Genomic DNA, 72,089 nt, shown 5'->3' on the forward strand with positions numbered 1-72,089 from the left:
TTGCAGTTAATGGAGAAACTTTTTGAAACAACGGATTAGTGTGAAACTTTAGATATATGAACTATTTGCAACAAGTAGACGTCACACTTTAACACAGTCAATTGACAAGGCCTGGCATTTGTAAGTTAGTGCAATCAGAGGAGATACCAGACAGTTTTCTAGCCATCAGTGAAAGATGCCGTCTCTGAATTTGTTAAGCATTGTGATATTATTGCTTTACCAGTTGTCACAGAATGCACTTTCACAGAAGAACAGAAATTACATACATTATGATAGTATTTCTGTAAAATTTGTAAATGTTACATACATTATTACAGTATTTCTGTAAAATGAAAGTACTACCAGTATATAACCTACAAAAAATGTTCTGCTTAATTTGCTGTGCTGCATTAATGCAACAGTACAGTATATTTACTATGTAAACTATGAGGAACAAACCCCAGGAGTGAGAACTAACAGTTTTCAAAAGGGCTAGAAGAAATGCAGTGCTCATCTTTTTTTACGAACACTGCAATATTATTTTAAGGTACTGTGCTAATGTAGTGGTATATTAGCATGGCACAATCACTAATTAATCCTACAGAAGTGTGTGGAATAGCGGTGATATCCCCAGACCTGTAGCACAGAAGCACATCAATTAATGGGTATCTATGTTAGCTTCAAACTTGGCTTTTGTGGTTTTTATTAAGCTCTTAAGTTGTTTGTTTATTTCAGTGATGAGGATTCTATTATTCTGTGAATTACTCTTCTTAATTTAAGTCAAAATTCTCTTAATTTTTTTGTAAAGCTTGTCAATATCATGGTTTCACAAGGCCAAACCAAGCTATGAAATGCACACAAACCAAGAAACCAAAATAACAGCTGCAAGAACCACCACAGATAGTATCCTTTCCTTTTCATTCACAAGATCAGTTCAGTGTACAAACACAAGTCACCACGTTGTTCAAATATTCCAATCCATTTAATAAAAATCAAATGAATCCAACCAAGATGAAGCGCTTTTCATCTTTACAAAGTACAAAGACTTCCTCAGAAAATTAGTTGTTCCCACTATCCCACTTAAATTACCCTCCTATTAAATCATGTGCTACATTTCAACCAATGCACTAGGTTGATTAAAATTACCTATTTGTTAAGGAGTTTCTAAAATAAAACTAAATGAAAACGTAGGGCCGGATTCACAATGGCTTGCATGGAGTCTAAGAGTAGAGTAAGACTCCATGCAGCCATCATGTCCGACGAGCGATCCAGGAACAGCCTGTAGGGGCGTGTAAGAGAGCTCCTAAAACGGCTCTTACATGGACAGGGCTGGGACATGCAAATCACCTCAATTGCAGGTGAAAGGCATGCAAATGAGGTAGATTTGCAATTCAGGAAACCAGAACCTGTCCGAGTAAGAGCAGTGTTATTTGCAGAAATGTACTCAGTTGACAACTGAGTACCATTCTGCAAATAGCAAAACAGAGCCGTGACAGCTCCAAATAAAGGTTGCATCCAGTGCAGGAAGCATGCCAATGGCCAAATATATGGCCATTGGAAATGTTCCCTGATGCAAAATTAAAATAAAAATAATAAATTTTTTTCGACGCTTTTGATGTATAAGCATAGCGCAGCGCTGCGCAAACGGGCTGCGCTCTAAAACCCAGAATACTACAAATTAAAACCCACAAATGTGGATTTTATTGAAAGTGGTAATATACAATGCAAGGGAATGGCAGGCTGAAGACAACATGGCCACCGAGTAGAGGTTGCTAAGGGGGGAAGCTCAGTCTAAGACATGTAACCAAGTATTAGTAGGCAATCCTATGTAAATGAGTGTTAGGATAGTGAATCGCTAGTTTACATGGCAAATGAGCACAGTCAGTGGAGTGTAGGAGTAGGATATGGGGAGTAACAGAGTAGAAGATAGGTGACATCATGAGGGGGGTATGTATGAAAGAAGTGAAGCTCATTGGAGCAGAGTGGCATGTGTCCGCTGTCATTTACACATCATGGAAAGAGGTGTGTCAACCGGTAGGCTAGGGAAAGGCAAGAAATGGAAGGTGTATGCCGTGGATAACACCAAAGTTTCTTGCTGAGCATGCATGCGTGCGTGTGCACGCCTGTAAACCTGAGTAAGGCAGAGTGTGCGCGTGTAAGCGTGAGAGCACGTGTTTAAGTCGGAGTAAGCATGTATAAGGCTGTTTAAAGAGTTGAAAGTACGTTTGCGCTGATGTGCGCGTGTTTTAACCCAAATAAGCAGATTTTAGTCCGTGTAAGCATGTGTGCGCACGTGTTAGCTGCACAACAAATAGTAGGAAGCTACCAGGGAGTACTAGCAGAGCTAGCAGGTGAAAACAATCAGAATCAGGCAATTATACAGGCAGTACACTAGCCCAGCCCAGCCTAGCACTTAAAACTCTGTCAACAACAGTCCATTATGTTTCTCACAACAGACACTGCAGTAAGCTAATAGAAGTGAAAACTGAAAAAGCTTTACTGAGACAAAGAAATGTTAGGGGCTGCCATTGCTGTTATAAGGTGACATATGCAACATGCTGAGGGTGGTGACAATGGAAATGCTGCTGGACAACCCACAGTGAGGAGATGGAGAAGAGTGTACAGGCCCAGGGTAACCTACCAGGGGCTACATGAGCTGGAGATAGTGGAGCGCTATAGAGTGGACAGAGACCTCCTGCAGCAAATTGTTGAGCTGTGCAGGCCATGCCTCACACATGGAACCAACAGAGGGGAACCCATCCCAGTGGAAACCAAGGTATGTGTTGGCCTAAGAATACTAGCAACAGGTACCTTCCAGAGACCAACTGGTGATATGATGGGGATATCACAGGCATCAGCATCCGGGTACTACACCAGTTTCTGGATGCCATGTCAGCACATGTCGATGAGCATGTATATTTTCTCAATTTCCGTGAGGTATTGGCCAGCAATATGTGTCTCTTCCAGCAAATAGCGGAATACCCTGAGGTAGTGGGTGCAATAGACTGCACGCACATACGCATCAAAGCACCAGCTGGCGAGTGGGGTAGGGTCTACTTCAACCACGAGGGCTTCCCCTCCATCAACTGCCAGGTCATGTGTGATGCCCAGGGCATAATATTGAATGTGTGTGCAGGCTGCCCTGAAAGCTACCATGATTCCCATATCTGGCATCTGATGCAGCTGTACCAGACATTTGCCAATGGGGACATCCCATATGGTCACCTAGTGAGGGATGCTGGGTATGCAGTGGAGCCGTGGCTGATGACACCCATCAGAAATGCACACACACCTGAACAGGAACGCCATAATGAGGCACATGCACAAACACGAAATGTAATTGAGTGTGTGTTTGGGCTGCTCAAGTCACGGTTCCGGTGCCGGGACACATCAGGTGGAGCCTTGCAGTACTCACCAACTACATGTACCCAAATTGTCATGGTATGTGCTATGCTACATAATATGATCCTGCGAAAACAGCTGCAGCAGGACCAGCATAGGCCTGGGCCAAACAGCCCCCCACCATTGCCAAGGTCATCACAGGCAGAGAGTGACTCGGAGGAGGAACAACCTGAGCCTGCCCCAGTAGGCAGAAGGAGGCATGCCCAGTATGCTTTGGCCTTGGCAAAGAGGCAACACATAGCACATACACTGGCTCAGTAGGAACACTGGAAATGATACCTCTCTCTGACTTACACATAAAGTAAAAGGGATGCCTAAGTTGACACTACCTGCTTCCAAACATGTGCAGGGAGTGTAGTATGTGCATCTGACATAGGCAGCCCTGCAGCACCACCTAAGGCATGAATGCCATGTGTTAAGCAATATAAAGCAGTGTTAAACAGCAATTACCACGATGTAGTATATGCAAACAAAATTGCACACACCAACTAGCACAACTGTGGTCAATGTTCAGTAATATTGGGCAACGTCCAGCAATGTTGGTGAATACTGAGCAATGTCGGACAAGCCTGGTCTAAGTAGGGCATAGCTGAACAAAAGTCAACATGCTCATATTTGCTTAACAGGCCCTTAAGTAGTCTGGTCTGCTCAGTGTGAAAATATAAAGCAGTGATGGGCCTCCAACCCAGGATACTGTGCACTATAGCCAAAGTACTGAACCACTAAACCATGACAGTATTGCACTGGTCCACCTGTATGACGGAATGTTGATAAGTCTATGCAAAGTATTCCAAGGAAACCCTGCAGGCACAGCATAATCCTTGTTGCGTTATGACACAAAGGTGAGTCCTGCAGTGAGAACAGAACCTGACTTCCAACACACACAGTATAAATGTTAATATTGGCCATGTTCGCACACATCAGCAAATATAGTGGACCTCAGATAGCAACATACTGGAGGGTCACACTGGGCATGCTCACACACTTGAATAAATGAGACAAATGTCAGGCAACAAAACATGGAATGTCAGAACTGGGCATGCTCACACACGTAGGCCATGTCTGAGTACAGCAGTGGGCCATGCATATCTGGCAGTTGTGTGTGTTAACTCAGGAACCTGTCACTATACAGCAATCTGCCCTGTGCACACAGTTATATGACAAGAGACACATCTATAATATAGTGGAACCCTGTCATAATCAAATATGTTCTGCAGATACTGAAGTTCTTCATGGAAACTGGTAAAGCAAAGATGATAAAGACCTGCAAACAGTATCAGCAATAAACATTGTGCATCTTGAACATTAGCATAGGTTCAGAGGTCGATACTAGGCTATCTGCCCTAGGGAATGTACAAGCCTAGCCAGAGTGTGTTTGGCATTCGCAACCCTGTCAGATTACTACACTGTGTGTGTGAATAGTAGGTCACACAAGATAGCCCATGTACGTTTATGCTAGTGTGCCTCTGTCTAGCAGGGACACAGAAGATATCCCAGGGATAAATATACAATCACCCATACAGTCATCAAGGTGTCTCCAGTAGGTGGTCAGTGGGTGGCTCTGCCTATGTGAAACTGGGATTACATTCTGTAGTGAGTGGAGCCTCTGGGATAAGAATCTGTCCCTCCATAATGTCCTATTAACATCTGTGCTGAGGTATACGTCCCTGCAGTGTGTAGCTCCAAGGGAGTTGGATATCCTGAGGTGGAGCATGTCCAGTAATTCTGGTTTGAGTATTGCTGTAAACAACAGGCACACATCATATCTGAGTAGGTGGTAAGCGACTGAGTAGAGCTGGAGTTACTGCATCTGAACTATGCAGGGCATCTGTGTGAGTCCCTAGATCTGCTTGGTGAGGACCGTCCGTGGCCAGTACAGTTGCTGCAGGTGTCAGGTAAGGTACACCCCAAATGTGGCATTGTAACCAAGCATGGATGTGATGAGTATAGGGGCACAATGACCTCACTCGATCTAGATGTGAAACCATATGGGATAAGGTGGCACACATAGAAGGTGTGTCCAACCACTTTAGCAACGTGAATGTTAAAGGTGACAGTACGAACAAGTGATGTCCCCAAACCCCTAACAATTCCTACCGTATGTAATGGAGTACTACCTATGTGGTAATGTGTGGGCATGTTGTTACTCCCAAAGGGGATGACTATGCAACTAATGGCATTTAGCTGTAGGCTATGGCTCAGGCACCAGTCATCCATCTCTGTGAGACCCTGATTGAGTATGCATGTGGCAGCTGGAGAGTTGATCATGGCACCCAGTTTGCAGTCAAGTGAAAACATGTTCAGCCATATTCCCCCTGTGATAGCCTGTACGTAAGACAAATATATACTGAACAAGAGAGATCCCAGGACCAAGCTGTGTGGGATGCCATGTGTAACTGGTGTATAGTCAGACATGGCACCTGCAATTCTGACCATGTGGGTGCTATCCCTGATCTAGGTATCAATCCATTGTGTGAGATATGTGTCCAAATTGACGCTGGTGAGCCTATGCATAATGGCCCAGTAGGTTATTGTGTTGAATGGTTTTGCAAGGTTCAGGTAGGCTGTGCGGACAGCCATCCCTACGTCGATGGACCTGTTAGCCATTTAAAGAATACCTACAGGTTCAAGAGGCAAGATCTGCCCACAACAATGCTGAAATGAGTAGGACACAGTGCCTGTAGGTTCCCGATGTCTATGTGTAGGAGTCCTATGACAATATGCTCCATAGCTTTGCAGAACAGGCTACATAGGCTTATAGGGCAATATTGTCTGTGGTCTGTTGTGGCACCAACTCTGTGGAGCGGGACCACTGTCGCAGTACGCCATTCCTTGGGTACATATCCTGTGGTAACTCCGATATTGAACAGTGATGTAATGTGAGGATTGCGTTTGTCATGATGCTCGTGTATGATGCAGGCTGGGACACCATCTGGTCACATTGATACTGTGATGTACGCTGTGGGGAGGGCAGCACTCACCTGTTACTGTGTGATGTCAGGGAGGTTATACTCTGTTGGGATGGATAGTTGCTCCTTAGGGGGGATGGGTGGGAGACATCTGCACTGAACCTGTTTGCCAGGATGTAGGCAATGCCAGTGGGTTCGGGGTAGGTTTAGATAGTATGCAGTAACTCACAGCATATACGTGAGTGTCTACCCAGGTTCCTGACATAACTGAAGAAGGCCGTGTGATAGTCCTACATGTCAGGTGCAATTGTCTGGTAGAAGCGGCCCTTAGAAAAGTCCATGAGTGATTGCAGCTGTCTGCTAGTACAGATCACAGATGCCTTCCCAGTCTGGGATTGTGCTCTATCATGTAGTAGCATCCCCCTGACGTTGTACAGCTTATTAATAGCTGGGGTCTACCAGACAGGTCCCCTGCCATTGTAGTAGTGGGTCTTGTTGTTATTTGGGATAGCACAATCCATGCAGTCCACTAGGTGTCCATAGAATGTGTATGTAAAGGATGCAGCAGTGTGAGCCATATATGCCACTGTCTCAGGATCTCTGAAGCATACCACCTTGCTTTGGTGAAGTGAGATGTTGGCTCATGAGATGTTCACCAAGATTACCCAGAATGGGTGTGTGGAGGATATATGTATGTCCTGTGAGATACATGTATGTTCTGACCTTACCAATGAGGGGTATATCGCTGGTGTGAAACATAGAGTCCCCATGATGGTGATGAGCAGGTCCAATATGTATTCCCCCTTGTGGCTGAGCTGACTGGTTGTGCCAAAGCATATGAGTCCACAAATTATAGTGACTGTTGGGTGAGGTTGTCGGGGCTTGAGTAGTATCCCCAGTCAATATGTGTGTATATGAAGTCACACAATATAATGGTGTCTGTGGAGACCTTCATATTCTCCATAGTTCCCACAAAAGCCGAGTGTGGTTCCTGAGTTTGGGAGTGTGTTCTGTAGCAGTCAACAAACTGAAAGGCAGTATTGCACAATGGTAATTGTATATTTATGGTCTGTGATGCTTTGTGCAGTGCTACTAAACTGGAGGTGTGTGTATCTGTGATGTATATGGATACTCCCCCTAGTTGTGTTGTCTGTTCCAAGTCTTGTTGTCAGACAGCATGGTATGAAACAAAACCTGGTAGTGCTGGTGTGCATAAGCGAGCCTGAACCAGGTGTCTGTCAGTGCACAGATATTGCTCTCCTCCATACTGAGGTGAGTCCTGAGTGGCCACAATATGAGGTTAACACAACTGTTGTTGAGCAGCATTACCCTTAGTTTCATTTAACCTGTAATGTCTATGGAGGTGGGTTTGTCTTCTGAGCCCTGCTTAAAAAAGGCACTCTGGTGGTCGCAAGAGCCTTAGCCAGCATATCAAAGTCCAAGGGTGACATGTGCAAGCTGTCCATAGTGAAGCTACATGGCATGTTGAGCATGTCACCATACGCTGACAGACAATGTATCCCCTATGAATGAAACAAATTTGTTAGCCAACTGTTAAATGTGATATGTGTGTCCGTATACTGTGACATCATAATTGGTGGGTGTAAGATGCTAGACAAGGTCAGGGTCATACTGGCCTGGGCTACATGATCAGAGTGTACCTCCATGTATCATGTCATGTGGTCCAGGGAGTAACGTCTGAGGTTACACACACCAGCATGGACAATGATGGTGCCAGTCTTGTACTTGCTTTGGAGTGACCTGACTGCCTGTGTTATGCGGCAGATCCTGGCACCCAACAGACAACCCAAAGTGGCTATTCCCTTGTCAGGGCTGGTGAGTGGTACGTCAGTGTGTCTGAACATAAATGTCGCCTATTACAAGTGTATTAGGTGTGTTGTTTAGCCCAAAGGGCAGTGACTGTGTGGCACACTGACATTGTGAACTTTGTGATATGTGGGTATTGTAGTGGGGTAGCAGGTGTGTGTGTGTCTGCTTTGGAGGTCTCTGCTGCTTAGGTAGAGTACATTTACAGCATCCGAGTATGTCAATGTGTGCTAATGTGGTTTGAGTGCTGTTGCTAGAGGATATGTGAGACTGATATGTGGTGTGCGTGGTTACCTTCACTACCTGATAGACTGTGCCAGTCATGGGTCGAGAGAGTTCAGCTCCCTGTATGTCTATATAGGTGCATCTCACACATATATCTGAGTTTGTTGGGAGGAGGAGAGGGTTGTCTGTGTACATGAGGCAGATGTGACATTGTGTCAATATCACAATATCCACCAGCTGGACTGAAGAGTACACACAAAACCGACCCCTGGACATGCCAGGATATTATCATGACATACTCTGTAGCCTGATCACAAAGGATCAGTAGGGTGTTAAGCATGTAAAAGAGTATAACAGCGATTAGTACTCATATTCATTAGTGTTTTGTAAAGAGGAGCTGAGAATTAGTCCAGACTGAATCATGACACCTCCTTCAGCTATGTCATAAATATCAATGTACACCCATATATGTCCTGAGTCAGGGCCAACTGTACCTGAGTGTCAATGCCGACATCATGACAGACAGGCCCATATGTACATACCCATCCCCCACTGACAATAGTCCACATCATCATACCAGGAGATATCACATGTAGAATGGATGAGCAGCTACCCCCACTGCCAAAAGCATGGCAGCAGGTGGAATACATTGATTCCCAATATGTGTCATGCACAAACTACAGAACAAACAGATCATGCACCTGAACAGTCAGCTGAGCCGCACCCCTACACAGGATGTGGAACCGTTGAATGTGTCACAGCTACATATGGCACTCCCCACAAGTGTTGGTGCACAACACACCATGGGAAGTCAAGTCCAGTACGCCTATGAGGTCTGATCTGCAAGGTCATGGAGTCCATCATGGTTGCAGTCATAAACAGAGCTATTGGAAGCTGACACACACACAACCCTACCAACTGTGGTATGTTCATGTGCGGATCATGGTTCCCAAACATGCTAGACTGTTTGCAAGGCAGCCACCCAGGACATACATCAATGAACACATGTACACATGTGTCACATAGACTTTGAATAGCCCTTTATCAACATCCCAGACACATGTAGTATCCACAAAACCAAGAAGCTGTGCATAAATATGTGTTGACATATGATGGAATGTCAATGTGTCCACAGATAGATCACACAAGGTAAGGATACTGAGGTCATGTTCAAGCTGTTGACACCTGCTGACCCTCATGGACCATTCCTGGAATGGCATAAAACAAAGTGTACACACATCACCATGTCCAGTCTGATGATGTCACCATCCTATAAATACAGCAGGAGAAGGGAAACCAGCTAGTAAAGCAAATAGCGCACTGTGTTAATGAGTCTTTTTCCAGTATCATAACATAGTTTGGTAGGGGTTTGAATCCTGTAAACCATGTGTGCAGTTTCTGTTTGAGAGGTGTTCCCTTTTTGGAGACTGGGAAAACTCAGTAAAGGAGGTGCATTCCTCTTTGGAAAGACTGATGATGTCACCATCCTACAAATACTGCAGGAGAAGAAAAAACAGCCAGTAAAGCAAATAGCGCGCCGTGTTAGTGTGTCTCTTTCTAGTATCACAACATAGTTAGGTAGGGGTTTGAATCCTGCAAACAGTGAGTGTGTATGCATGTAGTTGTGTTTGAAAGGAGTGCCTTGACTGTGAAAACACACTAAAAGAGGTACATTCCTCTTTGGAAAGTCGGATGATGTCACCATCCTACAAATACTGCAGGAGAAGGGAAACCAGCAAATAGCGTGCTGTGTTAGTGTGTCTTTCTCTAATATCATAACCATAGGTAGGGGTTTGAATCCTGCAGACAGTGAGAGAGTGTGTGTGTATGTATACAATTCCCTTTAAAAGGAGTGCCCTTTTTGGGAACTGTGAAAACACACTAAAAGAGGTACATTCCTCTTTGGAAAGTCTGATTATGTCACCATCCTACAAATACTGCAGGAGAAGGAAAATCAGCCAATAAAGCAAATAGTGTGCTGTGTTAGTGCGTCTCTCTCTAGTGTCATAACATAGTTAGGTAGGGGTTTGAATTCTACAAACTGTGAGTGTGTGTATGTATGCAATTCCCTTTGAAAGGAGTGCCCTTTTTGGAGACTGTGAAAACACACTAAAAGAGGTACATTCCTCTTTGGAAAGTCTGATGATGTCACCATCCTACAAATACAGCAGGAGAAGGGAAACCAGCCAATAAAGGAAATAGCGCACCGTGTTAATGCATTACGCTCTCTTATCATAACATAGTTAGATAGGGGTTTGAATTCTATAAACAGTGAGTGCGTGTGCGCATGTGTGGGGGGGTTGTGTGTATGTGTGCAGTTGCCTTTGAAAGGAGTGTCCTTTTTGGAGACTGTGAAAACGCACTAAAAGAGGTACATTACTCTTTGGAAAGTCTGATGATGTCATCATCCTACAAATACTGCAGGAGAAGGGAAACCAGCCAGTAAAGCAAATAGTGTGCCGTGTTAGTGCGTCTCTCTCTCATGTCATAATATAGTTAGGTAGGGGGTTGAATCCTGCAAACAGTGAGTGTGTGTATGTGTGCAATTGTCTTTGAAAGGAGTGCCCTTTTTGGAGACTGTGAAAACACACTGAAAGAGGTACATTCCTCTTTGGAAAGTCTGATGATGTCACCATCCTACAAATACTGCAGGAGAAGGGAAACCAGCCAGTAAAGCAAATAGCGCACTGTGTTAATGTGCCTCTCATAGTTAGGTTGGGGTTTGAATCCTGCAAATGCTGACTGTGTGTGTGTCACTGTTGGGCAGTGCGGTGTGGGTTTTGCTTTTACTATGGTATGACATAGTATGATGGTATCTGCATGGCAAATATATATGTCCCCTCAATCAGTACATAGGTGTGAAGCCTGCATACTACATGAATACATTTATTTCCATTGACAGGTTGTGCCGCTGCTTCTCTGATCGTAGGTCACATATGTATGTATGTGACACTGCCATCCACTGTCATGTTCTGTGGCCAAGGTCATCTGTGGCACACACACCCATGACAGTTACTTAAGAGTAGTGTGAGTGAGGGTATATGCCTGGGGTATATGTCAGACATGGTCATACACAACAAAGTCTGCCAAGAATGGACAGTCTTTATAGGTGTATGACTGCCTTGTGGATATGCATTCAGGCCTCTAATGTCTTATGTGATACACCTTGGGACTCCACAATACCTATGGATATGTAGATACCAAGGGACACATGACATAACTTGGGTCTGTATGTACACAATGGTTCCCGACATACATGTTGAGGGCTACCACCTGTGTGGTACTGATGAGATAGTATGTTAGTACATGAGGATGACTATGCCATAGTCGGCATACTGCTATACAGCATGTTTCACACAACAGGTATCTGTCTGTATGATACCCTTGTGTAGGATATGCGTCCCATCCAGGGAATGCATTGTAGGCCAATCCATGCATTCTCAGATTTGGATGCACACATCCCTAGTGTGTCTGCATGTACCTAAGGGGACTATATGACACACAGGTGTGGTCACAGTAATGGGTGGCGGTCATCACCACTGGTTAGTGTTATAGTGTAGCACTGGAAGGATCCTAATGATACTGGGTTCCCTACTACTGTGTGTCATTTGTCAGGACATCATCCAATGATTGCGTATAGTCATGCTGTTGAGGTTGTGTATACTACCAGACCACAAACCATTGACTGATATTAACGGTATCACCCGCAGCATAGTGTTGATCCATGTCATACACACATCTACCCATGTTATTACATAACTATAGTAGAATGCATACTGGCCATTGAAAGATGCAATGAGATGTTAATGTGTACAACAGGGTATGCCACATGTCCCATGTGTCCACTATGCACGTACATCCAGACAGTGCGCACCCACCATGTTCACAGATGTACACTTGCTAATCTGTACTGCACACATCACACACATACTGTCCACTCACTAACACATGCTGGCAACACATCACACATCAGTCAAGTGGCACATGGGTGGATAATACATACTGAGACCTAACAGTGGTGTAAACAATGCTACATTGACAATCAGAGCTTTGATGCATAATGGCTGCTCAGATATACCTACAAGGATGTAGTTACACTTCCTTGTTGACAACTAGCTATTATTGCTACACTGCTATAGTGTCACCCTGTGCATCAGCACCATGTTAGCCTGTCCCGCCCTCGATAATGCAGATGACAGGAGGCAGCACAGGTATCATCATATGCACAGGGCTTATTGTTGTTTGCCAGAGCCTGACATTGACCCATCCAATTGACATGTCTGTGTGTGTGTGTGTGTGTGTGTGTGTGTGTGTGTGTGTGTGTGTGTGTGTGTGTGACAACAGTACAGCATGGGCCAATGTTGATGTAATGTGTGTGTGTATATGTGAGCCCTAGTTGTTTGGTTAATGTGTGTGTGTCTGCATGCACACAGCTGCACCATGTGGCTGCCATATACGGTGGTTTGTGGGACAGCCACCGACTGTACCTGCTTGGCTATACAGATCACTGTCTCCGGCCACGGACATAGTACCTGTGCCTGGCAGGGCTGCTACGGACAGTATCGGGTACCAACCCTGACTGGGTACTGTCATCAGAGGCAGAGGTATGACGACTGGACCCATGTCCCTGCTGGGACTGGACAGAGCCATGTGCACGTGGTCTACTGGGACGGACAATGGACAGGCCAGCCCCAGCATTGCTGGGGCTGGTACTGCCACTATGGGAGTGGCTGTAAACTGTGGGCCATCCGCGACCATTGCCAGCTGTTGCTGTTGCTGGCATGTGTCCATGTCGATGTCGTAACTGTCCCGCACGGTCCTGGCTCGAGGAAGACATGTTGTGGAGGGCATCTATTGTCTCCCCCCAATGTCTATCAATGACCTCGGTGTACGTCCGGATGGCACCGGCAAGGTCACAGATACTGTCATTGAAAGCGGTGTAATGTGCCCTCTGCACCCTAAGTCCCTGCCTGGTGTACCGTTCCATACGTGCCTGAGCCTACATTACAGCCCGGAACATAGTGGTCATCGTAAGACCTGTGAGGGCACGCCTGCCAGGGGCAATATGTCCAGTGGTGCTCCCCTGAGAACCCCTGGACCTCCTCCTATGTGGTACCATTCTGGGTCTATGGCTATGGCTGCTGTGAGGGGATGCAAGTGCCATGGGTACCACACTCTCCTGGTCAATGCCAACTGCATGCTATCCCTCCCCTATTGCCATTGGTGGTGAGGGATGTAATGGCAGTGTGAGTGTGCGCATAGATGGGGTTGAACGCTGTGTACTGTCGATTGGCGGACCAACGATAGACCCTGTAAAATCTCCCTGTGCCAAAATATATGTGTCATCATCACCACTATCCATGGCAGTGGCTTCAGGTCACCTGCTGCTTTCGACAACCCCTACCTCAGCACCTGTGAGAGGAAGACTGAAAACACACGTTATGGTCTGCATATGCACACATGCACACAGGAACACATGCACACATGCACACAGGAACACATGCACACAGGAACACAGGAACACATGAACACAGGAACACAGGAACACATGCACACTCCTCACTACAGCAGATACACACACACAACAAAAATCCAAATAATACTCAATACTGGTTGAAGGTGGGTGACAGTATCACAAGGCAAACAGTCACGCCACACGTGTCAGCATGCAGAATAAGTGTTGATCAAGTCCATGCAGTGTGAGTGTAGACAGCCATAGTTAATGACAGTGTACATGGCTGTTGTGCATGTGTGTACATGTTCAGTGATTGCCTACACCCTGGAACACAATGTGTACAAGGACACGACATTTCTGTGCAAGTATTATAAGCTCTGCAATGTCCTGTGCACCATCACACACAGGTATACATACCATGGCTGCATGTCTTATCTGTGTGTCAAATGGATTTCCATGTCTGATTGCAGTGTCTGTGTCGGTAGCAGATAATTGTGGACACAGGTGTAGCACATGCATGCTATGTACACACACGGGATGAGTGGTGCATGTATACGTGATGGGATACCAATCCTGGACATGGCCATTGTAACAGCATGGGGTGTAGTACCATTAGCCATCATCATCATGCATCATGTGGTCACTCAAGGCCACTAAAGTGTGCTAGACCACCGCCTAGCATGCTGTACCTGAACCGCAGTGCCGTGGCTAAGTTCACAATTACACAGCCATGTTGCACAAGGGTGTGTGAGGTGCCCAATAGGGAGCATTGCCTAACATGACTGTGTTATGTGTTGAGGAGTGTTGCACAGCCCCATGCTAGGCCCCTACCCCTCAGGTATATTATGTGTGGTGTGTGGATGACAAGTGGGATACTGAAGTGTGACCTGGCAGTGGGTGTCTGATTACACTATGTGTAGCATGTTGAGGTGTACTGCGTATGACAAACGTGTTATATTGTGTACATGTGTGTCAACTATGCCTATCCAATGTGCAGTACAGTGTTGCCACATTTGTGTCTGATGCTCTGTGCATTGCATGTGATTGAGGCAGCTACTGACATTACTGAGATGTTTCACGTCTCACAGCAAACATGCACAGCATGAATTATGCATAGGTGTGTTATGTGTACATGGCCTACACCTCACCTATGACATGCACAGTTCAATACCAAGTTCAAAGTGTTAACACACTCACCAGCATGTAATGTCTGCCCTGCTGTCACACCAGAGGGACCTGCAAGAATATGACACAGTTTGTCAGTGGCCACAACTGTGGCATTGCTACTGTGAGTGTGCTAAACTACAGTAGAACAACAGGCATAGGTGTACAGATACTATTCAAATTATCAGTATTGCACACAATAGGCAGCACAACTGCTAAACACAGTACACATCTCACACATGCATAATCTAACAATACAGGTAACAGTAGTCTACAGCTAGGGCATGTTACCTGCATGCTCCATGTCACCATGCTGTGTGGCTCCGGCCTCCATGAGGACACATGTGTGATGTTGTTGCTGCTGTAGGCCAGGAGCCACCACACTTAGCAGCAGTTCCTCCACTCTGGTGAGGGGGGATGTATGGCTACCCCACCACCTGTGGCAAGCTGTTGTCTGTGGATATCAGACGCACACCGCCGGACATGTCCAATTAAATCACTGCAGTGATGGCGTACCTACTCATATGTCCGGTTATGCATGCCTATGTCATATACCCAACGAACAAGTTCTTGCCACAGTGCAGTACACTGCTGCTGGTGCTGGCTGGCCCTGGAAAACAGCAGGGTATAGTGCTGAACCAGGCTGAGGTGGATTTCCTGTTCCTCTGTGGCTGCGTAGCAGGGATTCCTGTGATGAGCCATAAGCCTGGAAGACAAGTAAACGATATGTGTGAGCAAGTCATGTGGCACACTTAACATTATACAGTACAGATATCAGTTAACTGCCATATATAGCATCTGTTCATCTGTCAGAGGATACACACATTCAATACCACATATCAGTGCTCAGCCCACAACTGTCTGACAGTGCCTGCCACACTCCATATGACACATCAGTATACACCAGTACTCGGCTCACTGTTTGGGATCCAATGCACAGCCTTGCCAGGGGGGTACATATCAAGCTAATGCATGCAGAAATATGTCACCCATTGCAATGAATGTGAAGTACAGTTACAGTATAACCAGTAACCCACCCTAGTCGTTGATGCCATACCCCTACCTAACATATGTGCACAGTTCTTAATATAGCTGGCATACTGATGTAACAGAGTATACATGTTGCTAGGTACACACGCAAACCCTGCATCACACATGTGATTGCGGACATGGTACAGGCATCATTACACACACATCAGACATTCATACAACACACAAATGTATGATGACACAGATCAGCATTTCCTGTGTACCTTGCAGTACTGTGTGCCCCTACTTACAGATACCTATGCCTGAGGAATGTAATCTGTGCAGACTACAGGAAACACACAAGACAGTGTTACCAGGGAATGTGAACATACACCATACTGTGTTGTTTAGGCCTACAGCTTCAGGTGGTACAACAGTTCAAATATCGGCTGGATTCACCAGCAGTACCACTTACTGAGCATACATGTATTGCTTCAGCCTATGATGGGACACCACAGTCATACACAAGGAACTACGTCACAACATATACCATCCTACTATGTCTGCATACCAATAACTGACACATCTTTCTCTGGCCTCACACTTAGGACACAAACGACCATGACAGAAACAACCTCACACTTAGCTATCACACCGTTACACACCTTGCACACATTCACTGTCACACTCATTCCACCTCACATAGCAGGTATTGCACTGTGTACATGTCTGTGTGCATTGTGTCATACGTAGGTAATACGCTATTGTCCCTGGGGCCTACAGCAGCCTAGCCATATGCTACCCTGGCCTTTGACACATGTAATTAGATTTCACTTCCTCCTGTCAACTGAATACACAGAGGTGATTCCCAGGGCGTGTTACCTATCCCCCAGACAATCATCAGGGGTATGTCTGACATCTGCTACTGAGGAGCCTTGTTTGTTCATGCTGGGTGGTTTACTCCAGAGTATGGCATATTTGCCAATAGGAGCCAATCCCTCCAGCATGTGCTGTTTAGTGAGGTTGCGGGGATTAGGGACCTAGGCCGTGTAGCCCGGTGGGATTGTGAGGTGTTGACATGGTGGTTGTCTGACTGCTATGGGTGTGGCATACCTCTGTATGTTTGGCAGAGGTAACCTCTAGGTGGCTGGTATGCAACGCACTGTAGCTGTGGTTATGTGAGTCAGTCTGCATAGGGTATGTGTTTCAGGGCAGTATTACCCTTTGTGAGGTATGTATGTGGCCTTTCCACTTGCTGTAGTTGTCATGTGAGGTACATACCACATGGGGCATTGTGATGAGTACAGGGGAACACTGACCTATATTTCCATACATGACACATCATTTGTGATGACACGTACCATGTAGACAGATTACAAGACTAGTGCGGCACTGTGAATATCAAAGGGGAGGCTACTGTCCACCTGTGTCCCATGTTCCCTTCTGACACCTTCAGTGTTAGTCAGGCAACCACCTATCTGGTAGTTAGTGGGTAAAGTGTTTTGGAATGGGGTATGGCACTGCAGTATCAACACTGGTGTTCAGCCCATGCCTTGGTCACCAGGCACCTGTTGCAATACGTCTGACCCTGTGTCTCCCTCTCTCACTAGATATATATATATATATATATATATATATATATATATATATATATAAATATTTATATACATATATATTTATATATCACTCTATATATAATATCTATATCTATCTGTATATATATATATATATATATATATATATATATATATATATATATATACATATCTATATATATCCATAGATATCCATATATATCTGTATATATCTATATATCTCAATATATATCTATATATGTATATATCTATATATCTATATATATCTATATATGTATATATGTATATATCTATATCTATATATATATATATATATATATATATATATACACACACACATATATATATATATATATATATATATACACACACACACACACATACTTGTAAACAGCCACTGCTGTACATATACATGCACATATATGTACATATACTGCCCACCTTTCATGGTGGGAATATCAATTATGGAATAGTTGTGAGACATACAATTATGTAATAATATTGCACAGTGTTGTGCAGAATGCATTTCGCTGTCCTCAGGCCATATAGCCGTAGCAGACCTCACTGGCTGTAACTCAGTCCCACAGCATTTAACCACCACATGACATATGCCTGCACTGCTTCCTGTTTTCAATGCCACGCACTACAACCTACATAGATATGTGCATATAGCAACCTTCAAATACATATATATGTCCAGCCTTCACTAACAGTTGCAGTATGTCCCTTGCCCTATGCACATCTGCATATACATATAGATACGGACTGCTACCACATAAGGAGTGTTCACAGAATGTAGAGTACCCTTCAGACACATCATTCGGATGCCAGCAAATACATCTGTGTTACATACCTTACCTTTGTATTTCTCACCTCAGTCTGTTGTACCTGTTGATGTTTTTTTTTTATTTGTTTAGGTTGGTGTCTTCCACTGCCTCTGTTTGTTTTTTTTTTTTTGTTTGCTTTGGTTGGTTGATCTGCCTCTGTTTGTTGTTTTTCTTTTGTTTTGGTTGGTGTCTCCAACCGCCTCTGTTTTTTTTTTTTTTTTTGGGTTGGTGTCTCCAACTGCCTCTATTTGTTGTTATTTATTGGGTTGGTCTCCAACTGCCTCTGTTTGTTTGTTTGTTTGTCTGTCTGTCTGTCTGTCTCCCTCGCTCACTCTCTCTCTCTCTCTCCAGTTGCTGCAATGATATTATTGCACGTGTGGACAGTAAGTACAGGCTGCTTTTGAAGGTATCTGTACATGTGCATGTGATGGCCTCTGCACCAATTGGTGCCCACCATTTAGTAATTGCATGCAGCCTGATGTGTGGTAATTGCAGTTCTGACTGTGATTTCAGGACACTGCTATAAAATGATAGGTTAGGTAGGCATAGGCCTTTCAGTTTTGCAAGGTGGGGACCATGCTTGTTTGCTGTGGACACTGTTGTGTCAGTCAGAAGGTTGGTATATGTCTCATATCTGAAGCTGGGTTGTAGCCAGTGAAATGCATGTTGTACTGAAACCTGTCTGTTGCTTCTTCCAGTACACTCTTCTCAGTGTGTAAGTTTACTCACACCTCCTAATGCTAACACTGGATACATGGGAGTATGTACTTTCTTTTGGAATTAGGGAATTAACTGGCATACAACAGTAGTTATTGCAATGCATTCCTATGGCTTTCCTATTTTCCCTTTACATTCACTCCTTGTAATGCATGTTATATTTCTTTATTGCAATGTATTCCTATGGCTTTCCCATTTTCCCTTTACATTCACTCCTTGTAATGCATGTTATATTTCTTTATTGCAATGTATTCCTATGGCTTTCCCATTTTCCCTTTACATTCACTCCTTGTAATTCATGCTGTATTTCTTTATTGCAATGTATTGCTATAGCTTTCCTATTTTCCCTTTACATTCACTCCTTGTAATGCATGTTATATTTCTTTATTGCAATGTATTCCTATGGCTTTCCTATTTTCCCTTTACATTCACTCCTTGTAATGCATGTTATATTTCTTTATTGCAATGTATTCCTATGGCTTTCCTATTTTCCCTTTACATGCACTCCTTGTAATGCATGTTATATTTCTTTCAGCACCAAGTTATTGTATGTATGCTGTGGCTTAGTGGTACATCATGCAGACTGATGAGTCCAAGGTGTGGGGTTTGAGACTGACAAGGGCATTTTATTTTGCTGCTGAGCAATACAAGGGCCTTGTCATACAGAGTGACAAAGGCACTTTTAAGCAGTTGTAAGCGAGTTGGCACGGGTTTGTGCGACACTTAGTGATGCTAAGTGATGCTTAGCTTAGCTTATTGTATTGTAGCAATACTAAGCTAAGCTTAGCTTAGCTTATTTTATGTTAGCAATAGTAAGCTAAGCTTGGCGTAGTTTATCATATCTTAGCAATGCTAAGCTAGGCACATACATGCGCACACTGGTGCAAACCCGCTTACTACTGTTTACAAGTGCTCACTCCCGCTAACCCCCGCACTCATGTCTTTGACATAAAAATAAATGGGGAGATAGGAATGTGGTGATAAAGGGTGCTCAAAGAAGGGAAGACAGTAGGGAAACTAGCTTGGGATGTACACGATGGGTGTGGAGAAGGTCTATAGCTGCCCATTTCTTTACCAGCAACAGCTGTGCATATGCAATACATTAGGTGGGATATTTGACACCTTCCACCCCTGAGAGAGTGGTGAGGACATCTAAGTATGTTGTGCTACCAATTATGAATATCAGGCACATGCACTGTTTGTGAACTGCTATACTGTCATTAGTACGTTACTCACATCTGAACAGTTTGTGGTTTGTGTTGGCATTAGCACAGTCTGCTCAGTACGACTGGACATATTTCTGTACTGTGTATGCCTACCTACACCCTTGGTTGTGCCTGACTGCACAGGTATATAGTATCTTTGGGTAGGGGTGCAGAACTGCAGTATACATTATTTATTATTGTGTGATGTTTATCTTACTGAACATGCAGAGTTGCTGTGTACCTGTAAGTCTATGAAGGCTTGTAGTCTGTCTGAGTAGCTCCCACCTGTGGACATATCCAGATGGTAGACAGAGGTCAGCCTAGTATTCTTTGACTGTGCACCACAGCAGTCTTTTCAGCACCTGAACAATTGCATTGTCACAGGTGGTTGCTAGCAGTACATGGCTACATCCCTTGCTATTTCTGTGTTGTACTTCTACATAAGGGCATGCTTGTGGGATTCATTCTACAGCTATTTGCAGAGTGTGTAACAGCAGACAAGCTGATATGCCTGTGTGTTTCTGACTCTTCCAGGCCTCAGATACTCTCACATATATATTTGAACAGCCTCAGGGAAAGGTACATATAACTGGGATACACCTGTCATATAGTTCAGACATTTTGCAGTTCAGACTTTGGGTGATTCAGAGCATTTCTATTACTACACCTTTTCTGACGTGCAAGCAGTGTCTACTCTCACTTATTGACATTTGTTATTAAGTGAGATTCAACACCTTTCTACCTACTGTTAGTACATTTCACAGGGAGTCAGAGGGGCACAGCTAACATTTGTTTACAAATCAGGGTCATCACTGCAGAGCAGTCACTGTTGGGAGGTCTGGCTTGTCACCTATGCAAATATGCCAGTGTTTATCCTGCCCTGATGCTGTGTGGGGTTTGTAAGCTGCTACTGTAACCTTATTCCCTACTAGCATGGCTGATTCTCTTTTCACAGTCATGTCATGCAATTCAACAACACCTGCTGGTTAAGACCCACAGAACAGGATTTGTGTTATGCCATTCCTATTTTCCCTTTACATTCACTCATGGTAATGCATGATAAATTGCTTTCAGCACTAAGTCATTGTATATCTGCTGTGGTGTAGTGGTACTTCATGCAGACAGGTGAGTCCAAGGTCCCGGGTTTGAGACTGACAAGTTTTTTTATTTTGCTGCTGAGCAGTACAAGGGCCTTGTCATACAGAGTGACTAAGGTACTGTTAAGCAGTTGTAAGCAGGTTTGCGTGGGTTTGCGCGATGCTTAGCGATGCTTAGCTAAGTGCACACAAGCTCACACTCGCGCACCCCCGCTAACTACTGTTTAAAAGTGCTTACTCCCGCTAACCCCCGCGCTAATTTCTTTTAAAGAAAAGAAAATGGGGAGATAGGAAAGTGGTGAAAAAGGGGGCACAGAGAGGGAAAGACAGTAGGAAAACAAGCTCAGGATGTGCAGGAAGGGTGTAGGGAAGGCCCATAGCTGCCCATTTCTTTAACAGCAACAGCTGTGCATATGTTGAAAATTTGGAGTGAGTTTTGAGACCTTCCACCCCTGAGAGAGGGGTGAGGACAACATAGTTTGTTGCACTGCCAATTAGAATTATCAGTGTACATGTCCTATGGATATGTGTGCAAAATGGGAAGCTATGTATGGGGTGTAATTTTTTTTCGGGTACAGATTGCCCTTTTTTTTTTTTTTTTTTTTTTTTTCAGGTGAGAGTGGTAAGTGAGGTAGGGGAAGTAGGTATATTTGGGGAGGTAGGTTGGGGAGGTAAACAGACAAGACAAACAAGATGCATACAGGGGTGGAATTTGACACATGGGGTGGGTGAACACAATTGACAGGGAAGGTTGTTTGGAAATCGCAAGCCCATGAGCCCACAGATGGTAGCAGTGGAACTGAGATCCCCACCCATGGGCAGTCACCACTACACCTTCGCAGACCCGGAGGTGGCTGTGCTGGGGGCTGAGTAGGATGGGCAGGCTCACCCGTGAGACACGCCACTCTTGCCTCAAGCTGGCGTAGGGGATCAGCGACTGAATGCTGGATCTCCCTACGCACCACAACCCGGACTCTTCTAAGGTGATGGGTGGCCCTTCTCCGCCCACGCTTGCACAGGGGAATGATCCCCATCCCCTGCAGCGCTTCCACCCGAAGGTGGCACAGGACCAATGGAGGAGGGGAGTCCGGGCTGGGCACCAGAGTCACTGGTGCCAGGTGCACTCGCCAACTGAGGAGGGACAGGTGGGTCTGCTGGGACCAGCCTTCCCATATGTTCTGTGATTAGGTGTGTTTCATTACAACATAAACAACAGCATTCCAAATTAGTTGTAACAGCATGCAGTAATATTCCCATTAACCCAACACACCACAGTTCCAACAGTTGAACAGCAAACATAACACATGCATATATTGAGCAACATTGGTTATTCCAACCGCATGCAGGGATGATTGGTAGCAACAGGCCACCATGAACGTGGTGTTTGAACAGGGCACATGCATCAACATGAGTGCAAATATTTATTGAACAATAGGACATATATCTCAACAAATATTTAAGATTACACATACCCATTGAGGTGTGAAATTGCATGGTTTATGCACAAACAGTAAGGTGTAGAAAAAACCTCCGTTAACATCTTATAAACACTTTTACTCTACACTACATTCCTAGTGACTGCAGGTGTATATTCCCTACATGTATTATTACACTTGCCAGCATGCATTAGGTTATATAGTGGGTTTGGCTAGTTCAATCTATACTTGACCTATATCTCACATACTAACTGTCCAGGATGCAGATGTTACTGCTACATATTTCATGGTTGCATTTATATTTCTTTATCTACATATCTGGATGTTTTCACGTGACATTTTCACTTCAAATTGTACAGAACCCTGCATTTATTGAAGCACACTTACATTTCTGGGGAACATATTAGCATGCTACTCGTGTGCCAGATTTACTTATGCATGCCAGCCAGTAACTGACTGTTGAGGACTGTATATTTACTTCACAGCTACTAGCACTTCCATCACCCACTTTAGATGGGACTGCAGAACTCTGGGTTGCCAGCACTTTCTAACACATTACGATTTGTATAATGCCAGGGTACAACAACATTTCATACTAAGTGAAACAGACACACTCTGGGTTTTAGACCTTTATTAATGACATTACATACTTTTCCACAGGCTCACTCCTTTATTTGTTTTAACGGTATATATGGCAGACATGTTCACAACATATTATACCTTTATTAATAGGTTAGCACACTCTTTTTTTTCAGGCTCACTCGCATATTCTTTTATATGACAGTGCCTGCAGAGATATTATTCCAGACATTTGTTACCTTTCTTAATGGGTTACTACACTCTTTTTCTGCCTCTCTAACGTTTTTATCTGACAGTACATGCAGAGGACTTATTCAGTCCATGTTATGGCTGTATTATTGGACTACAACACTTTCTTTCATGCTCTCTCCCATATTTTATATAACAATACATGCAGAATAATCAGTAACCTGCCTGGCGGCGCAGCCTTAGCAGCCTATCAGCATAGGCTTGCTGATTCGTAACATGGTCACCTGCAGCTGTAAAGTAAATGAAGGGATATTGAGACATTCCTATCTGTTATACATATTCCATTTTAAATTCTTACATACTGCATTCCATGGCTACATACTGAGTACTGGGGCATCCCGCATCCCACGGGCCTCCTTTATCCACTGGTTCAGGAGGTCCTCCTTTCGTCTCTTCAGGTCTGCATGGTGGTGACGGACCCGCTCATCAGTCTGAGGAATGCCTGTGGCACTGCTGAGGTCACGTGCTAACCGGTTCCAAGCCTCTGCCTTGTACTCTGTCCCTTGGAACTGGCCCTGCAGGAGTCTTGCCTCGTGATGGTGGACTAGGAGCCAAACCATGTATTTGGACTCCTCGATGCCCCATCTCTGTGCTCGGAAGCGCGCTCCCTCTCCAACACCAGACATTCTGACTGCAGATGTGAGCTACAATCAGTTATGGCGTGTATTCCCGCCTGTGGGGCTTAAATATGCCACATTTCCCGCACTTTTTTGTGATTGGCTGTTTTGTAAAGTTCTAGGCTGACTGCAGACCTGCTTAGTAATGGTTACACTGCCATTCCTAAGTTTATGAATGTTAATAGTGGCTGTTTTCTCTATGTTGTTATGGCTTAGTGGTGCTGTACTTTGGTTATGATGCAAAGGGTCCTGGGTTCAAATCCTGTCATTCTTTTATTTTAATACTGTCTAGACAGGCTAGGGGGTGTGGCTGCGTTTAAGCAACTTAGCTCTACGTTGCTCTCCTGTTCCCTACGGTGCCCTGGTTGGCACGGCGAGCACGTCCACGCAAACACATTGCGCTGAGTAAAGTGTTTTTAAATGTTGGGCAACTCTATTGTGCTGTGTAAAGCACTATTACACTATGGGCAACTCTGTTTAGCTGGGTGAAGTGCTATTAAACTATGGGCAACTCTGTTTAGCTGGATAAAGCGCTATTCAACTATGGGCACCTCTATTTAGATGGGTAAAGCGTTATTAAACTACGAGCACCTGTGTTTAGCTATGTAAAACATTGCTTAATGGCAGGCTATTATATGTCTGGGTCATTTCAAAATATATATTTTGTTCGCTGATACATTGGCCATGTCATTGCTTTTAATAAAATTTTAATCATATTTGTCTGGTATTACTTCAAATACTGATTTAAAACATAAATAAGAAGGGGAGTGTTGGGACACGAACAGTGAATGCCTTCTCTTTGTGCATACGCTCTACCATTATGCTATTGTGATTTGGATTAATTTGCATAAGTAGTTCTTATATGCTCTTCAATGTCACAATTGCTAACTGTGGTTAAGCAATGGGCACACCCATGCAAACAAGCACAAATACGGGCAGCTAAATTGTGGATTTAAAAAAATTTAATATTTTACATTCTATAACTCTGATGGGGGTTTACAGTGTCAGGGAGTGTGGTGTTGGGTGCAAGCACATTTGAGCGGACTCGCTCTTGTCTGTTGACATTATGCTTTTTAAAACCTTGCAGGGGCGTGGACTTTTAGACTGCTCTGCAGTCGGACACGCCCCCTGCTTGCCTACTCAGTCCGTGTAAGAGTTATGGATGAGTCAGCGTGCCCTCATGAATATTCATGACACACTAACATCATACCATTCAACTGCAGCCTCCGTGTAAGACATATTAAGTCTTACACGGAGGTTTCGTGAATCTGGCCCTTAATTAAATCTGAACTACATAAAATGTAAGATATGTAAATATATATATAAACTATTAAATGCATGTATAAAAACTGCATACATAAATCCTTCATACTATATGTTAATTTTAAAATATCCCTACTTCATGTACTTCAAAATGTGCTTGTATTAAGTACACCTATTTAAGTTCTTTAATTTTAAAATACGCAGTATGGAATTGATTTTATTAATTCCTGGATAATGGCAGGCGTCTGTACAAAGTTGCCACAGCAGTTCTAATCTCTCTAAAAGGAGGCACTCAGGTCCTCCTCTTCCATCCGAATAAATCTGGTCTATAGCTCGAAACTTAAATATGTGCTCTGGATGTTCAGCTAAGTGCCTTGCAAGTGCATTGTCCATCTTTTTACGATTAATACTGTACAAATGTTCGTAAACTCTTTCTTTCAAAATTCTGATAGTTTTCCCTATATAAAATACTGGGCATTGTTGGCAATTCACCAAATAAACTATCATTTTAGACTGGCAGTTAAATTTCCTATAAGTACAGTATTTTCTGTTATTAATAATATTTATTAATTAATAATTTAATGTAAGAATTTGTTCTGGGGTTTGTCCTACGCATGTTTCTATAGGGTAACAGCTGCATCTGTGGAGCTGTTTATATGCAGGTATGGTGTGATGGTATGCATTTCCATGTACTCAGTGGAGTTAACTGGGTTTGGTGGGGATTTGAAGCTAGCCAATGTATAACTTTTGAGTAGGTAATTTGTCTTAGGGAAGTTTATAAAGGTACCTTTGGTGGAAGGGATCATTGATTTCAATTTTATTTCAAAGGAGACAGCTTTGCAGTCAGACCTAACAAATGATTAAGATATGCAAGGGATGGTGCATGATGTCCCTGTATTACTAAGGACAAGATCCAAGATGCTATTCCCTCTAGTGTGTATTCTAATTGTTCCAGGGCATTTGTATTCACAGAGTCCAGGACTCTGAGATTGTGCACTAGCAATGGTGTAGGTTTCACAGTCTATAGATGGATAGTTTAGATCACCTAGGAAAATTACATTTATATCATTAATTACATTGTTATTAAATTCTCCAAGGTACAGTTGTCTTGAGGTAGATTATATTTGGTAGTACAGGCATGAGGTACAGCAGAATCAGATCCTGATCAAATGGAGCACTAGGCAAGGTAATGGACCAGGGATCTCCTCCCTCACCACTCCAGTATCCCATTACTTGGTTGTCTCTCCCCAGTTACCATAAAAGTACTGATCAAACCTGTTAATAGACATATTATTTTTCTCTGCTTTTACAATGATCACCGAGATCTGGATTTAATTTAAAACTTTTATTTTATTTATTCATTCTATTTCAAAATTTTAAACTAAAACACTGATCATTTGCTAAAAACGTCACACACTGAAAATAGATTTAGCATGAGCAACTGTAAACTTCACCTTCATTGAAACTCATATTTACTGATAGTGCATCTAATAAGCCATTAAACTGCAAGAGATGTGCTGAGATTCATAGTCAAATAGCATACAGAGAAATTAGCGGCTTTATGAAAGGTGGAGGGATTCAAAAACAATATGTACCATATTTAAATACAGACCACAAGTGTCCCCCTTTAAAGGCAGCCCAAGAACACTATCCACTGAAGAAATGTTGTTAGTGTCATACAGTCGACAAACGAAGGATGAGGAAACCAAACTCTGCAGTAGAGTATGCAGCTCATTAACAGTTCATATCCTTTCACCTACACTAAGTATCAGGCAAATTACTATAGCCCCACACAGACCTCATCACTGAAATACAGAAACAACTCAAGAGCTTAATAAAACCCACAAAAGCCAAGTCTGAGGCTAAAATAGCTATCCAGTCACATGCTTGCAAATTAAAAAGGCCAGAGAAAGAAATTGGAGTTTTACTTTTGATGTATTGATAACTCAACAAATGATTATTTTAGACCACTGATTTACTCAGGGTACTCAGTAGATGTTCACAGCAAAAAAAAAAAAAAAACTAAAACCATTGGGTCCAGTCTTTCAAATACGTTTGCTTTGTCACCATTATGAAACTTTTGTGTTATAAATACATAGTATTCCGCTGTAAAACATATCTAAGGTTGCAATTCTAGCCTCAAAACTTCTAATACAACACACCTCTGCATTTGACCATAGAGCTTTAACAATTTCAAAAGCGTTCATCCTGCATGTAGATCCCTTCAGGAAGGAACATCAAATATGCTCAGTCTCCAAGTGTCAGTACGTATATTATACCATTTCCTATCAATAACAAAGAATGGAAAAAAACTTAACTTGATCATCAGGAAACAGATATCTTTATTAAAATGAAGATTTTCTCGTGAAGTCCCTTAATTGTGAGAAAAATGTACTTACTTGATTGTTTATATTAATAAAGGTACTCCTGATGTTCAAGCTTATATTTTTGGTTTACTTTTCCACATTTTTAGCACTAATTCTTTTCATTAGTAAAGACCTGATCCCCTGCAAGATAATCCTGTCATCCCATTCCTTCTCATGCTAGCCACAACCGTGTCGACCACCATCCTTCTTTTTGTAAAATGCATCACGTGTAGGAACCAGACTGGGAACTGAATCAAAAAGCAGATAAGAATGATCATCTGCTACAGTAAAATAAAACCCTGGCTGTAGCATGGCATCGTTCATTCAAAATACCTATACATGTTCTCTGTTATTTATGCTAAATAATTTTAAAAATGCACACAAAAAATAAATAAATAATGTCTGCAGAAAGCAAGCAACCACACAGATAGTCTTGTGACTGATTGCTTACAGCTGTGGTGATGTGAGGCATCTGCACAGCTGACAAAAACAGAGTGGCAAGCAAAAGAATGATGCTTCATGAAATGGGCAAGTAAATCGAAAGAAACAGGTGAAGAAGAGGTAAACATGACTTGTGAGCTTGGAGGTTGAGGTACAGGCATCGTCCTTCTCCACCTGCCATAATCCAGCCCTGGTTATAAGTGGGAGAGGGACATTTTTTTCTTGTTTTTGTAACACTAATTTAAGTTACTTGGGCCAAGCTCACTAGACAGCATTTGTTGCAAGGCAGCTGCCTATATTGTCTTGTCCTGGATCCAGCCCTAGGGTGCCATTCCCCCACCCATTCCTATGAGCAGTGGCGCTGTGCATGGGACATATTTATAAATGAGGAAAGAAAATATGCTGTTTCATCTCAAAGACACATATCTTTATGCACATTGGTTTCAAGGGAACATCTTCATATAATTATGATTTAAAACAGAATGATGTGAAGATTTACTTATAACCTCATTTGTTACAAAGTAAATATCGGAAGCAGGTGCTGTAACAGAAGTAGAATGATAAAATGAATTAGCAGCTTGCATTGGCTATTTATTAAAGGAATGATATTCCCTAAAACCTTTCAAAGAAGAAGCAGAATACATTAGAGTGTTTCACATTTTGTTGTCTAAAATGATGTTTTTATTAATTTTAAAATGATAATCTCTCTGAATGTTTGTACTTAAAGCAGGTACTTTCCTGAATTTGGAGCAGCTGAGTAGAGTTAAGATGGTATTCGTAGCCATTATTCATAAGCACAGCGGGTATGTGTATGGGCTGCGCCCAGGTGCAGCTAAGTTATGATTCAGAGACAATACCTGTGCTTAGGCTCCACTGTTAGAACCAGTATGAGCAAAATGTATACAAATGAGGAAAGAATGAAATGTAAATGAGGAATCTGTAAAAGCTCTTTGACTACCAAATGCAAATCAAAGTTCTTCCTGCCTTTGCATTATTCATAGTAATTTTTTATGCACAGAAAGGTTATAAAAAGCAAACTTGCACCTTTTCTATCCACTTAGCAATCCATGATGATGATTTTTGCTTTCCCTGCTAGCATTGCTTCTTCCCTTTCTGAGGTGTGGCAAAACCAGGTGCACCAAGCAGAAGCACCAAGAAGATATAGACAAGGGCTAACCCCTTTGAACTTCTCTGAGCAGGAAATCTTGGACAGGTATAGGGTGGAGAGAGCTATAATAGGGGCTTTGGTGAGTTTGTATGACCTACATACAGGAAGGGGAATGCGTGAACTTCCTATACCTGTGAATATCAAGGTATGTATAGCCCTCACTAAACATACCTTGATGTCCACAGTTATAGGAAGGTATGGATAGCCCTCAATAAACTGAAGACTCATTGGGTATCTCAAATGCTTCTGCCTTAAGGATACTTAAGCAGTTCCTTGACATCCTCTTGGCACATGTAGATTAGTATATTTATTTTCCATTGTCAGGATCTCAGAACCTATCCAGTACTTTGCTTGCCTTTTACAGAATGTCATGTTTTTTCCTGGAGTGGTTTGTGTGATACATTGTAGCCATGTTACTTTCAGATTCCCCATCTGGACCATGGTGGGAATCACTGATACTGGAAAAAGAAGGGTTGCTATTTGATCAACTGCCAAATAGTATGTGATACATGAGGGTACATCATTAACTTGGAAAACCAGCATCCTGACTATACACAGGATTCTCATGTTTGGCACCCAAGCTTACTTTACTTCCTCTTTGTGCATGGTAGGATTCCTTATTGTCACCTAGCTGGTAAGTGCCCCCCCATGGAACTGCTGAGGATAGCTTCAACACTGCCCTGTCCCAGATACTGATAGTCATTAAGCAGGTGCTTGGCCTGTTCAAAGCCTATTTCTATTGTCTGGAAGAGTTGATGGGGCCCTTCAGTACGACCCTTCTACTGCAAGCAGGATATTTACCACCTGCTGCATTCTGTACACCATGCTCACATTTCATTCTTTTGTGTAACTGTCCCAGGCAGTCACCAATAGTGCTGCACCATCTATTATTTATTCCCATCAGTGATGGTAGTAACCATGGCCAGCCAACCAAAGTAGCATGAAAACCCCTCTGACAGACTTGTGAATGGAACGTAGCTGTGGAGATGAACAGGCAGCATCTGGTTCACAACTACAGGTCATGACATTCACTACATGACAATAAAACCTCACACATATAATACTCGACGCATGCCTTTGTTTCTTGTGGGCTATGCTGAGTGGTATGTAATCAACTTACACTGAACAAAAGATATTTCACCACATTTCAAGATTTTTTTTTATCATAAGAATTAGCAATCATCATTTGTACAGTATTGAAGGATCAGTGTCAGAAATGCTAGTTATACTGGCAGGCTTTAATTGAAGTGTAGAATAGTTATTGTGAAACCAGAACTGATCATGGTCAAATGGGACCCTAGGTAGGGTAATGGATCGGGGCTATACAGCAGTCCCCCAGCCCAGCCAGCACCCCCACACCCCCACAGTCATTCTAGTGTCCCATTACTTGTCTGTTTCTCCCCAGTAACCTTAAACACTGTTCAAACCTCTTAATGTGCATACTATTTTGTTCTTTAGTGCTACAATGATTACAAATATTAGGATTTAATTTAATGTTTTAATTTCAAATACTGACAGACATTTGCTAAACAAAACAACAGTCTAACAATGAAAACTTCTCTGCCCCTGAAACTGGCATTCATTGAAACGGCATAGAAACCCACATTAAAAAAAATGCATCTGACCAGTGGCAGATTAAGTTTACCATTTAACTATTTTCAAACCATAGACCCCTTGCTCACCTTTTTAGGACCATGCATACACACATATGTTCTTTGAATCACCTTTCTGATTGCATTAAATTATATTCCTTGTATAATATGACACCACTTGTTAGAATGTATTTAAATTTATAGTTTTGAACATTTTTCTAGTAAGCGATGAATCAAAAGGTATGACCCAATAATGACAAAACTGCCCATTTCAAAGCATTTCTACCATAAAAGGACATGCAAACCTTTGCAATTACAATCCACCAATATCAGTCAATATACACAATTTCTGCATCTAAATAATTCCACATTAAAGATATCCGTCACTAATGAAGAGGTCACTGCTAGCAAACAACTTTATACTTCAGTGTTTCATCTACTAATTCAGTCCCTGCTGCCTTGAAGAATAAATTGTCGAAGTTCATAGTTTCTAAACATCTCATCCAAATGAGGAGACAATCAGGACTGCTGCACCCCCACTCCCTAGACAGTATTGACAGTGTCTGAAAAGTAACTTCTGGGAAAGTACTGTCTGCGCTACTGATGTTCAAAATGTCCCTTATATTTGGAAATGTCATACAAATGTCCCCTTTTTAATTTCCCCAAGTCTTTTGAGTTTCTAATACCATGATGGGAATGGAGCCCATTCTTAAGTCAAAGTATGATTAAAGATCATGAAACTAACATTGCTTCACTCTTTGGTGTTAGCCAAAAGTGTTTTTTATAGTTCTTGCAATGTGCCCAGAACTGACCTGTTGTGCAATTCATATAGAGTTACATGTATCTGTAGCATATCTAAATAAGACTGTAAATTCATTTTATGGGATTCATTGCTCCTTCTACTACTTTTGGAACTGTCTGGGTATCCTTCTTCCACATTGCCCTTGTTTCTGCCCATGAGTCCTAATATTTTATGACTTTGCTTTTCTCTGTACATAAGACATTGTAATCACTGAGTGTAGCAATTTCAATGATCAATGCTAGTTTTGCCTTATTTTCAAGGACTACTATATCTGGTTTTCTCAAATCTATTTTTTGAACTGTTGGTAATAGGTGATCCCATGTGATATAAACTTTCTCATTTTCTATAATGCTTTGTGGCTATTTCCAATGCTTCTCAGCTACTTCAATGTTATAATGTTTGCACAATCCCCATTGCAACATTGTTGCCACATTATTATACTTTTCAGTATACAAGCCCCTTGCCATTAATGTATCCCACCAATCAACAAGATGTGTGACTGTTTCTTGGTCTGTTTTATACAACCAGCATGTGTCTGTTTCTCCAACATGTTCAACAGACTTTGTAAAACAACTTGTACATGGTCCACTATCCTGGGCCACCAATATTAACCTTTCATCTTTTTTTATATTCACCTCTCCTTATTTATCCCTGTCAGATCCTAATTAACATGAGATTGTTCAAGGTGTTTTCTGTGCACTCAATTATACTTATACCTTTTCTACATTTCTTGCCTTCTCATCTGATCTTTCTCCTTCTATTCCGTCTTTACTTGGCACATTCAGTTGCTGCAGATTTTTGTCTACTTCTGGTTTGGTTTCCATTCCTGCTTGACACTGATACGCTTCTGCTAAACTAAGCAGGAAAGTCATTTTAGACTTATTCTCTTCATGTTTCAAAACTTTCACTGTGTTTGGATCTGATGAGGTCAGCAGATATGTAAGTAGTCCTAAGATTGCAGATATATAGATGTAATCAATTTGAGAAGGCTTACATCTCCTTCAAAAGAAGAGATATGTAAACTTGGTGTACTCTGTTTTTTATATATTATTTGATGAGCATAAAGTATTTGCTTGTTTTCCTGTCCAACTGATCCAATAACTTTTGGGCTAGTCACAAGTTAGAACAGGAAGAGCAAGTTGGTTTATAGCTTGGACTTTGTTCGTAGATGTCAGGGATGTTTTAGGTATGAATTTTAGTCTTCTAAAATATTCTTTACTGATTTTTTTTCTCATTTGTTCATGTTTTGTTGTCAATCCTTTATCAATTCATAAATATTTCTATACTCCTTCCTGCTCAGGTTCATTTATATCACATTCCTCTCCCAGACTATTTTATTGGTGCTGCAGCTTTCCTGCTTTAAATACTGGTTTTGAACATTTATCAAGACCACATGACATTCTTATATAATTTGAGAAAGTGTTGACCACATCCAGTTGTGCTTGGTTAACGAAAAGTGTTCATCATCTGATGAACTATACAGTTTTAAATCATCCACAAAAAGAAGATGAGAAGTCTTTGGGAGCCAAATTGTAACTGTGACCTAATCTGTTAAGTAGACATCTTAATGGATTAAGGACAAGACAAAAGAGCAGCGGTGACAGAGTCATCCTGGAATATCCCCCTCTGAAATTTTATCTCTGGAATAATAATTTGTCATTTATCATGGCTTACCTGCAAAGTTGTTTGCCACTGTTTCATGATCACTGTAATGTAATCAATCAATGTGGGGTGTATCTTGTACATCTGTAAGTACTCATTTATCCATGGATGTGGGATGCAGTCAAATACTTTTTTATAATCTATCCATGCTATACTTAGATTCTTCCCATTTTTACAATTCTGCATTATGATTTTATTTAATAACAAATGATTCTATGTTCCATATGACTTTTTTTTGTTACTCTTTTGTTCTATTGCCATGACTGAGTTTTCTTCTAAATGAATATAAACTCCATCTGCATCAATTCCGGTATATAGCTTATACATTGTCAGAAGGCAAGTTATTGGTCTATAGTTTTTAGGACAGGTTGCAGGTTCAGTCTTAAGTAGGAGTATCACTTTTCCTGTTGTTAATGTGGTTGGAGTATGAGTCTGTATATAAATAGTTCATACTCAGTGCTAAAGTTTCATGTAAAAATGTTAATACTTTTAGCCAGAAGGTAGGTACTGCATCTGGGCCAGGGGATTTCATTTAGGAGCTTTTCTTAATTTTGTTTCAATTTCTCTGGCTGCTAATTCATCCCATTTCATATCCTGTGCATTTGAACTTCTTACTGTTTCTTTTACTTCTTTAATCCATTCAGCATCTTTGTTATGTTTTGCAGGCTCTTCATAGATATTTCTCCAAAATGCGTCTATTTCTTTTTTTGGTGGTGTTTCTATTCCTTTTGCTTTGTTTCTCAATTATTTTTAAAACATTTTGCATCATCAATGAATTGCATATTTTGTACTTTTCCTTTATATTTATTTGCATATTTTCTAAGTCTTTTTTGCCTGTGCTGATATCTTTAGTTTACTATTTGCAATTGTGCAGATCCTGGTCTGTTCTAATACTGCACATTGCTTTTATCACATCGAAGTAATTTTGTTGATCTGTTCCCTCTTCTATACTCTTCTAACAGTGACACTCCTTTTCTCAATTGCTTTCTAGTTTTCTCTGTGCGATACTTCCATGATAGCATTTGATTTCTTCCCTATCTTTCCCTTAATGCCCTGTATTTTTGGTAAGACTTTATCTGTTATTAATTTTGCTGTACATTAATATATCCTATTTACTTCTGTTTTATCATGTGAATTTTTGTTAACAGTCTTAATTACTGTGTTCATTTGTTTTATCAGACTTGTAAGATTTTTGGTCTTATTGGCTTCCTGTAATCTATTTCTTTCATCAATCTTAATATGCCTATCCATCTCTATTAAGGGTCTACTTTAGTTCAGTGAATGATCAGATGATCGAACGCTGTTAGTTTGAACACAAAGTGTCGAACCGGCAAAATAGCGAATGGCCGGAACAGCAAATTTTTTCCCAGGGAAAGAAATTGCTAGGCCGGCCATCCGGGTTGTGCCGTTTCCTCCACTGTAGTACGATCTTGGAGTTGGTATATTTAAGTAGGGGGGTGGGGGGCACAGCCCCCCACATAGGGGGGTTGGGAGTGAAGCTCCCCACTTCATTTAAATCGCTGTTCTTGTTGTTCGCTGTTTTGAGTATTCGAGATTTAGGAGTCGATATAACAATGTTCAATCACATGATCGTTCGTTGTTATAATATAGACCCTCTATTAAATCAAGCAACTTTTCCCTTAAATCTTTTTCTGCTAAACTGAGGGCATATTCTTTATTCTCTGTTTCCTGTGTACATTCTGCAAAAAGTTTCAGAAACTCTTCCTGTGACATATTCTCTTCAGCTGCATCCTGAGTCATCCGTTGCGCTTTCATCTGGGAACTCACTGGCCTATCACTCCACAACATTGTCTGTGTCAGAGTTGCCACTATTTCCCGTTACTTCCCTTGCCGTGCAACTCAAACTGAACTTTTGTACTGGTTTCCTACTGATGGCTCCAGAGTATCTTCATGTGGCAACTGATCAGATGCTTTCCATTTCACCTGTTTCTCCTTAATTTGGTGACTTACTTTTCCATCATGCTATGAAGTTACCACAGTTGGATTTTGTGCACTAAATATTTAACTTCACAGGTAATCCATAACTTAACTTTCTATTTCTTTAACTTGTCCATTACTAATACTCTTTTCTATTTTCCACCTTTGTTTTCTTGTTTTTTGCATTGTAAAATTTTCCATTCTTTTGCCTGTATATTTCTTAAAATATCTTTGGTGCTTTTTTTGTAGTGATTAGTTTTGCTTTCTCCTTTGCATAAATACTGGACAATATTAAATCTCTTTTTCTTTCCCATGTCCACATTTCTTCTTCAGATGTCTCTAGCTCCATCTGTTTCTCCTTACTTTGGGAATCCATTGGTTCATCATGCTATGACATAACCTGTGTAAGACTTTCTACAGTGAAACCCTTCCCTTTGCAGGTATTCTATAATCTCAGCTTTTGTTTAACTTGTGTTTTAATAATCTTCTGTTCTACATTCCCCCTTTGTGATCTTATTTTTGCATTGTGAAATTTTCCATATCTGAGAGCCTTTGCCTATATTTTTCCTCAAATATCTTTGGAGCTTCTTTTTTATTGATTAGTTTGCTTTCTCATTTGAATAAATATTGCACCATATTAGATCTCTCTTTCTCTCCCGTGTCCATGTTTCTTTTTTATACCTTTCAAAAATCTCCAGGTTTTCATTTTTATGTTTTTGCACTTCCTCAGCACTTCTTTTTCCAAATGGCCCAGGGTGTCTTGGTCTACATAGTGTTTTTCATGAATCTATTATATTAATGAACACAAATTTGCATTTGAAGCTTTTGATAGTTGTTCTTATGCAAATATTTTCCAGATAGAAGATATTCACAGATTAAGAGAGAAGTTATTGAAAGAAATGTCCCATACGTACAGTGTGGGTGATGATCCCCTAGATCATATGTAAGTGTTGGCATGTGTGCTTGATGCTGAGTTGCTCTATTGCTGGGATCTACTGGATGCAGGAGAACCACTTGTCATTAACAAAACAGTGCTGCAGACTAAGACCTTGACTAAGAGGTGCTACCATGTATTGTGAAAGGCTGCCTTCCTCTTGAGGAAATCCATTTGAATGCCTGCAGCACTATCTTCAGATACATGTGGACACTCACTCATCTATGTCCAGCTGTGTTCCAAATGTCTAAATGGTAAGTTTTCACTACTGTGAACATGGAGCCTGGCATGGATGGGATGTGTGCAGCCATACGGCACATGAGAATCACCCTAGCATTGTCCCTGGCTTCCGCAATTACCATGTGCTGGTGAAATTCTGCATGTATACCCTGCAGTACTGTATAATCTCTGCCTGTCATGGGACAGAACTATGCCACAGCACATCCAGTGCTGGACAGTCAAGACCTTGTGAGTCTCTGGAGCTAAGTGTGACTATGTCTTCACCTGAAACCTCTGTGTACAGATGTCACAGTGAGTACAGTAGGCACCTACTACCCACAGGTTGCTGATATGTTGCTTGAGCTCTGTGTTACAGAACTGGAGGATGTGGCTACAGACTCACAGAGTGGATGTCTCTCTTCGCAGCCAGTGGTAGTAGAAAATAGTCACCCCTACACAGATAACACTTCCACAAGTGGAACTGTGAAAATACCAGGTAAAAGATGGACAAATAGGGCTGCACTACTATTAGTGTTGGGAACACTAAGTAATACAGAACAGAGAAATATCAAACAGGTATACATGTCATTCACGTAGGTGTAGTTTACAACAGGCCATTGCAAACTTAGATCATACTGATTGTGTGTGGGGTGCCACTAAGACTTGATACTCCATCACAATGTTGTTCTTCTTTCGGCTTTTCCCGGTTAGGGGTCGCCACAGCGGAACTCCGGTCCACTAATGACTGGCAGTAGATTTTTATGGTGCCGAGGTGCTAGCTCAATGCCCAGCCTTCAATGAAGGCACGCCCATTTACGCATGTCTTTTGAATGCCACTTGACTGTGGGGAAGACATGCAGACTCCACACAGAAGGCGCTCCAGCCGAGAATCAAATGGGACAACCTCTTGCTGTGAGGTGACAACGCTACCGCTGCACCACCGCAGATTTTTGATACTCCATCACAATAATATGTTAAAATGACTTTGGAAGTGTACTCAGTAAAGGTAGAATTGTTAATAGATTTAATGATCATGCTCTCTCTCTAACACTGTCAACCATTTTATAATACCTTAGCATCACTAAAATAAAAAAGGTCTCTGCTTGTAAAGCAGACCAATCATAATTCTTTTGTTGATGTGGGTTATCAAGCCTGTGAATGTTGCATTGCTCTGTTTACAGTCTTGAATGTAAGACTATGATATTGCAGGCCATGCTGCCTCTCCAGCATGGTTACTGTGAGTTTAATTTCTTCAATGATCACCTTGCTTTTAAATTTCTTATAAATGCTGCAATGTATTTTTGTCATTGCTAAAGGTTTGCATAGAGTAAAATATTCAGAATTATTAAACATAATACTGCAGTGCAGCAAAATGGGGGGTGCTGCACTCCTGAATGTGATGTCCTTCAGATGAGATGTTAAATTGAGGCCCCATCTGCTTGAGTTAGTAGCAGCTCAGGTGGGTATAAAAGATCACATGGCACCTATAAAAAAGAGTAGGAGATATTCCCCAATGCCTTGGCCAAATATCCCTTAATAGCATAAAATACCACCTAGGGTCTCCCCTGAAAAGAGGCTACTAGCCTAGTGGGACTAGCTAATAAATAAATAAATAAATACATAAATAAATAAAATAAACTGCTATCTGTGAAAGGGTAGTCTCTTCTTCAAGGGGTTTAGGCGGGTTTGTGCAGAAGTAACAGGTGTTGAGCTGCTTGGTGTCACCCCCGCCCCCTGTAAAGTCATTTCCTCATTCTGCTGAGTGTGTGAACTTGTATCACTGGCTACTGAATTATCTACATACTGTGTGAAAGGGGCCTCTGCCTGCACACTTTATGACTGTGTGCCTCTGTCCTCAGGTTCTTTCATGAGTATGAGAACTATGGCATCATCCACAGATGCCATTCTGATGTCAACATTAGCCTGTTGTGTTGAGGCATAGGATGTAGATGTTTCTGGTGCTGAACCTGTAAAGAAATACTCCAAGGTGTGATTAATGTGGCCTGTCATAGTTAGTATGATTTTTTTTCATGAAAGTATGATGCCCACACATACGGTGCATTGTCTACAGAGTTTGTGGCACACCTCATGTTGACAGAGTACCTGATGGTGAAACATCAAGAGTTATATCTACACAACTATCATGCCAAGTACATCTCAGCATAATTTATTAAAACTAGTCTCACACTAACCTTACACACTGCATGTCTGCAGTTGTTGCAGGGGTGTGAAAGCACTGGTGTTCACAACACCTCTGAAGATTCCTGCATCATCCTCGTTTGCATCAAAGTCATCACCTCTTAAGGTGAGAAAGCACTTCTCATCCAGTGTTAAAGGTTTGACTGTGGAAAGCCCATCACCAGTGTTTCTACAGACATTTGCTTTCTGCCTAGCTTTTGTCCTGGCATGTCCCACAATGCCATTCACTGTTTTTCTGCATTGTGCCACAGGTCCTTCCACCTATAGAATTTATGTGGGATATTACTTGATTCCACATCTTAGCTTTGTCTAGAACTCTTTGCTTCACACTAGTACATCTTATTCCTAACCTGTTTTATCATGGCCTTGCAATTCATTAAAGCCCATGGTCATGCCTCAAGCTGGTCTGAGAAAGAGATCAAAAATTATTTTCTACTGACTGCATGACTAATACCTTTAGAAGTTAGAGCAGGCCTCTGTTGGGAGGGCCTGGAAGAAACCAGATATCTGGGAAGAGCTGGGACATTGCCCGCCTTCAATGACAGACCTCCTTTACTCTAAAAAAACAGTGTTGGCAGAGGTACAATGACCTGCAGCAACAGAGGAGGGATCAGTTGACTGGGAGCTGGGTGGGTTTTGGAGGTACAGTATTACAATCTAGATTTCTAAAGTAAATATTGCATTTCTTATATATTATTGTAGTATATAGGGGCACTATAAACATTTATACATATATTTTTTAATTGAATTCAGTATGTAATATGTTTTCATATAACTACATTTTCTTATTTTTATTTGTCCTAATGTGGGCTCATATCAGGAAATATGTATTCATATATTTTGTTCTTGAGGTTTTTAATTAAGAATTTTATGCAAGTTCTAATTGTTTAATTATTTCCTACAGACTATTGGTCTGTTGATTATTGTATTTTATATAAATAGAGGGCTCTGGGAGAGTTGTTTTATGTGATAAAGTCTTTTTTGGCATGAAAACATAGCTATTTGTGGAACATTTATGTGTTTTGTACAATAGAGTATTGCCTTGTGATTATTTGGATTCTGAATAATAAATTTACTTCTTTGCACTGGTCGAGTGCTGGTTTTCCTTCCTTGGAGTCCAACTTTTCTTTTTGGTGGTTTTTACATTTTTTTTTTTTCGGTTGGGGGCACCTTCCTGTTTCATTATATCTTTAAAATAACTTTTTCCTATGTATTTACATAGTAACATGTTGCATTTCCTAAGAACAAGTGAATGGATTACTGTATGATGTAAAACATGAAAGGAGGGCCATGTTGCCATACCTTAAGGTTTATTATTGCAGATGCTAGAAATAGGAAATATTGAATTGCTTTAAGCCAGAAAGCACACACATTTAGGATGAGTAAGCCACTGTCTTTTTCTGTTTTTTTTTTCTTTAATTTGTATCTTCACAACCTCTGAGGAAATCAATTACAACGGGGGAGCAGCACCAGCAGAGAATGGCCCAGATGGTGTCACATCCTCATAAGTATTACAAATAGCTACAAAAATGAAATAATACAATCATACATACATACATTGATAACATTAAAATAAGATAACATTAAATAATGAAGTAGCAGATTTCAGCCTCTCCGGGTGTCATATTACAGCATTAGTACATTGACAGCAACATAGTGACGGAGCTTTATGTAAAGGAAGTGTGGTACTTCAATAACAAGTATGTTGCCAATTACAGAATGCCTGTCACTTAAATACTAGTTGTCAATATTTACTGATACAATACTTCATCGCAAATTGTTGATGAAATTTCATTGCAGAACTTAATGCAATTATTCATTCATATTGCAAAAAGAAGCAATTATACCAATGACCCTCAAGCTGAACTTGTCAGAATTCTGTCATTGCATAAGTACTTGCAAGAAATATAACCTTGCTTAATGACACTTTCAGATTAAAGAATAAAATGCTTATGTTTCTGTCATTAATGTAAAGGAATTTGCTTCTTAACACCAATGAGTCCATTTGTTGTCTCCATTTCTCTCTTTCTCTCTCTCTCTCCCTATTTTTGTTTCTTCTTTGCTTTTATGTTCTTTTCTCTGTAGGTACAGGAGTGTCAAGGACAGCTCAGGCACAAGCTTTCCATGTGATGGAACAATAACCACCTCCCCCTGCCCACCTAAGACAGCTTCACAGGGTGTCAGCAGTGACTCCACCTCTGTGCAACCTCCAGTGTAAGGCAGCTTGGTAAGCCAAGAGAAGAGGCTTCAGGACCTGATAGGGACTGTAGCTGAGAAGGCCACAGAGAGGTAATGGTACACATACCAATCTCTCCTCCAGTGGGTACAAGACTCACAGACCAGTTTGCTCTGACCATTGAGCCACCAGAGTTCTCATCCCCAATACAATCAGGGTCACCCTGGCAATCAGCCCTGAATGTCCCATTTTATTTAAAAGAAACTGCTGCCCTCAAACCCTACCAATATACAGTCTCAAAATCATGAAACTGAGAAAGGAATCAGAGCCTCCCCTTCTGAAACGGCTTATGTCATTGACGTGCACACATGCCAAACAGCCTTTTCAGCCAATCGGAGGAGTGATTTACAATTTATTGCTTGCTGTGGCTGCTGCCTAAATGATATCACCCCCCCCCCCAAATGCACTCTCACTTTGGTTGCATACAATAACCATACAGTATGGGAGTTGCATCAGTTTCAGTTTAAGTACAGCTTTATGAAAGGAAAACAGTCGAGAAAAGGTCTTGCCAGAAGTAACCTTATGTGCAGAAGAACTGCTTGTCTTGAGCTCATCAGGTGGCATAGGGTAAGGGTGTTTTTTTCTATTTCTTGGCAGTCAGTCAGCTATGTGCAGTGTGTCACAACAGTATTTGCCAACAGTAGCATTTCTTAACTTTTGTGAACTCTAAGAGTAAAGTGATTTGGTCATTTTGAAAGAATAATAATAAGGAAAAAAGAAACAACTAGAAAACTTAGAATTGCTTTTCACAGGAACTGTAATAGTGGATCAGCAGATCATGAGAGTTGAGGGTCCAATTTCTACAAGCAGTTGTAGGTGAATTTACAGCATTATTGTAAGATACTGTAAAGAATGCATTGTTCCAAGAAGCTAAATCATACTGCTCAACTATCCAGAGTTTTGCAGAATTTCTTGATTTAGCTCATATTTTTGTCCTATCCCCTATAAAATGTTTCATTTTCATGGAGTGAGTGGGCATGACCTTTAGAGTTAGGTGAGCTGTTTAGCAAATTTTTCTAGTTTTGGCAGAAGCATTAGTTAAACTTGCAATTGTTGTCTACCACTGTCATATTTAACAAATTTAATATTTATTTTGTAATTGTAATTTATGTCCTTTCTTGTCAAGTTGCATAACAATATACTTACTGACATGAACCCTGGGATTCAATAACCTATTTTTGCCATGCAGGAATACTGTAGCAGCTCATCATCATCAGCCCCCTTTTTCCCATTTTTCTACATGGGGTTGGGGTATCGTGTTAACTTTTGCCAACTCTCTCAATTCAGTTCCACACTCCTCCCTTCTTCAACAATCATGCCTGTCTGTCGCAGATCTTCTTTCACACAATCCATCCACCTCTTTGCTGGACATCCTCGCTTCCGCTTACCTTCTTCCTGTCTGTCCCAAATCTTCCTCACCAGATTGTCTTCTGCTTTTCTACACATGTGCGCAAACCATCATAATCTGTTCTCTTTGATCTTTCTGCAATTGGAGCTACTTTGGCTTCTGCTCTTATGTCCTCATTTCTTCATCTGTCCCACAGTGTGCATCCTACCACCTTTCTAAGGCACTTCATTTCTATCACCTCTAGCTTCTTCAGCTGTTCTGCCTTTACTGGCCAGGTTTCTGTACCATACAGTAGTACTGGTCGCACCACTGTCTTGTACACCTTACTTTTCAGCTTCTTTGGCATACTTCTGTCATAGACTACACCTGATACTCTATGCCATTTGGCTGTAGCCCCTTTGATTCTAGTGTTGACCTCTTCATTCAGACTACCCTTCTCCTCAACTACCCCTCCCAGATACTCGAAGGTGTTTATCGGTTCCACTATCTTCTCTTCTATCTCTATTCTCAGCATTTTCTGATTTCCCCAATTTGCTACCATTACCACCATCTTATCTGTGCTTAATTTCATTGCATGTGCCTTCAGATTTGCATTCCGTTCTCCTATTCTTTGCTGAAGTTCTACCTCAGAGTCTGCCTGGATTGCCACATCATCTTCATACAGCAGCTTTGTTGATCTTTCCCCTCCATCCTGTTTGCTAATGTAGTCCATCGTCAGTATGAGCAGCAGTGGGCTCAGAGTTGAACCCTGATGTACACCCACTCCCACTGAGAACCCCTCTGTGAGGCTGAACACTGTTCGTACATGACTTATTGGGTCCTTGTACATAGCCTGCACTAATTCTACCAATGTTTCTGGGACTTCAAACCACCGCAATAATGCCCAGATCAGCTTTCTTGGGACCTTGTCATATACTTTCTCCAAGTCTAGGAATGCCCAGTTGGACTCTCTCCTCATCTGTAGCTTCTTCTCGATTATCTGTCTCAATGTAAGCATCGGGTCAGTTGTGCTGCATCCTGATCTGAATCCAAACTGTTCATCTCCCATCTTACATTCTACTACTCTGTGTATCCGTTTATCAGTCACCCTCTCCAGAACTTTCAGGCAATGTGATAGGAGTTTGATGCCTTTGTACTGCCCACAGTTGTAGATGTCCCCTTTGTTCTTGTACACTGGCACAAGTATGCTTATTCTCCAGTCATCTGGGATATGCCTTTCTCTCCACACTGCTATTAGTACCCTCAGGAGCCATTTCTCCCTTATCTAACACAGCATCTTTATCATATCTGCTGTGACCTCATCCGAGGCTGCTGCTTTCCCTAACGTCATCTTCCTTAGTGCAGTTCTTACATCTTCTAGGGTGGGATCCTCTTCTTCTCTCACTGTAGGCTGTTTCTGTGTCAGTAAAGCTTATGTGGTGTTTTCTTCATTCAGAAGCTGCTGGAAATACTCCTTCCATCTGCCTTTGATGTCCTCTGGACTGGTGAGCAGGTTGTTACTGGCATTCCTTATGAAGGGTGTCTGACTATATTCTTTATCTTTCTGTCTTTGCCTTGCAACCTTATATAGTTTCTTTGTGCCCCTTACTAAGTCACTTTCCAGAAGTTGGTACAGTACCTCCAATCCCCTAGTCTTTGCTATTAAAACTTCTTTCTTAGTTTCTTTGTTAGCCAACCAATAGTCCTTCCTAGCTTGGTCAGTCTTTTCTGTCTCCCACTTCTTCCTGCACTCCTTCTTTCTTTTGATGACTTCTTGGACTTCTATATTCCACCACCAGCTTTCCTTATGTACTTTATTTCCATACCTGGCATGGCCACATATCTTTTATGTAGTCCTAATACATGCTGTTTTCAGGCACTGCCATTCTTCTTCAACTCCACCTATTTCCTCCTCTTCTTGTGGTGCTAGAGCCCTGAGTAATTCCTTGAACTGTTGTACTTTCTCTCCAGTCAACTTCCAGGTCTTCGGCTTGGTCTCTGTTGACCTTAGAGCCTTATCTGGCCACTGCTTGCAGCTGATTGTGGCAACTAGTGGTTTATGCTGTGGGCCGACTGTTTCACTGGGGATGACTTTACAATCATGGATTCTACCCCAGTGCATTTTCCTTACTAGGAGGAAATCTACCTGAGTTGCATGTTGACTACTCTTGTATGTGATCTTGTGACTGTCTCTTTTTCTGAACCATGCGTTGGCTACTATCAAGCCATTTGCCAGACAGAAGTCTATGATGGCTTCTCCTTCTTTATTCCTATTGCTCCACCCATGTGGACCCAGGCAGTCCTCATATCCTGTTCTGTCTGCCCTGATATGTGCGTTCAAGTCACCCATTATCAACACCAATTCATGTTGTCCTGCTTTATCTAGTAGGTCCTGCAACTTCTGTCTGAATGCACACTTTTCCTCACTATCACAACCCTGTTGTGGGGCATAGGCTGAGATTATGAATACTGCCCTTTCATTACACTGGAGTCTGACTGCCATGAGTCTGTCATTAATTCTGATGATATCCCTTACTGCCTTCTGAAGCTTCTCTCTCACCACAATTCCTACACCATTTCTAGCCTGCCCTTCACCTGGGTAGTAGACTCTGGATCCCAAGACAAGTGGCTTTGCTGCACTGCCCTTCCATCTTGTCTCTTGGATACATAGGATGTCCACCCTCCTCCATATCATCATGTCATCCACTTCCAAGCTGCATCCTGTCATTGAACCTACATTAAGCGTAGCAATTCTCAGTTCATGTTTGGCAGGTTGGTTGGTTTTACGTCCAGCTTTCGCTCAACAGAGCTATCCCAGGTAACCCAGGCTGGGCAACTAGGTGATTCAGTCATGTCGACTAATGTCACCAAAAATGGGCATGTTTAGTTACCGGTGATAAATTGGTTGAGGACCTGGAATACTCTGGAAAAATTCCAGGGACCATTGCTAACAGTGGAAGGGGTATACGTGCCCCTATTGGCTAGTGTGTGCCCATTTTTGGTGACATTAGTCAACATGACCGAATCACCTAGAGCCATATTTTACACCCTCAAGTGGCTAGCCATGCCACGGCGCACAGTCTGTGATCCATGTTCTCCTATCTTGAGGACACTGCGCATCACAGTAGATGCCCAAAGCAGTTGGTCTATACAATTCTTCCCCCTGTAAGGAACCATGTAGAGTCTGTGCTGCTGCCCACAGCTCCATTCATTGGTGAGTTTGAGATGGAAACAGCATGTTTTTTTTTTGGACATGGGAGAAACCCCACAGGGGAACAGGGGGCAAACAGGCATTGGTTGGAGGTCAGGATCAAACCTTGTACCTTGTGCATGGGCGGTGAAGACCTTAACCACTAAGCCATCTGGTCTCTGAGTAATCCAGTAAACAAGGCTGGGGTGTGCTAGAGCCTGCCAGCACTATTCCTGCATGGACACCACTGAATAATGTTATTTACCTCATTTGCTGGTGAAAAACATGTAAATGAGGTGAATTAGCAATTCAGTAAGCAGGCAGGCATCCGTGCAAGAACAGTGTGAGTGAGAGAGAGAGAGAGAGAGAGAGACACAGGGGGACATGCACAGAGTGAGTCACACACACGGATACCCTGAATGGCATAGAGTGATGTCCTGCTGTGAACAGTGGCATACCAGTTGCAACCAGTCACACGTGCCAGCATAAAAGGTGAGCCCCAATGTGTAATAGTACTGAGGTGGGGGTTATAATATCACATCACCTGCCTGTGTGTGTGTATGTGTGTGTGTGTGTGTGTGTGTGTGTGTGTGTGTGTGTGTGTGTGTGTGTGTGCATGCATGCATGCGTGTGTGTGTGTGTGTGTGTGTGTGTGTGTGTGTGTGTGTCTGTGTCCATAGGTCTAAGTATTAGAAGACTGTTCCAACTCAGTACACTTCCCATTGCCCTACTTCACAAGATCTGCTGCTGTCATTCACCTTAGAAGTACCATTGGACACCTATCAGCCTTATAAGCTCTGTAGCATTTGTGATAACTGTGTAACACTATAGTACAAATAACTAGATAGGTAGGGGTTCTAATCTCAGTCCTCGCATATGTAAGTATGTGCATGTGTGAGTGTGTGTGCGTCAGAGTGAGGGAGTCTGTGTTTGTTTGTTTGTAGATGAAACAGTTTTAGGCTATTCCCACCCACAACACTTTCCCAGTGCCCTACTTTAGCAGTCCTGGTGATGTCATTCCCCTTAGAAGTAGATTTACACAACCCCAGCCCTATAGGCTCCATAGCACATGCAATAGCTATGTAACTGTATAGCACAAATAACAAGATAGGCAGGAGTTCCATTCCCAGTTCTGACAAGTGTGTATGTGTATACAAGTGTGTGTAAGTGTGTATGTTTACAGCATGACATATTTTGAGGGCTTTCCCACTCAGTGCCCTACTTTAGCAGTCCTGCTGGTGTCATTCCCCTTAGAAGCACCTTTGGGCAATTGTCAGCCCAGTAAGCTCTGTAGTGTGTGCAATAACTGCGTAACATGATAGTACAAATAACTGGGTAGGCAGGGGTGCTACTCTCAGATCTGACAAATGTGTGTGTGTGTGTGTGTGTGTGTGTGTGTGTGTGTGTGTGTGTGTGTGTGTGTGTGTGTGTGTGTGTGTCTTTGTAGGATGAAGTATTTTGAGGACTTTCCTACCCAATGCCCTACTTTAGCAGTCCTGCCGATGTCATTCCTCTTAGAAGTACCTTTGGGAAGTTGCTAGCCCTGTAAGCTCTGTAGCATGTGCAATAACTGTGTAACACTATAGTACAAATAACTAGATAGACAGGAGTTCTGCTCTCAGGTCTGGCAAATGTGTATGTGTGTATGTGCAAGTGTTTGTAAGTATGTGTGTTTATAGGATGAAGTATTTTGAGGACTTTCCCACCCACAACACTTCCCAGTGCCCAACTTTCACAGTCCTGCTGATGTCATTGCCCTAAGAAGTACCTTTGGACAGCATTCCACTGTATACGTTCCATGGTGCATGTAATAACTATGTAACAGTATAGTACAGATAACTAGATAGGCAGGGGTTCTACACTCAGTTGTGGCAAATGTGTGTATGTGAAGGTGTTTGTGTGTATGTTTGTAGGGTAATGTATTTTGATGCCCTTCCCACCCAGTACATTTCCCATTGCCATACTTTACAAGAGCTCTTGATGTAATCACCTTAGACATACCTTGTGACATTGTTAAATCCTATAAGCTCCGTGGTGCATGTGATAACTGTGTAACACTGTAGTATACACAACCAGATAGGTAGGGGTTCTAATCTCAATGCTGGCAACTGTGTCTGTGTGTGTGTGCGTGTGTGCGTGTGTGCGTGTGTGCGTGTGTGTGTGTGTGTGTGTGTGTGTGTGTGTGTGTGTGAATCATATCCTCTGGGGTGTGGGTTACATCATTATGAGGCATGTACTGCTCAGTACACATCCCATTGCCCTACTTTACAAGACCTGCTGATGTCATTCATCCTAGATATATCTGTATACAGTTGTCAGCCCTCTAAGCTCTGTGGCATGTGCAATAACTGCATAATACTTTAGTGGAAATAGTTAGGTAGGGGTTCTAATCTCAATACCGACAACTACAGTAGTGGGTGAAGCTTATCCCCTGTGGCTGTTGTGTGTGTGTAGGTTACAGCATTTTAAGGCCGGTTGACCCCTTACCTATGACATTACTTTAAAGACCCTGCTAATTGCATCTGCCTCACATATACCATGTAACACTATACTGCCCATACCAGTCATCTGTACAGTTGTACATGGGATAGCCAAATGTTTGCAACCTATATATTTTCTGTGTCCCCTGACAATGAGCATTCCTGTGATAACATTGCTAAACATGTCACAGTTACTGTATTGACACACATGCCAGCATCAGACATCGTACCTGACTGACACATCATGCTGATACAAAGTCTGTCACACTACCACTTGGGCATGTATGTAGGAGCAGTAGACGAGACCAATTGCTATGTCTGGTGGGTTATCCCACCATCCATGAAGGCATTCCCAAGATTACCTGTTGTAAGAGGATGTGTGTTATGTCCCAGGCATATAATGTATGTGGAGCATGGCATGTGTACACAGCACTATAGTACATACAAATGGATACGTAGGGTACTAATATGTCTTTTGGCAACTGTGTATCTGTATCCATATGCACAGCCCCTGTGGCTGTCTTCAGTGTGTGTATGTGATGGCTATACAATGTTGTGTGCCTCTTCCACCCTGTGAACACCCCCATTGGCAAACTAGTGTCGGCCCATACAGATGTCATCGACTGTACAAGCACAGTTACACAGTTTCTAACACCAAGCCACTGTGGTGCAATGGTTGTATCACTGTGTATTGTACATTAATAGATGGGTAGGTCATCCACTCTAACTGTTACCTCCATGTTCATGTGTGTCTAAATGCATGTCCCCATGCAGCAGTGTGCATGTGTGTGTGTGTGTGTGTGTGTGTGTGTGTGTGTGTGTGTGTGTGTGTGTGTGTGTGTGTGTGTGTGTGTGTGTGTGTGTGTGTGTGTGTGTGTGTGTGTGTGTGTGGAGATTAATGATTTTGAAGCCATTCACAATCACTACACCTCCCAATGGCCTACCTTAGCATGCCTGCTGATGTCTCTAACATGTTATGGGCCTCTGAACCCACCATTGCCAATCCTAACAGTCCCTGCAATTGTCACCCACTTCAATAGTAGCGGCAGACACTGCCCCACTACAGTATCACTGTGCTATCTGTGTTATGTATCTAGTGTTATCATTCATAAGACTGTGCAGGTAGAGGCTGTGTTAAGCGCTTTGTCAGCTGTCCCATGTACAGGACTATGACTCTGTGTGCACTACCAGCACAAGAGGCCAGACATGCATATGAGATAGCAGACACACTTGCTGGTGATTGTCAGGTTAGACTAACACAGGCTGATCTGTGCCAGGAATACATACACCAGACTTGTCATACACAGTACCAGCCAAACCCTCATCAACTGCATAATGGCTGAGTGGATGTGACAGAAATGGCAGGGGCAACAGGTGCTGATAGCTGAATCTGTTGCAGTGAATGGAATGGCTAGGCTGGTGAGGGACTTAGTGCCAGTACTCAGGTAACCTCATCTGTATGTGTGAGCCTGCAGGCCTATAGAATACCCAGGTGACATGTATGCGGGCTAGGTGACTCTGTCAAGGTTATGTATGCAAGGTCACACAGTCTGCCACAATTGCCCCTCACACACTGTTGCATGTAAACACACCTGGTAAACATGTACATGTACAGCTGTACCTTGGTTATGATAAGGTGACTGTGTTACCACTCTGCCTTACCCAACATTGCTACTGCCAGCAGGCCCACAGCCTGCAGATACACAGACACCTGGAACACAACCAGAATACAGTATATGACACTACAGTCAGTCAGCAGTACTAACAGCAATAATGCATTATGGCTAACAAGGTACGTATGCCTCAGTGTGTACTGATAACTACTGCCAGTAGATAGCACCTTACACAACATGGCATTGCTACACTGTACTATAGTCACCCTGTGCATCAGACCCATATGAGCATGTCTATGCATCGATGGTATGGATACCAGGGTTGTGATACATGTATCATCACATGCATATGGTGTGGTGTTGGATTGCCTGAGTCCTATGTTGGACCATATGGCTGACATCATGTGTGTGTGTGTGTGTGTGTGTGTGTGTGTGTGTGTGTGTGTGTGTGTGTGTGTGTGTGTGTGTGTGTGTGTGTGTGTGTGTGTGCATGTGTGTGTGTGTGTGTGTGTGTGTGTGTGTGTGTGCGTGTGTGTGTGTGTGTGTGTGTGTGTGTGTGTGTGTGTGTGTGTGTGTGTGTGTGTCTGGAGGGGTGATGTTCACCTGGGCCATGCAGAGGAGCTGTGCATGTCTGGCATTGACTGGCCTGGGATAGGGATGTGTGAGTGTTTGTCTGCATACCTGCAAGCAGTGTGGATGCTCAACACAGGTCTGTGTTGGACAGCTGTGGACCATACATGGTAGGATGTACAGTTCACCATCCCCTGGCAGATTCTGCCAGGAGTATCATTGGCGTTGCCAGGCCCAAGGATAGATGCAGTACTACTCCCTGATGGTGACTGATCTCTGCTGGACCTGCGTCCCTGATGGGACTGGCCAGGACAATGTGCAAATGGCCTGCCCCAGTGTGGTGTGGACAGCACCCACCCTTCAGTAGTGCCATTGGTACTGCCACTATGGGACTGTGAATGTGCATGGCCATGTGGGTTCACAGCTGATCATGTCACTGATCTACATCCACCTGACCAATGCCCTTCTCCCACCACATGCTCTAGCAACAACAATGCATGGTCGAGCAATAACAATGTCTCACCCTACTGTCTATCCCCAACATTGGCAGGATGACGTATGGCATCACAACTGTTGTGGAGGTTGCCACACATGGCAAGGAGTGCTGCCTGCATGACCCTAAGCATCTGTCTGGTGTTGCAGTCAGTACACACCTGTGCCTCCATGATGGACCATAATATTAATCTGATGACATCTGCCATGGCACTTACAACAGGGGCTTGATGGCCAGCAGACCTCTGTTGAGCATCCTTGTCCATCTGCCTGTGTGTCACCTCACCTGCCCTCTGCCTATGGCTGGTGTCTGCACTCACACTCGCCATACTCAACACACTAGCCTTTCCATGCCACCACCCTTACCCTGTCCACGATCCGTGGCTGCTGGGGACTGGGCATGTGTGAGCATACTGACTGTGTGCGGGGACATGGTGGGTGAAAGTGGGATGTAAAACAATGGCACGGGTCCAGGCACCGATGACCCCATCTGTGCCTCACTATGACCACCATCATCATGGGAGTCCACTAAGACACTGACATCAGATCGTGAGGGGGAGGGGCACCAACCCCTGTGTTCACCTGTGAGAGGAACACAACATATGTAAATTAATACTCTGCAGTATTATGTTTGCTGAGAAATACACACACACACACACACACACACACACACACACACACACACACACACACACACACACACACACACACACACACACCTGGTACAGTCTGGCACAGCTGTGACAGAAGAAAAAGCCAGCACCCTGGAGGATTCATACAAAACAAACTTTATTCCAACTGAAACTAGACCGGTTTCAGCAACAAGGCTTTCGTCAGTAGTACATTAAGCCATAATGGTGGATTCAAGTCTTATATACTGTCATAAATGAGTCATATGACATCACTTCCTGTGCATGAAATAAAAATATAAACAAAATACCATGTCATCTGGAATATTCAAGTTAAGACTAAAAATATATAGACAAATTGAAATCTGACAAAATGATAGTTATGCAGATATATATCAAAAACATGAATCACTAAACATTTTTAATACCAAAAATATTGAGAAACTTGTCAGATATGGTACATCTGAATACAGATGTATCTGTGATACAATGGTATATTACAAAAAATTATATATTGATACATGATCCAGCATATACTGTTAACTCAAAAATTAAATCGGTCTAGTTTCAGTTGGAATAAAGTTTGTTTTGTATGAATCCTCCAGGGTGCTGGCTTTTTCTTCTGTTCATTTACCTAGCTCACTTGCCGTGCACCAGCCTAACTTGCTAGCTCTCTTCTTGCTACAGCTGTGACACTTATGGGTCCTTCAGGGCAGATCTTATGGTAGTTCTGCTGCCGCAATCCATCTCTATCACTTTTTCTGTCTGGCCCACAACAAAGGGTGACAAATCCTACGGTGTGATGGGCCTAGTAGCAGAATGGTAATTGTGACTGAGACCAAGACTATTGGAGTGAGCTATACAGTGTCACCATGTGCATATGCATGTACTGTAAGCGCTGACTTACTGCTATACAGACCACACACACTGACAAGGTGTAACAATATGTGATGACAACTGATGAGGGGAAAGGACTATACACTATCACTGCAGTACATTCACAGTTCAGACTCACAGGGATTAATTTCAGACAGCATTGCAGGACAGTCTGCACTACATACAGGACACGTAAAGTACTAGGTGCATACCCTCATAAGATGATACCAGGCTATTGGCCCTGATACCCTCATAAGCATGGCCCAGACCTTTGCCCATGCCCCTTCCAAGCCAGTACCTGTTTCCCCTGTTCATCTGAGACACATGCATGATCCCAGGAGTGTCTTATCCATTTCCCATGCAGTCATCCAGCTTCCTCTTCCAGTGGGCTATACACGTACACTGCTAAACATGGGGAGGGAATGTATTTTACAGACAGTGTATTGTGTGGGACACCACACTATCTCACCAACAAGTACTATACATGTCACAGACCAGGTCAGGGCCTTGCATGCATGATGTGTGAGTGCAATTTGTCTTACAGATATGCAGAGATGCCATCAAGGCTGGTTTGGACACGGCCTTGTATGCCAGACCCAGGTCACCTATGATCAGTCTATATGAGAATGAGTACAGGGACAGAGCTTTCAGCCTACCTGTATAGGGTACATGTTGCAGACCCTGGACTTGCCTGGTCAGGAATCTCTGTGGTCTCTGCAACTGCTGCATTTGCTTGGCAAGTTACATGTCAAAGGAGCCATTGTACTTGGTAATGTGTCTGATAAGGGTGGAGTACAGGGTTGTTGTGGCCTACCGGTTCCTGGATGAGATACCCATATTTGTGAGGTCGGCCATGTAGACACCCTTCCGTACAATGGTGCCCACATGATGGGAAACTGTCAGGTTGCCAACAATCTTGGTGCACAAGTCACCTCACATCAGATTGCATGCTCAGTACATTACTACTGCCATACTTAGTGTGGATGACATCTGCCACAGCAAGGAGAATGATGCCTCTCCTGGCATTCATTCTGCGGTAATGCTTCTTGCACCAGTCATTAACTGGATGAGTTCCTCTTAGGGGATGCTCACATCAGTAGGGGAATGTAAGACAGTGGCCAACTTGCAAGCATCTGTGCACCTGGTCGGCCACAGACCACTGCTTTTGTCCTGTACCTCAGATATGTATATCTCAAACAGTAGAGGCACCTAGACTGATCCTTGGGGTACACCACTTTGGAAGAATCTACTACTAGAGGTGGGTTCCACTACTTTGACCAAGTGGGTACTATCATTGGGCCAGTTAGCTACCCATCTGGTAACATACCGGTTGGTGCCTAGCTTTGTAGACATATGTATCCTGGCCACCTGGGGATTGTTATGAGAGAATTGGGCTAGGTGAAGTTAGGCATTGTTCACCATTTGCCCCTCATACTTGTGTTTGATAACCACTTCAGGGAGGTCGACCAAGTTTAACAGACCTGATCTCCCTTTGATAATACCATGCTGTGTGGGCTTAGGCATTTCAATGTTGCCGATGTCCCTGTTCATAATATCCTTGACTACAGTGCGGAATGGATCTGAGAGCCCATGCATGTCTTCATGTAGGATGTGGCCAGGGATGGTATCAGGCCTATGGAGACCTCTGTGTGTTGCCTTTGAGAGGGCATTACAGACCTGCTTCCTGATGATGAGGAGAGGGGGCAGGTGCTGTGCATGCACATGTGTACCAATGGGGAGTCAGGGGGTGATGTTTATACTTCACCTGTCTGCAACTGGTTGCTTATATCTATGCCATATGTGAATGTGGTGTTATTGCCCACCACTACAGAGCATATTTGTGTGTTGCTTCTGGAATTGCAGACATGTGTGGAAGGCCTAGTGATTGGCCTTGGTGGATGTGTCCAATTTGCACTTAAAGACAGCCTTAGGGTAAATCACCTGTGACCTTATTTGCTTGGGCACACCAAAGTGACATTGCTTCCAATGAGGCACCTGTTACTCCTTGGCCCGTCTAGCAATTATTTCCACCTATTATGAGAGATTTGTATTGCTGCTGTCCACCATGGGCCTTTACCCTACCTTGTGGGAGATGATGTTGTCCTGCCAAGTATTGCTGAGTCCATATAACTATGTAGGTGCCCACATAGTATTCTAGAGTGGGCCTGGACACTGATGCTAGTTCCAACAAATGGGACATTGGCTGTACAGCTACTTTTACCTGCTCTGAGGGGTGTTATAGTCATTTGTGCACAGTTAATTCTGTTTGACACTGTAAAGGGGGAGGGGGCTGGGGAGATGGTGACCTGCACAGTGATGGCTATGTGGTCAGATATTACCAAGTAGGATGGCTCTGTAGGAGTGCTACAGTGGCTACACATGTTGGTTAGGACCAGATACAGGATATTTCCACCTGTCGTAGGAGTGCTGACCATCTGATCCACGGCATTGTCACTGACAAAGCCAAAGAATCTATGCACATTCATGTTCAGGTGGCATAGGTCATGCACACTATGGTTGGGTATTTGAAGTCACCCAGGAGTAGGGTAGATGATTGAATCCTGAGAGATTCCAGCAGGTCCCAATAGGTGTGGTGGATGTCTATAGTCATGGTTGGAGGCCTGTAGCTAGCTATGATTTGATTAGGTGTTTTTTCAGCTGTTCACTGCATTCAGGATGTCTCCCATGTATCATACTGTTTGAGCCGCCTGGAGGTGTGTATGTGTATGCTAATGCTCAACACTCCACCTCCTGTGGCTTTGCAGGCCTCCATTTGAGGTCTAAACGTATGATGGGATGAGTGACCTGGCAAGGTTGGTGTACTCTCCACAGCTACAAAGCAAGTGTCAGTGACTGCACAAATGTTGGCCTCCTACAGGGCAAGGCACACTTGCATTGACATGGGTTTCATAGTAAGACACCTAGCTCCAGTTAGAGCAAGACATCTGCACAACTCACACATCAGTGGTGGGCAAAGACCAGTAAATACTGTCACTTTATGGATCTAGCTGAAACACATGTAGTTGCCAGCAAAGACGGTGTTGCATTCACATGTCTACTCTACAGGATATGACATATGACAATCAAATGTATGCTAATATGTTATGACTTCAGTCTTTAATGGGTTGCCAGTGATGTGCCAGACAATACACAAGTGTATGAGGCAGTGATTACAAATATGAGGAGGACATGTGTTCAGTCTGCAAAACTCTAGACAGTTGTCAGGTATGGGCTCAGTATATCACATACAGTTCAGCACACACATCTGCACCTGTTGTGTACTATGCACATACCCTATACAGGTTTCTTACATATGTAAGACAAGCATATGTATCAGAGTAGCATTCACAGGTGACATATGAATAATTACAACATCCTAGGTAGCTGGCCTAGCAGTGCCACACTCAGTATTGGACAGCAGACACTCCAGTAGTAGTCATACATGAGCTGACCTTTGCTGGGGTGACTCAGGGGCCAGAGGTGTGCTCCATGTCAATGCAGATAAGGCAAGCGGGAATGGCCATAGGTGCCAGACAGCAGCATGTGGGTCCAGTAGGTCTTGTTGCAGCCTAGTTTTTAATGTCCCATTTAACATTATTGATTCCCCCTTTCTGCATTCCATTACAAGCTTACATGATTGACATACCTGTTATAGTGCTGAAGTGTTTCCTCACAACAATGCAAATGGTTAGGTTTGTGTAGTCGCACTGTGTCTTTGTGTAGATGGGTTGAGACCTGTGTTGCATAGGCAGCTGCTTGCCTTTTTTAGGTACTGCTCATGTGCAGGTGATAGCCTGTACACCAATCGTTGTCTCACACTTGCTACTTCCATCCAGAGCAGCTGTGTTGTCTTTCCATTAGCCAATGTCATAGCAACATAATGCTATAATTACGGCCTTCATGTGGGCCTTGCCCCTTTTCCTTGCTGTGTGGAGGATATTATGGAGGTGTGGAGGCTACAGCTTCACAGACAGTAGGTGGGAATATTTCTTATGACAGGACATGTGGAGACAGCCCAACAACATGGGGGACAAAGCTCCAGAATTGGGTACAGATTGTAAGTATGTAGGGCTGTTATACACATAGAGGTTTGCTAGATTAACAGGGTTTGTCTGGACATGCATTTTCTGTGTCACTTGACATCTGACAGTGATATGTCTCTGACATACCTCTTGACTGTCTTGATGTCCATAGACTGCCCAGAGGTTTGCCTGTTATGTTTGGTCTGTTCCTCAAACAACGTCTGGTTTTGCAAAATCACTAGGATAATATAAAGATCGTAGTCAGTAAATATTGACATCCATTGGTGTTTCAGATATCATATCCTTCAGGGATGCTATGTTACAACAAAGCCTGTAACACTAGCAACTGTTTCAGTTTGTAACACCATTATGTGAGATATGTCCCTCTTTCCAGTCCCCTGTCCCCCAAGTATGTCATGCTTTGTCCAGATGTCTTGCAGTAAGAGGTTCAGAGGTATGGTATATCATTATTTACTGACTGCACTCCAGGTATCATCCCAGTTATCTAGCAGACTCCTGGAAGTGGTATGCAGCAATGGCCATGAATATGGTCCCGCACCCTGGACCTTCTGTGGAAGTCAGGTGCAAATGGTTGCGGATGGACATTTTTGCACTAATATCTGCTGTTCCCTAGAGTTCCATCCCTGTAGTGCATGATATATTTGGATGTACATGGGTAATTCCCCAGAGCTGATTTGGGGAAGTGTTGTGTTGGTCTTACTGTGGTTCAGAAGGTGCTGGCTGACATGGTTGGCAGGTCTCATGGGATTTTCTTTTCTGTTACATGACTGCGGCCATATCTTTGGTCTGTTGCCCATAACAGTTGTGGGTTTCTGACAAACCACTGGGGTAATGTGAGAAATGACATCAGTGAATAATGACATTCATTTGTGTTTCAGACCTGGAATCCATCTAGAATTATATGTTAAAGCAAATCATGCCATTCTGGCAGACTTCTACGTGTATGACAGCCATATGTCAAAGATGTCACTATTGATTGCCCTTTATCCCCACACTTTGTTGGGCTTTTTGCAAATGTCTTGCAGTAAGAGGTTGGTCATCTATATATATATATATATATATATATATATATAGCTATGTATGAATATATATATATATATATATATATATATATATATATATATATATATATGTATATATATACACAAACACGCACACATACACACACACACACACACACACACACACACACACGAATGTATATATATATATATATATATATATATATATATATATATATATATATATATATATGCATATATGTAAATATACATATATATGTATGTAAGAGTACTATGGACATATATTTTTCCCTTATTTTAAATGACTGTCGTGCATGATATGTTTGTTAAAACATTACAGAGTCCTACAGGTCAGATAGTATAGCGGTATGTTGCTGTGATTGTAGTGCACTGTATCCTGGGTTCCAGACTTAAAAGTGATGACTTTTTTTATTAATGTTAAATGACCAGAATGCATGATATGTTTGTAAATGCATTACAGATTCCCGTGGCTCAGATGGTGTAGTGGTATGGTACTGTGATTGTAGTGCACAGCATCCTGGGTGCAAGACTTGGCAGGGCTGATTATTTTGTTGCTGGGCAGAACAAGGGCTGATGGAGACAGAGTGATTAAAGCACTTTTAAGCAGTTGTAAGTGGGTTTGCACAATTTTGCGTGAAGCTATGCAATGCTAACAGACGGTTAAGTCCTTTTAGCTTCACTTAGCACCACTTACACCCACGCTAATTTTAATTAAAGAAAAGAAAAAGGGGTGATAGGAAAGTGGTGAAATGGGTGCGAGCAGGGGGGTAAAACATTAGAAAAACCATATAGGGATGGCAATAAAGCTCTAAATCCTGGACTGGTTGTTTTTATCCTGGTATCGTATGGCATTTTTAGTGTTGCATTCTCTGAATAGTAATGTTGTATTAACCACTGTTACCTACACTGTGCTACGTAATAAAAATGTCTAGGAAAGTCTGTATAAGACTGTTGCAATTACAAGGTCAGATTGTACAACAGAGAGAGACTTAGACAGAAAACAGTGAAGAAGTAGACAGCAATATCCAAACAGCACACTCTACTGTGACTTAAATTGTTGTATTTTTAGCAGACACAGCCATGGTTCGAATCCTGGGAGTGGTAGTAAGCTGTATGCATAATCATACCTCTCAACTGTACAGATTTGTTCTGAATGTTTAGAGAATTGGGTCATATTTTCTGCCTGTTATCTTGTCCCCCTGGCAAATCAGTGGGATGATCTCAGAATTTTAGGTAGCAAATAATGACATACATTTGATTTTCAGACCTCAAAACCTTCAGAAAATGTATATGAAAACAAACCTGTCACTCTAGCAACTCACCAAAAGTTTATGAGAGCAATATTCAAAATATGTCCCATTTCTACCCCCATGTTGTTAAGCTATGACCAGAGTGTGTACATTAGCAGATTGAGAGGTATTTGCATAATATTAACTCGGAATCTGGGAATATGTGTGGAAACAAAGATTCACTCCACAGGTCTGTCAGATAAGAAAAGTGTGCCTGCTAATAAAGACTGAATCCTGGACTGGTAGTGTTTACTCTGGTATTGTATGTCTGACATGTAGCATTCAGAACATCTGATATCAGAATAGTACTGTTGTGTCAAGCACTGTTTCTCACACTGTGCTACATAAAAATATGTCTAGGAATGTCTGTATGCGACTGTTGTAATTACAAGCTCCGATTGTACAACCACGAGAGACTTAGACAGAAAACACTGAAGAGATAGACAGCAATATTCAAACAGCACACTCTGCTGACACTTAAATTGTGGTATTTTTATCAGACACAGGCATGGTTTGAACCCTGGGAGTGGTAGTAAGCTGTATGCATAATCATACCTCTCAACTGTACACATCCTTTCGGAATGTCCAGATAATTGGCTCATATTTTCTGCCTGTTCCCCTGTCCCCGTGGCAAATCAGTGGGATGTTCTCAGATTTGTAGTCAGCAAATAATGACATACATTTGATTTTCAGACCTCAAAACCTTCAGAAAATGTATATGAAAACAAATACTATCACTATATCAGCCCTCCAAATTTATGAAAGCAATATTCAAAATATGTCCCATTTCCAACCCCATGTTGACAAGATTTGACAAGAGTGTGCACAATAAGAGATTGAGAGGTATGTGCATAATATTAACTCAGAATCTGGGAATATGTGTAGAAACAGTCAGGTAGTGTTAACAAACATTCCCTCCACAGGTATACCAGGTAAGAGATGTAAAACTTAGCTATAAGATATTTGAAGTATACGCTTGTTTACAAACATACCACTGGCCAAACCAAGGCCATAGGGTAGTGTAATAATACCTGTACCTTAATGATTAGAGCAATGATCATTAAAGTTGTGAGAACTGCAAGGATATATAAGTTGCTAATTGACATCTCTCTCCCCCCCCCCACCATGTCTGCAACAATAATCTAAATGCATAAATCAGTGGGTATGTTTACACCAAACCTACTGTTGGGACATATGCTCTATTGCACAATAAATATTGAAATGTGTTTCTATTCATGTTCCATGTTGAAATACTGTCATTGGTGGCCTGTTACTATCAATGTAACCTGCATGACGTTGTAATGGCCACTGCGGTTCCATATATGCAATGTGTTCTGTTTGCTATGCAGCTGTTCCAAATCTGGTGTTTTGGGTTAATGGGAATATCTATGCATGCTGTTAGAACTAATCCTGGATTGTGTTGACTGCTACTAACCCACATATGTTTTAAAACAGCAACACCATAGCACATTTTTGAAGGCTGGTCCCAGCGGACCCACCTCTCCCACCTCATCTGGCCATGGCACCAAGCTCCAGCACATCTGGGACCCACCCCAGGACCTCCCCATCCACTGGTCCTGCACCACCTTTGGGTGGAACTGCCTTATAGGATGGGGCTCGCCCCCCCTGGGAGTGGCTGTGGACAGGAAACTGTCACCCATAGTCAGGTCTGGGGCTTGGTGCATAGCGAGGTCCACAGGGAGTTTGGAAATCTGCTACATCAGCTTGAGGGCCACGTGGCACATTTAGAGGGTCAACCTGCCCCTCCTACTCAGCCCCCAGCACAGCCATCTTCAGGACTGCGAAGGTGCAGTGGTGACTGCCCATGGGTGGGGACCTCAGTGCCACTGTTTCCATTTGGGTGCTCATGGGCTTCTGACTAACGAACACCCCTCCCCGTCCAAGGAATTTACACCCACATGTGTCATATACCACTCCTGTATGCTGTCTTGTCTGTCGTCCTACCCAACCTATCTACCCAAATATACCTACTATCCTTCCCCAACATCTCACTCTCACCTTAAAAAAAAAGGTCAATCTCTTCCCAAAAAAAAAAATCTCACCCCATACATAGCTGTCCATTTCACACATGTAATCTGGACTCATGTTATCTGGCCTAATTGGCTCCAAAACATATTATTGTCCTCACCCTGCTGTCAGGGTTTTGAGTGTCCAAATCTACCTCCAAATTCAGTTTTATGCATAGCTGTTGTTGTAGAAGGAAAGGACAGCTATGGACCTTCCCTACACCTGTCCATATATAGAGCTATATATAGATATGTATATATGTAGACATACATATATATATAGAGCTTTCCCTCCCTCTAGCCTTATCTTTTACTTCCACTGTGACCCTCTCTACATTACTGTAATCTCAGCTACTGACCACTATATGTCTCCCTTTCCCCTTTAATTATCTTGTTTTGTATCTCTACCCTATGCTGACTATTTCACCCCTCATATTCCTATCCCTTCCTTCTTCCACTCTTGCCCTATCCTCCTAGATACTCTACTTACTTGGCCTCAGCCAGCTTTCTCTGATAATTTTTCCTTCCTCTTTGGTTTACTTTGTAAATCCCCGCTCCGTAACTTCCTAGTTTCCCCTTCTCTATTTTGTCTCCTTCTCTTTAGCTACTTCCTCCATATCTCTTGGGACTTAGTACTTTCTTTCTTTTTTCTATTTTTACTGGCACCTCCCCCTCTGGCTCCTCCTGCCTTTTCCTTCCCAACTCCTGCCTTTTCCTTCCCAACTCCTCCCCTCCCAGGAACTTCCTCCCCAAGTTTTTAAAGACCCTCCCTGTTCCCAGGGCGCCATTTTTAAATTAGCCCCGTCTCTCTTCTGCTGCGCATCCTTGACTGTGTGCTCTTTCAATAGTAAGTATTTATCTGTTGTTTTTGTAAATACTGCGATGGTTATCTGTACTTGAGTTGTGTTTCGCATTTTGTGCTTCACCTGAAGATTATGTAAAAGTGTAACCTTTGTCTAGCACTGACCTAATACTAGTCTAACGCTAGTACCTGTTGCTTGGCTGTTGTATAGATATCTCGTAACATCGATTACAGTGTTTGCCCTGACTCTTTTGTTTTGTACAACATATAACGTGTAAGCTCATGAAATTTGTTAACCTATACTTCCTAATGCATTGCCACTCGTAATATCAACTCTTCTGCTTTAGTTCGCTATTAGCTGTATATCTTATTTCAGCACTCCTCTTAAGTAGTTAGTTTTAGTTAACTGACTCGAGTTGTAGCGGCAGCGTGGTAGCTTAGTTTTCCCCTTTTTTTTTTGGCGACAGCGTGGTAGAACATTTTTCCCCCTTTTTAAGGTAGTTTTACGCAGCAAACTGCTGCTCCTTGAAAATACCTGCTTTCTGGTGCTGGTTTGGCTCCAGCTGTAGCAACAACGTGGTAGCTTAGTTTCCCCACTTTGTAGCGACAGCGTGGTAGATTAGTTTTCCCCTATTTTAAGGCAGCTATACGCAGCGATCTGCTGCTCCTTAAAAAGACCTGCGTGCTGGTGCTGGTCTGGCTCCAGCTGTAGCTACAGCGTAGCTGCTTAGTTTTTCCCCGTTTTTCACGGTGGTTATCTCACAGCTAACTGCGGTTCCTTGAAAGGTCCTGCTTTCTGGTGCAGGTCTGGCACCGGCTGTAGCAACAGCGTGGTAGCTTTGCTTCCACCTTTTTTAGCGACGGTGTGGCAGGTTAGTTCTCACCATCTCTTTAGTAGCTACACGCTGCTAACTGCTGCTCCTTGAAAAGACCTGCTTCTGGTGTTGGTCGTCTAATACCCTGTGGCTGACCCAACTAGCCCTGAGTAGCGGCTGTCTTATCAATTAGGATTTTATTTACTCCTTCTTCGCCTTTTACGGATAGTTTCACAACTACTTCTTCGGTTAAACAGACCACCGAATTTACTCCTGCTAGGGGCTATAACCTCTAACGCTGACCCACTGTTATTTTAAAACACTCAATCTCTTTCCCGCCCTCTACCTGAACTATGTGTAACTTACACTCGCCTTACACGCGTAGATTAGGCTGGGGTTTCTCTTCCCCTTCAGGTACCTACCCTCATCTTTCATTCAAGGATAACTGTCTGGAACTAGATGCTCCCCTCTGTTTCCCTGTGCTTTTAATCTATTAATTAATACATTTGTGGTAATAGCTTCTCTAGTGCAGTTTATGATATAGCTGGTAGTAGCCTTTTGTAAGACTGTGCATATTGTACCATGTGCTGTGCCTAACATTAACTACTGTTGTGCAATTCTCTCAACCCAGCCTGTTTGTTACTGCCTTTTCATTGTCAAATAATTCAGATTTATTTTTACTAAAATGACCTGTGATTTCTGCACTGTCTTAATTACATTGTGTTGCAATTAGTTATTCTAACATTATTTTATTTTCTCAACTTCTCTCCTCCTATATTAGCTACCCCCTGGATATACCCTGTGTTTTTGCCTGGGTGGAACCCCTCCGCTAATTTCTGCTACTGTATTGTTTGCCAACTACCCTTGGAACTTTCCAATACCTAGACTTCTCCTGCAACCCTCTACATCAAGAGTCAAGAAAGTATGTCTACCTTTATGTTAGACTCGTAAATTGTAACACTTTTAACCCTGCCAAGCTATCTGTTAGCTCCCAGTCAAGCTTGCCAGCAGCAACCCCCACCCTTACTCTTACATTTTCAATCCCTCCCTGACCAAACGTGTTATTTAAGCCTGAGCTTTCCCTCCCTCTAGCCTTATCTTTTACTTCCACTGTGACCCTCTCTACATTACTGTAATCTCAGCTACTGACCACTATATGTCTCCCTTTCCCCTTTAATTATCTTGTGTACCAGTTTTGTATCTCTACCCTATGCTGACTATTTCACCCCTCATATTCCTATCCCTTCCTTCTTCCACTCTTGCCCTATCCTCCTAGATACTCTACTTACTTGGCCTCAGCCAGCTTTCTCTGATAATTTTTCCTTCCTCTTTGGTTTACTTTGTGTATCCCCGCTCCGTTCGCCCTCTTGAGTCACCGCTCCCCTCCCTACCCCAATTCCCACCCACCCCAGGGTCCTAGTCTTATAGCTCTACAACCACACCCCTTTCCCTCCTATCCTATCCCTCTCCTTCCCGCCAAATTGTTACCAAGCCTTAACACACCCCTTCCACTCCCCCCATCACTTTCTTTGCCCTATTACCGTAATTTCTTACATTACCTTTCTCCCTTACTTATACTTCTCCTTTTACCCTACTCTATCTTCTCTAGTCCTATCATTCTTTATTCCCTTTAGCATCCAATTCTTGTTTCCAACTTTTCAAAAGATATACCACCCCCTCTCCTGCTGACCACACTCATCCTCTCTCCCTTGTACTTTCCTCCTTCCTCCTCACTTCTCGGATAACTAAATAATGACTCCCTACATACCAACTTTGCCTATACTCTCAATCTTACTCTGGACCACCCTTCTCTCTACATACCATCTCACCTTCTTTGAAATTTCACTTAACAACTATCAAAATGCTTCACAAAAACACACTTCTACTTTATTCACTTTCACATCATACTCTAATGTTAATTCCACCCCTAGCTATCATCTACCTATATTCCATAGGCTACATCACCTTACCTACCTCCTACAATCAGACAAAAAAACAAAACCTCTCACATTTCTAAAGAGCAATCTTTTAACTAAACTAGTTAATCCTACCCTACAAGATGGGGACATCCACCCCAACCCTGGCCCTATCTCCCCTCCTCCCCAAAACTGCTCACCTAACCCTAACAATAACTTCCTCATAGGACACCTCAACATTCAAAGCATACATAAGAAAATACCCTTCATCCATGCCCTCTTAGATATCCACTCTTTTGACATCCTTTGCCTCTCTGAAACCTGGCTAAACCCAAGCACAAAAGACTCAGAGATTATACCCCAAGGTTATAATATAGTAAGACATGACCGCTTAAAACGTAAGGGTGGTGGAGTAGCAATACTTTTCAAAAATCAACTTAACATCTCTACCCAACCAGCATGTCCAAACCAAGATAGCAAAATAGAAGCCATCATTATTAAACTCCAACTAAATGCCAAAAAAGCCCTTTACTTTATATGCGTGTATCTTCCTCCAGGTAACAACATTCCTATATTAGAAGACTTTCTAAGCTGGGTTTCTACCACCTACCCCCAAGAAACCATAATTCTTGGCGACGTCAACATAGATTGGAACACTATTAATGATGACAATCCCTCCTCTCATATTAACCTACATGGTTTCACCCAAACCATTACCTCAACTACAAGAGTCCATAAGCCCAGTAAGAGAGAGAGTATATTAGACTGGATACTCACAAATAAAGTCAACAAACAGTATAAAGTAGGTACTATGCCAGACGATATCAGTGACCACTCCCTAACCTACATTACTAGACAAAAATCAGAATATGTTAACCTCCTAAATACTAGGCTAATTCGTTCTATCAAGCATTTTAACATAGACCTCTTCCAAGCTGAACTGAAAGCATGCAATTGGAATTGCTTAAAATCACTTCCCCTGGAGGAGGCAGTCTCATTTTTCAATACTACCTTCTTATCCATACTTGATAAACATGCTCCTGAACGTTCTATTAGAGTAAAAACCAAAACAGCCCCATGGCTTACCAACAATACTAAAAAACTCATTCATACTAGAAACAAAGCATGGACAAAATGGAGATGCCATAGACAAAACCCTGATTTAGTTCTTTTTCGCCAGCTTAGAAATCTAGCTAAGAAATCAATAATCTCTGACAAGAAAAAATTCTACTGTGAACTTCAGGAAACTCATCTTAACAATTCTAAATATTTCTGGTCATCAGTAAATAGACTTCTCTCCCCAGGAATTGCTAAAACTCCATCCCCACTTAATGCTGACCCAGAAACCCCTCTCCAGACTGCTAATGCTTTCAACTCTTTTTTCTCTGAAACTATTCAATCCCTAGCCAAACAAATGAACACCAACAACTCTTATATTCCAAATAATATAGCTAACTCCTCCTATAACTTCTCTCTAAAACCCATATCTACTTCTTTCATCTATAGACTCATTCACAAACTGAAACCTTGCACCCCTTCTGCAGACAAGCTCCCTTCTCTTCCTTCAGAAAGCTGCCAAAGAAATTGCTTACCCTATATCCTTACTTATAAACAGAACTATCCAAGAGGGAACCATCCCTGACATCTGGAAAATCTCCTATATTATCCCATTACATAAAGGTGGTAACTCCCTTGACCTTTCCAACTTTAGACCTATAAGCCCTTCTCTCACTAGCAAAAATCATGGAAAAATGTATTCATCAGCAACTTGTGCACTATCTCTCTCTTCACAACATAATAGCAAACTGTCAGCATGGCTTTAGACCTCACCACAGTACCACCACTGCCCTTCTTTCCTTTGTAGATACTATCAACAAAAATCGAAACAACAATACTCTCTCTTCCGCTCTCTTCATTGATCTCTCTAAAGCTTTCGATATGGTCAACCACTCTCTCTTAATCAACATTCTTGAATCTCTCTCTTGTGATAAATTCGCCATTAAGTGGTTTAAATCTTATCTTAACAACAGACAACAAGCAGTAATATGGGAAAACCATATCTCATCACTCTTGCCCACTTCCATTGGAGTTCCCCAGGGCTCCATTCTTGGTCCACTTCTGTTCTCTCTCTTTATTAACGATCTACAGACTGCAATCCCACAAGCAACCTGCATACAATACGCAGATGATTCTACCCTTATCTGCTCGGCACCATCCTCTACAGAACTGATCTCACTGACCCAAAATACCTTTAATTCCGTAGAAACATGGTTTTCTAAACGGTTTCTCCTTCTAAATGCCAAAAAAACAAAACTCCTCCTCTTCTCCCCCACCACTCGGTCCCCCCCTTTAAACTTTACCATTTCCTCAAATAATGGTACTCTCATCTCACCTGATCTCACTACAAAACTTTTAGGAATAACCATTGACAATAATCTCTCCTTCAATCAGCACATTAACAACAACATCAAGTCAGTTAACAGAAAAATAGGATCCCTTTATCGCATCAAACCTTTTCTAACCCCAGCAACTAGAATCAAAATTGCACAATCTCATCTTTTATCAACTCTCCTATACGCTTCCCCTATTTATACAAACCTTAAGAAAAGTAACCTCAATAAACTTGCAACCTGCTATAACAACATAGCTCGCTTCGCCACTAGTAACCCATTTAGGACCCACCATTGTATAAACCTAAAACAACTAGGCTGGCTCGAATTTCAAAACTACCTTATAATTCCTCAACTCACTATTGCGCACAACATTTTACACCTACCTGACAACACCCCAATACTCTCTCAACTTCTAATCCCTTACAACAATCTCAACTCACTTCGCTCCTCTTGTAAACTCATGACAAAATCTATAAAGGCAAACAACACAGCAGGTGATTCTTTATTCACTAACACAATAGGTAGAAGTTGGAATCTCCTACCTAGTGACATAACTCTGACTACATCCCTGCCACTTTTCAAACAAAAAATTAAACACTACCTCCAAAATCATTGGCTATGTTCCTGCAATACACCTGACTAACCATTCTTTTACCCTGTTTCCCCTCCACTCTTTTCTTCTCTACCCACCTCAGTTTTGTTTCTTTCACTGTTTTGAGATTTAAGTATGTACTTTTTGTACAATTGTGTATATTTAATGAACTGCTTATTGTAAACTTGTTTCTTTTTTTAAATTATCTTTCTTTTTGTTTTTGTAATATCTGATCTTAGCTATTATCTTAGAGTAGTAACTTTTTTTTATGTAATGTACTTAGTATATAGTGGAGCTTTTCTCCTCGGGCCTCTGCTGAAAATGGACATGTATCCAGCCAGACTAGCCCGGTCAACAAATGTAAAATAAAATAAATAAATAAAATAAATAAATATATATATATATATATATATATATATATATATATATATATATATGTGTATATATATATATATATATATATATATATATATATATATATATATATATATATATATATATATATATATATATATATATATATATATATATATATATATATATATATATATATATATATATATATATATATATATAAATGCATTGCATTCACACACTGGAACCACACTCTGAACCTCTCACTGCAAAACATGTGACCAAACGCATTGTTAATGGGCCCAAATTATGAATCTCTTCTAATTTTATATCCCCTTCCTCCACAGCTGAACAGATATGTCTTGCAACACAATAACCAGCACTTGCAAGTCTTGAACTCAGGACCCTGCACAACACACCCACAACAAGTTAACAGTAAGCCATCTCAGCTGTAAGATGTCAGGATGATATCTGTGACATATCATGCAAAACAGTCAGTCCACCATAGGGAATGTATAATGTGGAAGCACTAAACATTCCAATGATACATACACACACACAGACACACACACACACACACACACACACACACACACACACACACACACACACACACACACATATATATATATATATATATATATATATATATATAGATATATATACACAAACACACACACACACACACACACACACACACACACACACACACACACACATATATATATATATATATATATGTATGTATATATATACATACACATATAAAGATATTACTACTTATAGATATGTATAAGAAGAGTATATATATAGAGGGACCACAGCATATCAAACACCCATTATGCCTACATTTCCCACCTTTTAAAATGGCCAGTGTTGGAGTAATTCCTACAAATTAGAATTATTACATGAAACATATACCCACACAATGCAAAGGACCTGACACCACACACAAGTTTGCATACACAGAAATGTTTATTTGTGTACTGTTTAATTGTTTATGTCATTTCTTATAGCAGTTATGTGTTTGGAATACATAACTGATTAATGCAACCCTCAAACAAAACATTTGATACAGTAATGTGAAAAACATAACATAATTTGCTGTCCAGGCTAAGGCCTTCAAGTAGTACAACAGTAAAAAAAAAAACACTTGCCTTGAAGATAAGAACCAATCAACATTTAATTACAGATGTAGTTCAGCAGCCTCCAATTACACTCTGTACTCAACCCCTAGGGAGAAAAGTATTAGTTGTCACAGTGTAAATGTATCTGTTACATAGCAATGATTAACTTAAAATGTCACTGTCACACTGACAAACAGAACTGTGTGTAAGACAGTAAGCTGTTGCCCACCACTGTTCCCATGGTGAAATGTATGAAACTGTACAGCCATATATCCTAATGTTTCTTAACACTGATATCCCTCACATGTTGTAACAGCCTGGCTTAAAAGCATTTAATACCTCTCCCCCATAAAATGTCTTACAAGTGCATATAACAGTGTTTTCCATACAATGACCTCCGGACTGTGCAAGGTCACACACATTTTGTCCAGCTGTTGCTGTTATATATATATATATATATATATATATATATATATATATATATATATATATATATATATATATATATATATAGACCCTACCCTACAATTTGTGTGGGAGTCCACAACATTAGTGGAATGATATCAGGAATGCCAGCACTAAATAATGATAGGCCATTTCCTAACAACCTCTTACTGCATGACATCTGGACAAAGCCTGGCATATATGTGGAGAACACAGGCTGGAACACAGGGCCATATTTGCAATACTGCTGTTATACACTGTGAAAGTTGCTAGTGTTACAGGATTGGTTGCAACATACCCTTACTCAGGAATATGAAGTCTGAAACACAAATTAATGTTTTCATGTACTGATAGCAATCAACGGAGATAATGCGACTGATATGTCAGACACAAGACCTGTGTGGTGAATAGACAAAACATAACAGCCAATCCTGTGGGCATCATGTGGATAGGCCCACAGTTGAGAGCTATGCAGACAGACTGCATTCCATGCAAAACTAGCATGTACACACAAACCCTGTAAAACCAGCAGTATTCAATTCATATGACAGCACTACTTACACTGTCCATAGGTATGGAACCTTATAAAAACATGTATTTGGCCTGTGTCTGCAAGTCCTGTTGTAAGAGGTATTGCTACCTGCTGCCTGTAACACTCCTGCTCATGTACAGGAAGGATGTCTTCCATACAGGAAAAGTAAATGGACAATGCCCACATGATGTAGTCATTTATAGTAGTGGGTTGCTATGACATTGGCTATTGGAAGTACTACACAGTTGGCTGCATGCAATTAGCAAGGGAGGAACACCAATTGGTGCAGAGGCCATCACCTGATCATGAACATCATTCAAAAAAGCCATGCTGCAACCTATTCAAACCAGCTCAATCCCTGTAGTGGAGACAGAGTGAGAGAGAGAGAGACAGAGGGAGAGAGAGCGAGAGAGAGAAAAACAAACACAAAAACCCCAGAAAAAACAGAAACAGTAAAAAACAAAAATAATACTAAAAAGAAAAAAAAAACAAATAAGGGAGACATCCTGAAGTGCAACACAGAAAAGAGCACACTAATAAAACAGGTATGTGAAACATGTTAGCATGTAATTGAATGCAGTACTTGGTCTGTAATAATGGGACAGATGAGTTTGAAAGCTTGATATGTGCCATCAAGACTTGCTGTAATGATGTCCTGCTGAACAACTGCTATGGACATAGCATCTGGCCCTGTGGGCAGTGGGCCATACCTGTCAACTGTGAGGATCTGCACAGAATGACAAGATGTAAGCCATCATAGTGTTTGTTCGGTACCTCCAAACATGTATATTAGTCTGGCAAATAGCTGAAGGTGGAAGTAATGAAGTCATGATAGATACATGAGTGTCAGACCACACCACCTTCAGAACAGTCATGCTATTATGAAATGTATCATGCACAAACTTCATAGGTTTGTAATAGGCCTATCTACAATCTGTGCCTATATATCCCCCCTAATGTTAGGCTATGTCCACATGTGATGCTCTGTTTTGTAGCAAGGCAGAACAGTGAGGAAGGAGGTTCAGAGTGTGGACCTGATGTCTGAAGGCACTCCGTATATAAAGATATATATATATATATATATATATATATATATATATATATATATATATATATATATATATACATATATTTACATGCATGTATGTCTACATATATACAGACAGATATATATATATATATATATATATACACACACACACACACACACACACACACACACACACACACACACACACACACACACATATATATATATATATATATATATATATATATATATATATATATATATATATATACACATATATGTAAGTATATATACATACATTTCCCATACTGTTGAATGACTGTGCTGCATGATATGTTTGAGAACACATCACACATATCTGCAGCTCAGATGGCTTACTGGTAAATTAATGTGGCTATGGTGTGCAGGGTCCTGTGTTACACACTTGCAAGGGCTGATAATGTATTTGCTGGCCAGAACAAGGGCTGCTGGATACAGAGTGATTAAAGCACCCGTAACCAGTTGTAAGTGGGTGTGAAATGGATAGTTATGTATGGTGTGACATTTGTGTTGGGAACAGATTGCCCTTTTTGTGTTAAGGTGAGAGTGGGATATTGGGGAAGGATAGTAGGTATATATGGGGAGGTAGGTTGGTTCGGAAGACAGTCAATACAGACAAGACAGCATACAGGGGTGGTATATGACACATGTGGTGGGTAAACACCTTGGACAGGGAGGAATGTCTGGAAATTGGAAGTCCATGAGCCCCCAAATGGAAACAGTGGGATTGATGTCCCCACCCATGGGCAGTCACCACTGCACATTCATGGCCCTGAAGGTGGCTGTGCTGGGGGCTGAGCAGGAGGGGCAGGCTGACCCTCTACATGCGTCATGAGGGCCTCAAGGGGGTGTACCAGATTCCAGAATTCTCTGCAGAGCTCCCTATGCACCAGACCCTGGACCTGACTTCAGGTTACAGGATCCTGTCTGTGCATGCTCCCGGGGGGGGCAGGCACCATCACCTGAGGTGGTTCCACCTGAAGATAGTGCAGGACCAGCAGATGACGAGTCCTGGGTTGGGTCCCAGATGTGCTGTGGCTTGGTGCCATGGCCAGATGAGGTGGGAGAGGTGGTTCTGCTGGGAACAGCCTTCCTAAATGTGCTATTGTGTTACAGTTTTAGAACATATGTGGGTAGTAATAGTCAACACAATCCAGGATTAGTTATAACAGCATACATACATATTCCCAGTAACCCAAAACACCAGATTTGGAACAGTTGCATAGCAAACAGAACACATGCATATATGGAACCACAGTGGCCATTACAATGGCATGCAGGTTACATTGTCAGCAACAGGCCACCAATGATAGTGTTTTAACATGGAACATGAATAGAAACACATTTCAGTATTTGTTGCCCAATAGGATATATGTCCCAACAGTAGGTTTGCT

The sequence above is a fragment of the Protopterus annectens genome, chromosome 1.part2 (assembly GCF_019279795.1).
Source record: "Protopterus annectens isolate FY-2018-M chromosome 1.part2, PAN1.0, whole genome shotgun sequence".
Taxonomy (NCBI): domain Eukaryota; kingdom Metazoa; phylum Chordata; order Ceratodontiformes; family Protopteridae; genus Protopterus; species Protopterus annectens.